This window comes from Sceloporus occidentalis, unplaced genomic scaffold (assembly GCF_023333645.1).
Source record: "Sceloporus occidentalis isolate IW3139 unplaced genomic scaffold, rSceOcc1.0.p SCAF_271, whole genome shotgun sequence".
Classification (NCBI taxonomy): domain Eukaryota; kingdom Metazoa; phylum Chordata; class Lepidosauria; order Squamata; family Phrynosomatidae; genus Sceloporus; species Sceloporus occidentalis.
The window spans coordinates 21,762-89,577 of record NW_028317251.1 but is presented as its reverse complement, the minus strand read 5'-3'; the positions used below and the strand labels follow the sequence as shown (position 1 = coordinate 89,577).

Here is a 67,816-nt window from a genome sequence, read left to right as displayed (position 1 = left end):
AGCGGCCATAGGAATGTGACCACATGCAACAATGCTTATGAGGGCCATAGTGATCAAGGGGGCATGTCTCTATCAGCCTAATATATATATAATATAGATATATATATACCCAGATGTAGTGTATCTCCACTGTCCGTGTATGTATGTGTAAGTACGTGTGTGCGCGCGCGTGTATTTCCACCCGCTTGTGACAAACAAGAATATACGTCAAAAAAAAAATATAAAAAATATATATAGATACCCTTTTTACCTAAAACCCAAGTATTTTTTAAATCTTTTTCACATATTTATTTCTAGTATCGTTCTGGAATTATAATAATTATTATTTTTGGGGGCCCTGAAATAAACCCACCTGACGTAATACAGGAATACATTGTTAGGTTTCACAGTTGTGTTGATATTCTGGGGTAAAGATGAGGAAAGTGGGTCTTATCGCCATAGCAACTATTTAAGCATCCTAGCTGATTGTACCATTTACGTACAAGACCTCATTTAGAAACCAAGCCCTAGAATGATTCGATAAGCCCCCCGTATGCGTTCATGGTCTGGCGTTCATGTGCAGTGGAGTAACATTGATACAATGTTACACATAGATATTGTTGGGTAATTAGTGTGATGAGCGTGACAGTGTGATGGCCTCCTAGGAGGCGCCGATTCCGTGTTCGTTAAAACTCGTCTCGTGCTGCTTTTTATAGGGAATTGGTGAGAATTTACTACTCTCAGGGTGTGGTGAAATAAAGTATAATCTTACTGCATTTCCTATACACGATAAGGAGAGAGCAAAGCCGTGCTTGGAGGTGAGGCCCTGGTGGGTTCCTCGCGTCCTCAGATCCCTCCAAGCCTCCTTGAAGCTTTGTTAAGAGTTTTCCCGGGGAGAATGTGCAGCGCAGATACATTTTATGATGCCAGATGTACCATAATTCAACTTTTTCACTTAAAAAGCCTCAGTTTTGCCCAGACTCCTCTTGGACTCCACTCCATGTATCCACAACCCATTCAATGAACTAGTTCTTTCTGAAATAGCTTCTCATTGATCCATTCATTGTCTTTCGATCTTAGACTAAAGACAACATCTGATACCCTAAACAATGCAAACTCAATATATTCTCCCATTGTAATCAGTCAGCCTATCAGCTTCCAATCTGTGTGTCACATGACTTAAGAGCACGGCCCAGAGAAAATATCAAGTTAAAGAATTATTTCTGGCTGGGTTTGGTCATTTGAAACAAAAAATGGTGATGTTTCTAATGCTATGCAGACATCTTTAACGGAACAGAGTACTTTCAAACTGCATAAACTTGTTTTGGGTCATGTTGAACAAATCCTCACCTTTTCAGTGCTATAAAAAAAAGTAATTTTCTGAGTTTGAGTCTGCTAGTTACAAAGTATAAAACCCAGGAAATTAATTAAAAGAGCTAAAATAATACGTAAAAGTACGGGGAAGAGATTTCTGAACCAAAGAGCTTACAATCCAGCAGTAAATTGCCTGGTGAAGAAGTTATTTGACTTTGTATCTACGTTCTAGATTTAAAACTTTTAACCCCCCCCAAAAAAATCCCCAAATCTTTCAGCCTCTCTGATAAAATAGTTATGGGAGATCCGAAAGGGAGGATTTATTTTCTTAAATGACGTTTTCGAGCTCCAGCCTCATATCTCAATAACCAGATTATTTCTGTGGTTCACGCGGTTTAATCAGTGAAACCGGGAGCGACCGGGCAGATTATTTGGGGTTCCTAGATTGTGGGGTTTGGGTGGTTGGAAAAGCACCTCCGAGCTCTGCGGTTCATGTGATCAGATGGAGAGAGAGGTGCAAACAAGGCCATTTCTAAAAAAAAAAATAAAAAAAAAAAAAAAAATGTAAAGAAATATTTGCAAAAATATTTTTTGCCAAAAAAAAATAATCTTCTGCTTAACAATAGTCATAGTATCTGAAAAAAACTATTAAATCATAAAATGTTACATTTAATGCTCTTTGAAGGATAAATATTGGTTTTTATATTAAATTAGCCCTATAAGCTACCATCAAATACAAAAATAGCACGTTTTTTTTTCTATGGAGGGGGGCTGGAGACAGGGGGGCACACTAATCACTCCTGGCTCCCCCATAACACGCTCATTAAAAACCCACAAGGATACGGGAGGAAGTGACCCCGAGTGATCTTCTCAATGATGGTCGTGACACGGTGCAGAGGCAGCAGGATGTGAAGTTGCATGTTACCCCGAGAGGTGGTAAAAATTATTAGTTACTAAAAAACCCACATCTGCCGGCATTTCCTGTTTATCAAGGAATCCTGCAGAACGCATAGCATCAAAACAATCGCACCCTTCGTAAACCTTTGTGTACTTTTTGGAACGTATATTAGCCGTGCTATCTTTGGGTGTTAATGCCCCGCTAGCATACCCAGCGGAGGCGTTGCGGGGTCCGAATCCCCAGGGTCCTAAGGAGCTCTGAGCCCCCCCAAAAAAGGTTTATCTAGGAAACAATTTCCTCAACTGCGCAAGGTAATCGGCGGAAAATTAAACAGCCCACGGAATTCTAGAACGTTGACACGAATTAGTAAATGTCACAACGCGCTTTTCTAGACATCAAGTTCCCCATAGGTAAAGTCATTGGAATCTAGGATTAGATCCAAAGGCGGGGCGGTTGGTGGAGACCTAATAAACGTTTACTGGTGACAGACATAAAGTTAATCTAATTAGTGTTTTAAGTGGGTTTCTTCACGTACTTACGAGTTGTCATTCTAAGGTTTAACAAACACAACTAGTCGGAGATAGGATTTGAGAGATAGCTCTGTTGCAATGCTGGTGAATGCGGTTCTTGGGTCATTGATGTGTGGACAACGTATGAAGCAATGCCTTGATGGAATGAGGTGGACATACAGTAGATGTGGCTCTTGAGAAGGAAGAGTGATGGAGAAGTGGGATTTTGGTGGGTCCAAGAGAACGGTCAATGGTCCTAATCCATGTTTTGTGTGCACAAGGTTTTATTGATAGGCTAAGGGTTTTAAATGTCTGTAAGCGATGGTGCGATTGAGCTTCTCGGCTTACGAAAACAAATAGAGGGCAATCGTAGGAAGAGGTGTGATGAACGTCGAAAGGTGATGGAGCTCTTTGGACAAGAGCCAAAAAAGATGATGGAGAAATTTGGTAAATCGTAGAAAGATATGGTGGAATTTGGATAATCCTAAAAAAACATGACAAAACTATTTGGATGAATTGTAGAAGTGGGTGATGGAACGGAGGAGAAGGAGTTGGGTCTTGGGCAATCACATGAAGATAGTAGCTTGTATGTTCTAATCATATTAAAGATGGTCAAGATGTTGAGGTGATTTGTTAAAGTTTAATGATCTTTGGGTTGTCTCAATGTAGGAGGCTCTTTCTGTGGTCAGCGAAGATCACACTCTGTTCCCAACTCAACTACTGAAGACAGAGATGCCAGATGACTATTCACCCAGCATTAAAGAACGAGGGAGCTTATCGGAGCACCCATGGGTGTCAGGCAACGAGCGACATCATAATATCAAACAGGAGGATGAGGAGATGTCTGGAAACAGGTGAGGGAGTCCTTGTCTTCGATGGTTATACTATGTGACACCAGTCTGAACCACAAATGTGTTTTGAGGGTCATCAGCTAGAAAAGCAAATGGGCTAATATATTACAGGGATAATTGCCCTTTTCCACAGAATTGTCATTTAGCCACCTGGATACAGGTTTATAATTTCATGGAAAATCCATTGAAACCTTCTATTTATGAGTAAAGTTTAGATCTTAAGCAATAGATGTGATTACAGATTAGAAACAGGGACAACTTCACCAATTTCACCATAAGACCAGATATTTGTGATATCATGTTTGGGAACCAAGAGGCAGACGTGGTAGGAGAAATTAAGTTACCGAATAAGCCCATATGCCCTTTCTCCTTGGGCTCAGGGTCCCCGGTGGAACAGATAAATCCGGCAGCGAAGGATCTCAGAACAACTACCAACCCAGCTACCCCGACACAACAAGCAACAGCCCCCGATCCCCAAACGGAATCAACGGGAACGAAGAGAAGAGGGTGATCGTCCCAGCAGGTCGGACAGAGTCCTATCCGGGGCAAAGTTGGGAATATCTGGAGATGTGTCCAAAACTATTGAGGGGGGGGTGGGTGGACAGGGAACCTCTGTGTTATGTTTAAAGCCAAAGAGGAACATCCTAATTTATTATAGTTGGTACGATGCATGGTTTTGGCAAATTGAATAATACTGAGAAGAACGCTCATTAATGATTAAAAACAGAGTTCTATTGGAGATAAGACCTGATGTATTTCCTACAAATCTCAGCCTTAATTGGCAATTGTGCTGCTAATTGCCCTTCCATTGACCACATCCTGGCTGGATTTCCTCCTTCTCTGCCCTTGGAATCATAGAAAGTAATTTCTTCCATTTTGTCGCTCGCAGCCCAAATTCGTTGATGACGTACATGGAGAGATAAATATCCGTAATAAAGGCTTCTCTCCATTCTAGAAACTTGGGTAATAATATGTATGGAGAGGGCCAAATTCTTACTTTGTCTTACTCCTCCACAGACCCGTTAGCGTGGACTCCGGAGCACGTGGCTCAGTGGTTGGACTGGGCTGTGAAGGAATATGGACTTTGTGATGTGAGCACCTCGTTAATGCACGGTGTCGACGGGAAGGAACTTTGCCAAATGACCCGAGATGACTTCCTCAGGCTAGCTTCCCCTTACAGCACCGACATGTTGATGTCCCATTTGGCGTACCTACGACAAAGTACGTGCCCCCCCAAGTAGCCAAATCCTTGGCACTCCAGCTAGGGCCGAGTATAATTCCCATCATTGTTTCTGGCTGGGCCGCAATCATGGGAATGGGGGGGCCTTTTAGTAGCTGGGGTCCCGGTGGTTACCCCTACCTTAATCATGTGCCTTAGTGCTGATTATACCTGGTAGTTAGAATAAAAAATTAATTATTTTCACTTCTACCTTGCAGACAGCCCAACATTCACATATTCTGTGGTTCCCGCCATACAAACACCTCAAGTGACCCCACGTGCTCAGGTGAAGACAGGTAAGTGGGAAAACATTGAGTTTACATGGTCAAAGATCTGAGTCCCATCAGCCTCTACAGACATGTGCCTAGAGGCACCTTGGGGTATGGGTGCCTGAATTGCCATAACTCGCCCAGAAATTGGCCCAGACACTAATTCTCATGGGTTTCTTGACACTTAGTGTGGCTCTGCCTTGTGTTCTTGTCCCTTCCTGTCGCCATCTTGCCCACTCTCAGTATTTGTGCCTACAGTCACCAGAGATGGGGCTCAGACCCTTAATGACCCGTGTCCATTTTGGTGAGCCGAGGCGGTTGAGTTTCTGTGTCTGTCATTATGGGGTAAAATCTAGTTACATCATGATCTGCAAAAAATCCAAGCCCCCCCGAAGGTTTAATTAACATATAATGAGCTCATTGATACAATGTATCAGAGTACGTTGTTGATCGGTGGGAACTGCTGGACTTCCAATGACTTGTCTGTCTACCCCCGCAGAACCCGTGTATGAAGACATGCGAAGGGTGACCTGGAACACGACAAACAGCTCCATCCACAGAGGTAAAGTTGCCGCTAGGGACCCGGTGCTGCTCTCCGGCTTCTCTGGACTACATTTCCCATGATGCTTAGCCAGCTGACATTCTGGGGGTTTCCCCGTATTTCTATAATATATTAATGGATTCGTTCCGACGGCACATGGTCGGCCCCTATGGAATAAATGTGAAATTATACATTTTTTTTCATTTTATTAATACCCCCTAATGAAATAAATACCACTTTCTCTTGCAGTTTCTCCTCCGCAGACGCCCGGACTCACAAGCACAGGGGGCACAATACGCAGTAACCAAGGTGAGTCTGATGTACCCACCCCTGCAGTATGTAAACCTACCCCTGGAGGGGGTAATTCTGAAAACCTTGTAATTGGCATAACTGGGGTCATCTATCGTATCAGCTACGGTCCAGAAGGAGATCTAATGTCCCATTAAATATAAATCAAGCAAATACCCCCCTTCTTTCTCCCGCAGACCCCTATCAGGTTTTGGGACCGACGAGCAGCCGACTTGCAAATCCTGGTGAGTAACCAATCATTTCCGGGGTTTATTTTACTCTAAAATAACAGATTTTTGATTACAACAAGCAACAATTTAGTTTTTTCTTAAATTAGGGGTAAAAAGCATCATTTATTAATATAACTTTAAATGTATTATATATTATAATGTATATTTATATCATTTTAGATTAATATATGTATATTAAATGTATTATATATTATAATTTATAATAATGTCATTTTATATTATTATATGTATAGTTAATGTATTATATATTATAATTTTTATTAATATCATTTATATTATATGTATATTAAATGTATTATATATTATAATTTATAATATCATTTTATATTATTATATCTATATTAAATGTATTATATATTATAATTTATATTAATATCATTTTAGATTATTTTATGTACCATATTAAATGTATTATATATTATAATTTATATTAATAGAATTTTAGATTATTATATGTATATTAAATGTATTATATATTATAATTTATATTAATAGAATTTTAGATTATTTTATGTACCATATTAAATGTATTATATATTATAATTTATATTAATATCATATTAGATTATTATATCTATATTAAATGTATTATATATTATAATTTATATTAATAGAATTTTAGATTATTATATGTATATTAAATGTATTATATATTATAATTTATAATAATATCATTTTATATTATATGTATATTAAATGTATTATATATTATAATTTATATTAATAGAATTTTAGATTATTTTATGTACCATATTAAATGTATTATATATTATAATTTATATTAATATCATATTAGATTATTATATCTATATTAAATGTATTATATATTATAATTTATATTAATATCATTTTAGATTATTATATGTATATTAAATGTATTATATATTATAATTTATAATAATATCATTTTATATTATATGTATATTAAATGTATTATATATTATAATTTATATTTTTTCCTCCCAAAATTTACCTTATTGATAGCCACTATAAATTAAACACAATATATTAATATGAAATTAAAGAGAAAGTCCCATTTTTAACCCTCATTTTAGGGCGCTCCTGCTATCTCTTCATGGGCATTCAAAGGTTAACAAGTGTTGAGATAGGAGGGCAATTTGTAAGATATTCAGTATGTGCAAAGCGGGGGGCAGAGACCCAGACATACCCCACTAAGTACTTGAGCTTGTACATAAACAACCCTCTATGGTAATCCTCTCCATCTCCCTTCTTTATTTGGCTGATTAGTGCCCCGTTACCCCCCGTGTCGTGTTTCAGCCCCCTCCGTGTACTTGTGTGCAGAACTCAGCAGGTTGCGAGGGGCAATTAGCTTCCCTGCAGGACTTGTCTGTCGCTTAATTGCCTGCACCCCCCGGACAAGTTGTGCAAATGTTTTTATTACGAGGGGCAATCGTAATCCCCCCTAAACCTCGTCAGCCTAACGCTCATTACTTTTAATCTGCTTTAAACGAACACTAATATATTTATAAAAAAAGATGCTGTCCCTTTAAAACGATCAATAAAATAAACAATAGGTAGAAAAACAATAAATGCTCATTTTAATATTTTTGAGTATTTTTTTTGGTCTAATTTATTTTAGATCAATAAAAATAATACAGAGATGTTAGAACAAGAGGCCAGAATCTAACACTAGGGGTTTGAGGATGAGATGGGATGGAAGGAAGGTTTACTTTACTGAGAGCGTGGTAGATAAGTGGAACAGCCTCCCAGCAGAGGTGGTAGAGGGTAATACAGTGAGGGTATTAGACATACATGAATCCGAATCTAAGACGAGACCGACGACTGATTAAGGTTTGAGTCTTTACGGCAGGAGAAACGGCCCGCGATGAGCTCTATAGGAATATGGGGTCCTCCTCGTAGCGTTGTAACCCCCCCTCTCTTTGTCCCGCAGGCAGCGGTCAGATTCAGCTTTGGCAGTTCCTCCTGGAGCTTCTGTCAGACAGCGGGAACTCCGGCTGCATCGCCTGGGAAGGGGTCAACGGGGAATTCAAGATGACGGACCCCGACGAGGTGGCCCGGCGCTGGGGGGAGCGCAAGAGCAAACCCAACATGAACTATGACAAGCTGAGCCGGGCGCTGCGCTACTACTACGACAAGAACATCATGAGCAAGGTGCACGGCAAGCGATACGCCTACAAGTTCGACTTCCAAGGGATCCAGGTGGTCCAGCAGTCTCACAGCAACGACCCCGCCGTCTGCAAATACCCCGACGGAGGGTATTACTCACCCCAACAAAAACAAGCAATGCCTCTACCTCCCCATCACACGCAGTCCCCTAACCTCTCCACCATCATACCCATGCAGTACTTCAGCTCAACAGCTGGCGGGGGACTCTACTCAGGCCAGGGGGTAACAAGGCAACATGGGGGGCAACTGGGGCCGCACCTTGGATCATACTATTAAAAGGAAAGGGGGGGCAGAAAAGAGAGGCCACTCAGGAAGGGATACGGAGTTGGATTAAGGCTGGGCCCTCGATAGGGTCCTGAATTCCATCTCCCCCCCAATCATGACACTCAAGGCAGCAGAGACGGCATTAAGCCCGCACTTTTTGGGTCACTTTGCTGGGGTCAATTAAGTGGCCCGTGGGCACGAGACTCGGGGACATCATTGACTCCTAGGAGGCTTTTACTGAAACGTCTGCCCCCGGGCCCTGGAGCCCGGCCTTAATTGCCCCAAACACGCAAGAAAAAAAGGGGGGAGCTATTAAAGAAAAACGGACTTTTATGGAACAAAAACCATGTGGATTTGCGCATTAATCAGACTTTTCCAGAGAGACTCCTCGCGGGAAGCGATGCGACGGCCAAGAGATGAGCCGAATGGGGATCCAGTACCGGAGACAGGGGGAAGGGGGGGCAATGTCTCTCCTGTTTTTTGTTATTTCTATTATTTTTTTTTAATAAGTGCATTTATTAAAGGAATTGCGGCATTGCGTTCCCAGGCCGGAGTTTCTTCTGGATCTTTTTTTTTTAATATATATACACCTTTAGATTTTCAGACGCCAGGTACGGATGTCGAGCGGAATTTGGCTATTATTTTATTATAAACAATGGTGTTTTTGATAAATACTCTCGTCATTTTTTAGTTTTGTTTAACACGGTGCACCATTGTGAAATGGTGCAATTTCCATAGCAACCATCGCAATGTCCCTGATTAGGTTGCGTATGGGGTCAGCGATCGCTTGAACCCAGTGATGTCTCTTAAGTGACGGCTAACAGGTTTAACGTATTAGAGAAAGCATGTAAATGCATTGACTTGAGGAGCGCTCAACCTCGAGACTGCAGGCTCAGTAACTTAGCCCCGGGGCAGTTCTATATTAGCCCCGGGGCTAAAATGGAACACATCGTTAACCTCTTGGTGGCCAAAAGACCTTCTTATCAAGCAGTATCTACCCATTTAGCCAATGAGGCGGATAGAAGCATCTAACCTATGGCTGCTTTACCATGAATCACTTTAATTGATCTTCAACTATCACATGTTGGTGTTCAAGCTTTAAAACCTAAACTTGGGCTCTAAAAACGTGAGAAAATCCTCTCTATAAATCCCAAAAAATCTAGCTTGTGATCCTAGAGCAGATCTGGTGGGCACGATCGATCGTTTGTGTTTAATTGCAACTTTCGATGTGAAGCATGTGGTCTCCGTAGTATCCAAGTGAGTGTTATTCCTCTCCTTGGTGCGTTCACCCTGTTTAGTGAACCCCTTTTCACCAATTCTGAATATTCTGAATTTATTTTTTAATGTATAAATTTCATAATTGAAAAAGTTAAGTAAATAAAAAACTTAAATGATAATAAAATAAAAATATTAACTCGTTGTTGAAATGCTTAAAGGAATTTAACAAAGGACAGGAGGGAAGTTTTATTTAAAAGGAAGGGAAATGTTGGAACAAGAGGCCGGAACCTAACACTAGAGGGTCGGAGGCTGAGATGGAACGGAAGGAAGTTTTACTTTACTGAGAGGGTGGTAGATAAGTGGAACAGCCTCCCAGCAGAAGTGGAAGAGTGTCAGAGTATTAAACATGCATGGGATAGGCAATATGGCTCCTGAATCTAAGATGAGACGAACGACTGATTAAGTTTTGAGTCTTGGCGACTAGAGGGGCCGAATGGGGCCAATCTGCCGGCAGGTTCTATGGTTAGAATTCTGAAGCAGATTAAGTCTGAAAAGTATCAAAAACATAGAGGTTTTTTTGTCCTTCGCTCGTCGCTCTACGCTTTAACGCGACGGCCTTGTTGTTTTTCTAAATGGGGTGAAAAAAAAAAGTTGCAGATGTGAAAATAAAGATTATCAGCTGGAAAACACAGACATTTAAGTGCAACCTTTTCCTTGGTATAAAGTCGTTAAGATAACACATGCTACGAAGTGCCGAGCTAAAAATAGCCCGTGGGGATCGCGTTTGGGGCTAAAAATAGCCTCCAAGTATATATGTCCCTGTGACACGGGATACCTCTGTACCGAAATACGCTCTCACTCAATGTAAACGAATGATAACGACGCCGGGGATGTTCCCTGAGTGTTCTATGAAGAACCCGAGGAGTATCGAGTTCCACTGATGTACTAAGTCGCGAGTGACGGCCATGTAATTCCTCCCCGATATCCTGTGGGCTGTTACGCTGTCAGACACAGAGAGGTACATCCTGCTTGAACACAGACACGCGGCTGGCATCCTGTTTATCAGGAAGTCGAACAATGAGCTGAAAGCGCTCCCAGAATCCTTTCTGCTCCTGCGTTAGATCCATGACATCAAACAATGCCCAGGACAGGATGCCATTAGAACAGCGCAGATGGTACGGGGTGATACAGGGCGAACGAGGGACTGTGCCAGTCGTCGGGGGACTGTTGGGAATGAAGCGTGAAACCGGGATATAAAACACGGACCGAATTTACCAAATGCATCGTAATGACTTAAGGATCCCGTAGAACGTGAGGGTTACCTGCGCAAGCCACGACTAGTGCTGGTGTAGTAGATGCTGGGCTGGGGGGGCGCAGTGACACCAAGGATCCTGTATTGGGGACACAATAAAGTATCAAAGTACTTCTATTCTCCAGGGAAGGTTCCGGCATTTTAATGGGGGTGTCTTGGAAAGGCGAGACTTTGTGTTATTATGTAACCAGGCGAGGGTCCTCCATGTCTGAGATCCAGTATCTACCAAATGTCTCGTGGATTGCCCCAAAGAGGCACCCTGGGAAGGCGCGCTCAGCGATCGAGCAGCACCCAGACCCTCAAAATCCATATATTTTAATCTGGAACGATCCAGACTCCCTAATATTCGCGATTACAGATGGGAACAGTCTTCAGGGGTGACCCTATCGGTCTCTTCCTGATATATATATATCAGAGCGTCTCCCTCTTTAACTACATTGGCCATTTAAAGAGATTCCGGGCCACTGAAGAGGCCGCCCAGCCCGAGCCCAAATACAGCAAACTCTTAAATAACGGGCGGCTGCTTCTACAGACCGATAGATTTCATCGAGCTGCAACAACATTTACACCGAGCAGACAAAGGGATGTAAAACTTTATTTTATTTTTTTTAAAAACTTCCACTTTTTAGGATGATTCCAACCATTTTTAAAGGAGTCACTTGCCGAGATATCCTGATTCGTCAGTAAAAGGGTGTCGGAGACAAACCGCAAATGGTCCAGGTATTCCAATTTGTTTATTTACACTGTACATCACGCAAACCCCAGACACGCGGGGAACCGATTCCAGGACACGCACACTCAAAGAAATAAAAAGGTTCTCAACGCCGTGGACCGTTTAGAGAGCACACATCGCCAACAAACTAAAAATATGGAGGTATGAAGGGGAGGGCGGCGGGACTTATTTTATGAAATATTTTGAGGCTGAAGATCTAGTTGGAAGGTCTTGGATACAAGAAGTTCAAAAAAGGTGGTAAAAACAATGTATTTCAACGCGTGAATGCGAGAGAACCCCTGTTTCTGCATTATGTGCACCGACCACCAGGTGGCAGTAAAACCCAGCATTCTCCTCCACAGCGGACGGGACCACAACCCACGGTCAGCCCCGGACCCAGCCGTCTCCTAAGGACTTCTGCTGAGGTTGAAAGGTGGCTGTGTTGTTAAAAGTAACACGTTCAGGTTAAATGGGAAACCTTTAATTTTAAGCTTCCCTCTGCCTGCTGATAGCGTTGGATCAAATTTTTACACCACGGCCCCCGAAAACGCGAGTGCGGGGCCAGCAAGTGGTCGGTACGGAGCTCTGCACCAGCGAGATGAGACAAATAAAAATCCTTGAGTGAAAATATTGAAACAGCGAAATGGTCGGAAGCTGCTCGCTGCAATAAAACATCATAAACCTATAAAAATAAAAAAGGGGGCACAAGCTGCCCCGCGCAGGTTCCCGTCTATCAACAGAGACGGCAGTAGGCCGCAGCGATCCCTGCGTATTACGCAGCAGAGTCTGGGGAAGGGGAACGGTACGTGTGGATGAATTAAAATCGTTGAGCAGAGGTCCGAGGGGATGCCGAGCTTCTCAAACTGTAACAAGTCCGTACGGCTGGGTGTTTATCTAAGGCCCAGCTTCTTCTTCTCTCGCTGCTTCTTGCGCACGACATCGATGTTCCGATCTTTCCACATGCTTTTCCTGAGTTTAATGGGACGGGAACCGACGTATTTACCTGAGGAGGAGGAGATGGGCAGCCATGAAACCAACAGAGAAACCAAGGTGCTCACAACGGGACTCAACATTGGGAGGGGGGGGGGCATATTTAAGTGGAAGTCACACTTACGGAGTAAGAGAACCTTTATGTTATTTATTATCTACTCCGGAGAAGAGATGAATTGATAACAGATCACGCCAAGGACCGACAGGACACTCAAGCGTTTTAAGGAGCAGGTGGCGATTTGTTGAGGAAGATCTGACCGACTCGTATGGAGTATAGCAGTCATCAAGAGGATTTCGGCGCTCCCGTATCGTCATGCTTTCAGTAAACTGCGGGAAGTGGGGTTTCTTATAATTACCGTTCATCTCCCGCATGGCTCTCACGTAGTCATTGGGGTCCTTGAAGCTGACAAAGCCGTAGCCTTTGGTTTTTCCCGTGCGCTTGTCACGAATCACCTTGGCCTTCAGGAAGGACGGGTAACGGCTGAAGGCGCGGGCGAGGATGTCGTCGTTTACCTCATTCCCCAAATCGCCACAGAAAATCCGGAAATCATCTGCGGGATTACATGAATTGGTCAAGAACAAAACTCGGGCGCACGAGAGGGCAGCGCACGGGGCGGAATCAACACCGCGATAGAAGCTACACCTCACTGACCCGTTTCCCATTCCAGCAGACTCTGATCCTCCCAGGAGGTACCGGCTGCGGTCCGGATGCATCGTTTTAATTTCTCGGGCTTCGCTTTCTTCTTATCTTCTTGGACGGGTTCTACGACCACCTGCAGAGGGAACACACCGGCGTTACAGGAAGAACGAGACACTGACGTGGCGACATTTACACGCGGCTCATTCTTCAGACTCGCCTCTGGCTGCACGGGTTCAATTTCCGGCATGCTCGGACCAATGACCGCATCGTCGAAGCTCATTTCCTTCTCGTCGGCCATGGCCGGAGGTTCAGGTGGTTCCTCCTACAACAGAAGACAATCTCACAACTTTGCCGAGAGAAGAAAATGTGACGGAGCATCGCAAAGGATATGGACTCACCTCTACCTTCCTAACAGGGGGTGCCGTGTAAACAGTGGGAGCCGCCTGTATGACAGTTGGATTCATTTTGGGGGAAGGCTGTACGGAAGGCCGGGGAGGTGGGGGCATGGGGCCCACTGGAGCTGGCTGTAGACGGAAAGAAGGAGCAGCAGACGTTTTAAATTAAAGACAATCAAACACATCGGACAACATAAAGACAGAAAATAAAACACCGTATCCTCTTACAGGTGGTCCGCTCCTCATGTTTAACGGAGGTGGGGGCATATGGTGACCCATGAGTGGTGGCGGAGGACCATGCATCTGATGAGACATCAGTGGCTGTGGGGGTGGCATTCCGGGGTGACGTGGACCCCCTGCAAATAAAGTAGAAGATGGACAGTTGTTAGGCTTAGAAGAGAGCATCATCCCGATGTAACAGCGCCAACGCACGCGCTTCTCACCTGCTCTCTGCTGCAGGACGTGGGGGATAAAGGAAGGCCGGGGCATCGCATGCAGGTGATCGGGGGGCCTCTGCAACGCATGGGGGATAAAACTCGGTCTCATCATAGGCGGCCTTGGAGGTGGTATCGCTGCGGCCACAACAGAAGGGGGAGAAAACATGGTCAGCCTTACAAAGAACCAAAACAGAAAGCTGCACATTTTACAAACGTCTGTTCTCCAGTCCTGTTCTGCCACGTACTCTCATGAAGACGTATTGTACAACTCCCAGACTCTCAGCCAGCAGAACACAGTTTGATGTGCTTTTGGTTTATTTTTTTTTACCTGGGCCAACGAACGGTACAGGGGGAGCGATGATAGGAGCCACGACACTGGCTGCAGCCGCTGCCCGCGCCTGCAGGCTCTGCTGCACCTGCGGGAGGGGGGGCACAAAAAATAAAATACGGGGTTACAAATAAGTGGATTATTTATTATCGGTATCTTATTGGGTTTTGGTCACCCGACTTTTTTTTCTACCAATGGCTAGCGTAGAAATCTCTAGCAATCTTTTTTGCTGGCATCCATTTATTAAAGTGGCCCCCATGTGTTTCTGATTGGATATTATGAAGAATTAACATGAATCTTGTCACTTTAGGGCCAATTCTAGGTAATTAATATTTTTTTTACTCCTAGCCACGAGCCCTGCCTGAGAATGGACGGGGGGGACGCACTGTGTACGGGGTCCACCTTATCCTACGCCCTGTATGAATCCTTAAAATAATAAGTAGAACTTGAGTCTGGGGTACAATGGATTCCGATGCTTCCTCACCCTAAAACTAAAAAGGAATCTGTCAGCGTTCAGCACTGCTGCCTCTTACTGTTATTTCCCTAAACGCTCAAATTATCTGCTTTTTAAAAGAAAAATCCCTCCTCTGCCATAACTTAGTGAGGTCGACAGATAACGCTAACCCTATAAGCCACGTGCTGCGCATGCGACGCCCAATCGACCGCTGATACGTTTTAGGTTTCCACGCAGCATCACATGCAGCGGGGATCTGGGTACGAGCGGCTACCGTCCGCCATCGTAACCACAAGCATCCCCACCTGCACAGGTGAGTTTAGCCAAGCGGTGCATCACTTACCTGGTGATAAGTGTTCGTTGCTATAATTGGCCGGATGATGGGAACCGCTGGGATAGCCAAGGGAACGGGATCAACCGGAGGCAACGCTACGGGGGCACCCAGTACCTCCTGCTCAAACCTGTAGGGAGTGAAACGACAACATCAAACCATTCATTCTCGTACCCTGTGTGCAGACAGACAGACAGACAGACAGACCGACCTCCAGGGATTAGGCACCCGGACCCCAGGGCTTAGGGGGCAGCCTCTGTATACAGGAGCGCAGACCCCCCAGGGTTCAGGGGGCAGCCTCTGTATACAGGAGCGCAGACCCCCCAGGGTTCAGCCTCTGTATACAGGAGCACAGACCCCCCAGGGTTCAGGGGGCAGCCTCTGTATACAGGAGCGCAGACCCCCAGGGTTCAGTCTCTGTATACAGGAGCGCAGAGCCCCAGGGTTTAGGGGGCTGCCTCTGTATACGGGAGCACAGACCCCCAGGGTTTGGGGGGGCCCTCTGTATACAGGAGCCCGGACCTCAGGGTTTAGGGGCCCTCTGCATGCGCACACCCGGGGTTAGGGTGCAGCCCGCCCCAGGATTGATATAAAGCGCTTTCTCCCACTTACAGGGCCATCTCGGCCTCCATCTCCTTCATCTTCTCCTCTCCACTTTTCTCCGCCATTCTGCCGCCGACCTGATCCCCACAACCGAGAATTCAGCACTTCAGTTTTTAGATCAAGAACGGCGCAGCCAATGTGACGTACATTCCGCTTCCGGTACAGCCAGGAAGTGTGCCGACAGCGAGACGTGAAACGCACCGGAATCGCCATGTGACTGCATGGCCAGCGGCAGCCCGTGATTGGCTCTCACAGCACGTGTGCGGAGTGTTATTATTACTGCAGTTGCCCCATCAGGGGGTAACAGGGTTCAAAGCAAGCAGAGGATAGATTTAAAACCTTAATTTCGGGGTAACTGTGACATTTTTATTATAATGGACTATTTGCACATTGAATTATGCAGAGAGGGATGGAGAATGTGTGACCCCGGGCGCCGTGGGGCTTTTAAACCCAGAACCTGGGTCTTTTTGTATTTTAAGAGTGGTAGGTACATGGAACACTCCTCAGGGGTAGATGTTAACAGATGAGGAGGTAACGTGCAACATGTCCTGGGCATTAAACCTAGAACCCAGCCAACAGATCGGCCCTCGTCTGGTTGCCCGTTTCTCCTGCTGTAAAGACTCAGACCTTTATCAGTCGTTGGTCTCATACCTGGGAACTCTCAGGGTTTTTGCCCCGGAGTCTCAGGGTTTTTGCCCCAATCTCGTGGTGAAGGGGACAATTCTCAGGGTCACACAGTGCGGAGCTTCCCATCCTACCCCACTGTGATCATACAGCAAACTCCCCATTGGTGGCTCTAACACCGTCGTCATGGGAACCTTGATTTGTTATTTAGTTATTGAGTCACCTGCAGTCAAGCAGGGATATCAACCATACCATAAAAGTACCAAAGGAGTCACCTCCAGACTGTGTGATCCCGAGAATCTGCCCCTTCACCCTGAGATGGGGGCAAAACCAAGACGGTAAATATTTATTATAAATTAAAGGTGTTTTCTAATCATCATTGAAACCGTGATAGAAGCCCCGTCCGCGATAACCGGCTTCATGCTAGAAAGCAGCTTGCCTGTAAAATGAAACTTCGCTCATGTTTCGGGGTCTCTTGGGGGGCCCCCTCCATGCATAAAGCAATAAAAAAAAAAAATCAACGGGAATATTTGGGTCGTGGGTTTTTATTTTAAAGCTTTTATTTTAAAACATACATCTTCAGATGGTTTCCATAGAAGTCAAAGGATTAACTACTGATAATCTTTAGTGGGCCTGGAGGGGAGCCTATTAACTAGTACCGAACATAGCCGTATGGCTACAGCAGAGCATGCTGGGACTTGTAGTGCTCCTGTCAGGCTACTCCATTATGTATAGAAAACATTGGACTCTACTTCCCAGAAGGCAATGCGAAGACGTCTCTCGGGTCATTTGGAAATTGTAGTTTACGGCTCCCTAGACATCCATTACAAATTAGGTCAAAGAAACTACAACCCCCAGCAGCCTTCGCTTTGTTTCACCTGCGCTTGCTGCCGCCCCCTTCAAACACAGGCTTCATTACAAATGCCGGGCTGGCCCGCCAGACGTTGCTGAAGACCCCGCTGTAGATGCCGCACACAATTGCCTTTACCCTAGATTCGGAAAACGGTCTATCAGTACGTTTCCCTCCTCTAGCATGAGGTTCTGTTATGACTACATTTCCCGCCTCTCCCTGCGCAAATGCGAGCCTGCCATACGGTCTGTCTGTCGCGGTGCCTTCTGGGATTTGTAGTTCACCAGGCGGCTGTGGCCAGCCAATGAGATGCGTGCAGGACTCCATCTCCCAAAGCGCCTTGCAAGGAGAGGCTGCCAGAGACAAACCGAGCCTTTGGCGCCGGCGCCGTGCGCAGTATTATTGTAGTTCCCACAGCACATCAAGATGGCGGCTGCGGCCTCGGCTGGTCCCGGAGCCTCGGGCTCGGTTCGGGGCCGGTTTCCGGGCCGGCCGTGGGTCGGGAGGACCGGGAGCAGGGCTGACAGGGCTCGGGTGCCGTTTCAAGCTGCCGGGGAGAGCCCGGACCCCGCGCAGCTCCGGATTCTTGGACTTCATCTGAACATGAAGCGCCTGGCGGGGGCCTGCGGACAGGACAGCGGAGACAGTGACAGCACCGAGGTGGGGAGAGGGGCGGGAGAGGGGCAGTGTACAACACTATGGCCTAAGGGGGCGCTCCATAGGCAGCGTGAAAGTGGCACCCCGCCCTAGGGGCTGCAGGGAGTCTTGTGCCCCCTAGGGGCTGCAGGGAGTCTTGTGCCCCCTAGGGGCTGCAGGGAGTCTTGTGCCCCCTAGGGGCTGCAAGCAGAGCCCCTATGGTCTGTAGTGAGAACCCCCTAGGACTGCTTTGAGAGCCCCTGGGGGTTGTAGTGACAATAACATTCTCAGCCCCCCGAGCTGTAGCGTTGTAGCTGTTGTCACCCCCCCCCCATTTAGTCCCTCTTAGCTACGTTTCTTTTGCCCTTCCTAATAGTAGCGGCGTTTCTAATGCCCCTAGCACACGCCTCTCACAATGTATGCCTATGGTCCGGCATGAGGTTATGAGTATACAGATGCCAGGCAGCCCCTTCCTTTCCGCCGCAGCCGTCTCTCCTCCTCTGGGCTTCTTCTTGTGTTTTCTGGATCTCGGTGTGGTTTCCGTGGCGTTGCCGTTCTCTCTCCGGCGTTCTGCTTTGGTTGGGGTGCCTTTTTTTTGGCTTAGCTTCGGTATCGGTGGTTGGACTCTCTTCTGCCCAAGTACCGTTTGCAGGCCTGCCAGCGATCCAATGGTCGGGGAGGGAAGGAGTTCTTGGCGATGCCCGCCCGCCGTGGGGCATTCCTGCGGGCCTAGCGGGTGCGTTGGGTGGATCGAAGCGGCGATGATGAAGGATGATGCCGACCAGATGTTAATAAAGTGTAGAAGGAGGTTAATGAAAGGTGTTGGCAGCGGTGCCAGCTGTCGGGATATACGGTGAAATCCGTTACCAGGGCGAGCGGGCGATCTGTTCAGAGAATGAATGACTTGGTTTTCTAGAAAGCCATTGGAAGGAGCTGTCCAGCGGAGGAAGGGAAGTTATTTCCGCACGGACCTGATCTTCTAATAAATAATAAGTCAGTGCGGTTTCTTTAAGAGTCTCGGAAAAATAAATTGTGTTCTTCTCTCCCCCCCCGGCCATCGTCTCCCGTCGGCGGAATAAAGCTCGTTCTTCTCTCCCCCCCGGCCATCGTCTCCCGTCAGCGGAGCCAGCCGCCGGCGGAATAAATCCAACCCCCCCCCCCCCCCCGGGCATCGTCTCCCGTCAGCGGAGCCAGCCGCCGGCGGAATAAATCCAACCCCCCCCCCCGGGCATCGTCTCCCGTCGGCAGAGCGGGCCGCCGGTGGAATAAATCGCGTTCTTCTCTCCCTCCTGGGCATCGTCTAATGTTTTCTGGAGCTACTTTGGATACGACGTGGAGCGGCTCTGCACCGAGCGCTCTTTGCTTGGTTCTATTCTTGATACGTTACCTGTCTTTGTTGTTACTCTTGTTGGCGTTTAGTTATTCGCACCCCAATCATCGTGTTCTGGGGTTCTCCAGCCCTGCTACTGTTGCATTATTTGCCTGGAAGGGGCTCGTACAGCGTGTTCGCGCATGCACCAGGGGTGGATAGAGCGACTAATGCGTACGTATCTCCTAAAGCCGCAGGAAGAGCTGTCCATGTGCAGAGCGTGTGACTGATAGGGAGATCATGTGCTCTTTGCTCGTTTTATGCTTGTTTTAGAACTGAAAAACTGATAATTTTTTTTTTTTTTTTTTTGGTTTAAATGCCCATTTTGTTATAAAGTGCAGCTTTTTAAGGTTTTCCTTTCCAGTCACTCGTCACGGAGTCGGTCTACAGGTTTTATGTTCGACGAAAAGCCCTTCGTGAGTCAGGTGTCTTTGCTGAGGTTTCATTGATCAGTTGAGTTGCAGCAGCTTTTATATTGAATTGCGTTTCCCGTCGGGTTGACTTGGCCGTTGACTTGGCCGTTGACTTGGCCGTTGTGAGTCTCCTGTGGATTTGCTGGCCGTTGACTTGGCCGTTGTGAGTCTCCTGTCGGGTTGCTGGCCGTTGACTTGGCCGTTGTGAGTCTCCTGTCGGGTTGCTGGCCGTTGTGACTGGTCAGACAGTTCCGTCTCGGTCCTGTTGAGTTTAAAGACTTCTGGGTCAGGCCGAGGCGTGAAGCTTATTTTTTGAGTTGCCTCTTTTTTCAGTTCTTATGTCTGCTGGCAGGTGAAGTAATGTCAATAATAGAAGCGTAAATGAGTTTCTGTATTGGCCGGACCAACTTATAGACCCAGGACTCGAATGCCAACTCCATGACCAACTCATCAACGGCAGTGTCTTGGGTTGTCAATGGTTGACTCAATCGCATGTTGTCGAGTGCTTTTCCGGTTAGATGTTCTCATCACTACTGCTGCTTGAATCATGATCATGAGAATGAGCCCTTGCACGCACGCGCCGGCCCTCGCACGCACGCGCGGGACATTTTGTATTTATTTTTACCAATGTCTCTTCTCACAGGATGAATTTATGGGATTCAGTGGCGATGAAGGCTCCGCGGAAAGCACCGTCCGCTCGGCCCCGAGATCAGATAAAGGTGAGCCGCGTTATAGACTGCGAGCTTCTTTGCTCATTGAAGGTAAAGCTTCCCCTTTTTATGTCTTGGATTTGGGTTCCCTAAGTGGCTGCTTTAGTTTCAAATTGTATCGCAAAGTTTGTGTTGTGTGGAGAGCCTGCGCTGCGGAGGCTTTTGCGCCCCCGATGCTATCAAAGATAAAGACAGAGATAAATATTGTCTATCGTGACCCGTCCAATTAAAACGTTAAATGATCTCTTTTTGTGTCCCGTTTTGTCCGCAGGAGAAAGTTCCAAGCCGATAAACTCTTTGGTAACTAAGGTTTCCCCTACTAAGCTTGAGTTCTGTTCTGTGGACCTTTCCAAGACTATTTTTACCCCCGAGAAGGTGATCCGAGTGCATCTCACGCCGATCGACCCATCCATGTACGGCTTGGGAAAATCCTCGATCGTCTTTCGCCCGAGCGACAAGCAGGAGGCCTCCAAAAAGCAGACATCTCCGCTTTCCGCCCGTTCGGCTAAAGCTCCCGGAAAAGGACAAAAAGACGGTGTAACTACCTCCCCAGGGCAGCGCGACGCCTCCGACGATGCTCCGAAAGCCAGAGGACGACCGAAAGGCAGCAAGAAAATGGCGTTGACTCCTCGCCAGCGTAAAAGATCATCTTTGAGGTTTAGCCCAGCTGTCCAGCGCGAGGAAGCCATCGCGAATGAAAGCACAGAAAGCCCCCTTAGAGAGATTCCTCTGAGCCAAACAAAAAGCAGAGCGAGCAGAGGCAAGGGACGGGTATCCGCCAAGAAAGTGCCTCCAAAAACATCCGAGAAAGGGCAAGACCTGTCTCCGCCTGCCCCCCCGCAAGCTACTGATGTACAGAAACCCCGACGCAGGTCTAGGAAAGCCAAAGCGTCCGACTTGGGGAATATCTCGGAGACTGATGTGCGCGTTAAACCAAGCGAGCCTCGCCTGGCTTTCAGCGAAGAAGGAAAGAGAGTCAGCCAGGTTCCGAAAGTAAAATGGAAACTCCGTGCGGGGTACCGGCAAGTGAGCGAGCTGGAGACGCTTCCCGCTGCAGAAGAGCAACCGGCGCTCGAGCATGGCGGAGACCTTCCGCGTGCGGCTCCTGCGCAGGAGCCTACGAGCCCTGCATGTGAGGTGCCGCTGCCTGCTGAAGAGAATGTGGCCCTTGATATCGAGGAGAACGTTCAGCTAGGCGGGGAATCCTCGGTGCCGGATGATCCGATATTGAAAGCGGAAGAAAGCACTGAAAAAGAAGAGGCTAGTGAAGTAGGAGAACATCAACACGAAGAAAGTCAGATGTCCACAGACGGTCAGGAGGAGGAAAGTAATCTGGTTGACGGGTCAGCTGTTGAGGAACTCTTAGTGAATGAAGACGCCGCTGTGGATAATCAAGAGCCTGCAGAGGTTGTATCTGCCGATAAGACTCTAGAAAGCTGTAAATCTGCTCCCGAAAGCTCTGCTGATGTCCCAGGAGAAGCGCCTGCCCACGCAGAAGGAGGACAGCCTGCGGCGGAACCAGAAAACCCAGATGATGTAAACGAGACGGTCGACGTACCAAACTCTGCTTCAAAACCATTTAACAGAAGAAGTTCTATACGACGACGACGACGACGACGATCTCATCTCGGTCGTTCCCTAAACAAAAAGAAGGCAGCGGCTCAGAGATACCTGTCCGACTCTAAAGACTCTGAGAGCAAGGCACAGGGGCCGCCGCAGTCTTCCAAAACGACGGAGCCCGCAAAAAGCGGGGGCCTAAAACACATTCGTAGCGATGGCATGCCCTTAGCGAGGGCCCGCCCCCCACGGGTCATTAAAACCCCCCAACGCTTTATGTACGACCCGCCATCCCCTCCCACCGCTGGACTCCAAGCGAAGCCTGCTCCCTTAATGCCAGACGCCGAGACGAATGAGAGCAGCTTGACGGACTTGGACCCGGAGTCCCTTTCCGATACACTCCCTTCCCTTTCGGACCCCTGCCTCGGTCTTTTTAACGATGAGCACCTCCACTGTTTGCTACCCCCCCTCTCTCCCCGCACGGACTCGACCCCGACGTGCTCCTCCGCGTCCTCGGCAGCTTCTTCACCTTCTGTCCAGTCCTGTACCCCGACGCCAAACGAAAGCAAGAGGAAGAACATCTTGCGCGCGCCCACCTTCTGTTGGAATTCGTTTAGTGTCTCTGCGGCCGAGTCGCTGCCCACCGCGAGCCCTCCGAAGCCCCTCTTTCGTTTGCCATCCCCGGGGTCTCCCGAGGAGCCCCTGCAACCCGGTTCACCTGCATCTGCTCCGCCGTCCCCTCTCACCACACAGATCAGTCCTAAGTTGGAATCCGTCAAGCGCTCTCCCATTCTCCGTGCTCCCCAGTTCACTCCGAGTGAAGCCCACCTAAAAATCTACCAGTCCGTCTCTTTACAGGACACCGAAGCCAAAGCCTTGTCTGCAGACCTCGGTCTGGGGGCCGCAGCCGTGGCCCCCGTCCCCGAGGTTCCTGCGAGTCCTTGCGCAAAACAGAGCGACTTGCAGAGCGGCAGCCGAAGGGCGAATCACTTGGCTCTGCCTCTGTTTGTTGACCCTGCTCTGGAAAAGATGGACGACGTCGTCTGTGACTCTGCCGCCCTGGTGTTGGCGGAATCCAGCCAGGACTTCCTGGAGCAGTCGCTGTCTCTCTCTGATCCGTTGGACATCTTGAACATGGAGCCTCATGGTCCTGCCCTCTCCTTGCTAGAAACCGAACCCGGCGAGGTGTCGGAAATGCCCCTTCCGGACGCCGTTAAACCGGAGCCGGTGCAAAGCCGCCTGGCGGTCCGTAAGATGACCCTCCGACGGAGATCGCCCTCTTCTCTTTCGTGGAAGAGCGTTTCTGCTCCTCCGTGCGAGCCCCTTCTGTCGGGCACAGACCAGAAGGTGATTAGTCTCCTCGAGAAGGCCAAGCGGCAGCTCATTAAGATCGATAAGCAGAAGAGCGCAGAGATGGTGAGTGGCCGCTCTGCTTTTGTCGAGGTTTTACTTCTTCTTACCCGACGGCTTTTTCATCTTTGCTTTTTCCCTTTTGCTTCTTCCTCGCAGGGCATGGCTGCCGATTCCCCTAAAGACTCTGCGTCTCCTCATACGCGTGCAGACAACAGACCCGGCGCTCCTGTGGGACAGGTAGTGGAACACGTGCAGGGGGGGCGGGGGGGTCCTAAACGAACCTCCGTACTTATTCTTCCCTTTATACCCCTTTTCAGTGCCAAGACTCTCCGCTCCAGGGGCCGCGGATTAAACATGTCTCTAGACATCCTGCCATGTCCTTGGGGCAGCCCCGCGCCATGATACCGGAAGATATCCCAAGGCTTAGCGCTCTTCCCCCGAGTGAAAGAGAGGCCGCCGTTCCTTCCGCTGAGGTGGCAGCTGCAGCGGTAGAGGGTGAGTTGCCTTTAGCGGAATTGTTTTTTTTGTTTTTCCCCTGCGTTTCTGGTTTATTTTTTATCGACCCTTTGTTCGCAAACCGCGTCGCTCCTTCTGTTGACAGATACCTCGTCCGCCTCTGAGCCCGAGAGCCGGGCCGCGAGGCCGAAGGCGGTGAAAGCCATGGTGCGGAGGGCCGGTTCGCTGTCGAGGCGGAGACTCCGGATGGGCCGCTGCGGCGCCTGCAAGGGCTGCGAGGTTACGGACGACTGCGGGAAGTGCGTGAACTGCCTGGACAAGACCAAATTCGGCGGCCCCAACACCAAAAAGCAGTGCTGCGTGTGAGTTGCTTTGTGAGATTCATTCACTCGCGTTGAATGATGAGACCTTTTAACACCTCGTGTTGCCTGCCATGTGCTAACGTAGCTTTTTATTTATTTTTTTCCTCCCCGGTAGGAAGCGGCGGTGTGAATTGATCGAGGCTCGACGGCAAGAGAGAGTGCAAAAGAAAGGTGATCTCGCGTTCCTTTGTTGTTTTGCGCAGTGTCGGTGGAAGTGGCTGGTGTTCCCCTCCGATTGTCTTCTTGGACCTCACGCGGTGTCCGGCTACGCGCATCGAGCGGTGGCTGAGCTTTTTTTTATTATTATTATTATTATTAATGTAGGTCGGAAGGTGGTCCGAGCGCAGCCTCGGCGAGACAGTCAGGCGGTGACGCGAGACAGTCACACCGAGTCCGACGACACGTTTCCCGACGCGTGCCGCAAAGAAGAAGCGGACGTTTCTGACGTAACGGACAATCCGATGCTCCAGCGCAAGTCTTCTCGCCGGTGCGTCCGGCAGCGTCCGTGCTACGGCGTGTTCCCTGACTCGGAGGACTCCGACTATAACCCGAGACCCAGCGTTCCCCGGCGGAAGCAACGCAAGGAACCTGGTAAGAGAGCGCTGCGCCCGGCACACGCGTGTTAACAAACGGCTTTCGCTGGCAAGCGGCTGGTTTTTGATCCGTTTTTAAAGCGGTAGTGCCACTAACAGTCGGTCGAGGATGAATGGAGTAGGCAAAGACCACGGACGGGCATTGCTTTTGTACCTAGACTGGTGTTTCATTTTATCGTGCAGATTTACCCCCCCAGGAACCGGAGGAGCCAAGTAAACCCCGAAGAAACCCCGCGCAACCTGTGATACTTAGAGCCCGGAAAGGTCCTGAGCAGGTGAGAGCCTTGGAAGAGCGGAGTGGAGCCGTCTCGGACACATCCCAGACTCTCCAGTACTCTTTGTAACTCTGACCCTCGTGCCGCACGCCCGCTGTCCTCACTCTGTTCTCGGCTGGCAGGAACGGCTGGTACCGGCAGAATGTTGTCTTCAGGAGTACTTAGCTTAGTTGGAAGACCCTTTCTACCTCTGTCTGCAAGGCAATGCCGGTGTCTCCAAACCTCAACCCTCCAGTCTCCCTGTATATATTGACCACCGGGACGCGCCGCTGCCAGATAATACTTTTTTTTGTAGAGACTCTTTAATGCTTATCTCCGGCATCTTTCTGCTGTTTAAGGGGCCGTAGTATATAAAGAGACTTTTTTTTTTTTTTTTTAAATGTCCCCTCTGCCCTTAGGAGTCTGTTTTGCCAGGAGGATCGTCCAAGTCAAAGTTGGCAGATGGGACGCGCCGACTGCGTGTTGATTTTAAGGTACTCTCTCCGCGCTTTAACTACACGGGCGATTTTGGGAAGTAAGTGGAGTCTAACGCTGTGGCGCTCTCTCTCAGGAGGACTGCGACTTACAGAACGTGTGGTTAATGGGAGGACTCAGCGTCCTCACCTCGTTTCCCGTGAAACCATCGCTTGTATGCCTGCTGTGTGCGAGCCGAGGGCGGCATAAGGTAAACTGTCGCGGGGGCTCTTTAAGTATATATGTGTATATATATATATAATATATAGTTATGCCTTTTTGTATTGTTTCTTTTTCTCATCGCAGCTCCTGCACTGCCAGGTGTGCTGCGAGCCTTTCCACCCGTTCTGTCTGGAGCCGTCCGAGCGGCCCCTGCCCGAGCAGGAAGAAAGCTGGTGCTGCCGCCGCTGCAAGTTCTGCAACGTGTGCGGTCGCAAAGGAAAATCCAAAAAGGTAGATCCGGACCCCAACCCCCCCCCCCCACCCCCCGGCTTATCCAGTAAAGCCCTCCAGTTTAACAGCAAACGCCCGGCAGAGGTTTATGGGAGTGGAAGTCCATTATGTGACCGCGGTGAAAATGTGTAACCACCTCGTGTTGCGTTTTTCAGCCTTTACTGCAATGTGAACTGTGCCAGGCGAACTACCACGTCAACTGCTTAGGGCCCAATTACCCCGTGAAGCCCCCGCGGAGCAGGAAAGGCTGGGTAAGTCCTGCCGGAAGAATCTGTCCTCCTTTCTTCTGTTTTTTTTTTTTTTTCCTCCTCCCGTATTCTTCTATCTTAGAGAAGCTTCCCGCTGCTTCACTCTTGTGTTGATCTCTCCTCGCCCGTAGATCTGCTCCGCTTGCGTTCGCTGTAAGAGCTGCGGGGCTTCTCCGGCGGTGGAAGAGGACGCGGAGCTGTCCGAAGGCAAAAGCCTGTGCACCGAGTGTACTGCTCTCTACGAGAAAGGTCGGTTCTCTTCCTTGCTCTGAGATCCGCACCGTCCAGGGTAACATGGAGCGTCTGACATGTCTTCTTTCCGCAGGGAACTTCTGCCCCATCTGTATCCGCTGCTATGAGGAGAATGACTACGAAAGCAAGATGATCCAGTGTGTTAAATGTGACAAGTGGGTGCACTCGAAGTGCGAGGGGCTTTCTGGTGAGTATGCAGAGGACGCCCAGTATATTCTCTTTCTTCGCCTTTAGTCTCCCGGCTTTATCACCGTCCTCTTTATTCTCCTGCGTCTCCACAGACGAAGGCTACGAGATCTTGTCTAACCTGCCCGACAGCGTGGTGTACACGTGCCCTCCGTGTCTTGGCGACAATAATGCAATGTGGCGGGAAGCCATGCTCTCCGAGCTGGCTGGTGGGCTTCAAGAGGTGGTTCAGGGAATAATGACCTCCAAACATGCTGCCCCTCTGCTGCGGTGTACTGAGGTGAGCCTGTCCCCCGGCCGGATGTATTCAGAAACACTCGCTCTCATTAGACTTTATGCTAGGATTTCTCTCGAGTATTTTTATTTCTTTTTAATGGTGGGAGATCATGCCAATGTATATTAGGGTCCTAAAATATTGCACTGTTATTAGGGAACTTCTGAAAGCTAAGCTGCCCTCGTGGTAAATATGGGTCGATCGCCGCAAATTTGTGTACAAAAATAAATTAAATATGGCCAAATTGTACTCTATTCTCTGGTAAAAAGGAATGATGTCATTGTTGTTATTTTTTTTTTATTTTAATTTTATTTTTTTTAGTAAGAGGAAGTGTTGGGCGCGCAGCTAAATGTCTTCCCCCAGGTTTCTTGGAAACCACAGCCTGTAGATTAAATATTTGCTGACATGGCCAAATACTCTGATAATTTACACCCTTTTCTCTTTTTCTAATTCCTTCTAGTGTTCCGGCGGCAGTAAGTGTCCCCGCTCTCCGTGCGACCTGCAGTCCGTGGCGCAGCTTTTGGAAGGCGGCCACTACAGCGCTATAGTAAGTGTGCCGGGTACCCGAACTACGTGGTGGGGCAGAGAGTTTGGCCTTTGAAGTCTGACCCCCCGGCCCTTTGTTTGCAGTGCACTTTTAATGACGACCTGATATGGATCATCCAGAACAAAATCCAGCAGAAGAGCGGCGAGTTGGAAAGCGCCGGGGACGCGGTAAAGAGCGCGTATCTCCAGGTAATGGGCAAAGCGTCGCGCGTTTCTGGAGATCCTTAGACTTTTTTAATGCGTGTTTTTAATTGTATTTCTTACGTTCCGCAGCTTATGGAGAAATGTTTCAGCTGGTTCCGTGTCGAAGAGTCTAAACATTGGGGGGAAAGCTGCCAACCCGAGACCAAGTGAGTGCGGGGGGGCTTTTTTTGAGTATTTAATAGAATTCTGTGTGTCGATTCCCAGCGTCTTGTACTTTGTGTTGACGTAAATGGCCAGATCTGTCTTGTCCTGAGGTGGTCTCTTTGTGTTTTCAGAGGCGTCCTCCCCAAGGCCGTGATGCCTCCCTCCTCCGACCATACCTACGCGTGTTGGAGGGGCAAAGCACACGAGTCTCCCTCGAGCAACGAGGTATCGGAGCACCCGGCTTCCCCTCCGGAAGGTACGGCAGAGACGTGGGGCAGGAGACCGAGCGACCCGTCTTCACTTTCCCTTTTTCATACATTTTTTTTTTTTTTTCTCCCTCCTTTTAGTGAAGAAAGAAGTGGATGAAGACGTGAGCTGCGGCGCAGACCCCGAGGAGGACAACCGGCAGTGTGTCCTCTGTCTTAAGTTTGGAGACGATGACCCAAAGGTTGGTCAAAGGGCTTTAGAAACCTCTTAGTTTTTGTTTTCCACTTTAAGTTTTTGGAAATGCAGGGAGGAGGAATAGAAACTGGATACTTTTCTAACAAATTATATATAATAAGGAATATATTTGCCTGCACCACCGCAAAATTCTAAATTGGCCCAAGACTTTGTCGTCGGGCCCCCCCCACTCCGACGCCTAATCGTGAATAAGTCCGTCTGCCTAGTAAGGGAGGCGTGTATAGTTACGCGTTGCGTATATATCGCCCCGTCCAGGACGCTGGGAGGTTACTGTACATCGGCCAGAACGAGTGGACTCACATCAACTGCGCTATCTGGTCGGCCGAGGTGTTCGAGGAGAACGACGGGTCGCTGAAAAATGTCCACGCGGCCGTGGCTCGCGGGAGGCAGATGGTGAGTGCCGGGCAGCAGGCCGTTTGCGTTCGGAGCTCTGGGGAAGGGTCCTGTCCCTGGGTTGCCCCCTTGGTGCATCTGCCCCTCCTCCGGGGTATATGTATTGCGGACCCCTGTAACCGGAGATCTCCAATGCATATTTTTGTCTTGTTTTTTTTCCCCCTTCAAACTGATAGCGTTGTGAATATTGCTCGAAAATCGGTGCCACCGTTGGCTGCTGCCTGTCCACCTGTCTCAGTAACTTCCACTTCATGTGCGCCCGGGCCAGCCGCTGCAACTTTCAGGACGACAAGAAGGTGTTCTGTCTGAAGCATAAAAAAATGCTCGACGGCACGGTAAGAATCGCCTGGGGCATCTCGTGCCACGTCCCGGCCGGCCGGCCCTTTGAGCTCCTTCCCCACCCCGGCCGGCCCAGGGCTTACTTACATTTTTAAGCCGTTGAGCCTCACGGGATTGGAGCGTTCAGGAAAATCCAATGTTAAAATATTAATACATGTAGTTCCTCTTGTGTTTAGCTTTTTATCCGGAGTACGGGGGAAGCATTTCTCTCTTACTCCTAACACTTCCTGAATAGAAACCAGCCGTAACGCAACAAAAAGAGGAAAATTGCATCAAAAATACCTTCCCTGGTCCAACATATATATAGATATAGATAGCTATATATATATATATAATATATTTTATCTACCAAAAGAATTCTCTTGTTTCCCGTTAGAGCTGCCCCCACCCCATTTATCTGTTCCCAATGTAACTTCCTGTGTTGTATGAAGATGCTATATAAATGGGTCATTCAGACCCCTCCGTTCTATATTGACTTCCGTCTCCGCTGTCTGCAGACCGTGGCCTCCGACTCTTTCGATGTGCTCCGTAGAGTCTACGTGGACTTTGAAGGAATCAGCTTTAGAAGGAAATTTCTACAGGGCCTGGAGCCCGAGAATGTTCACTTGATGATCGGTAAGTAGGTTCGGGGGGTTTGTACGGAGTCCGCTCGTGCCGCTCGATGGCCTTTGTACCCCGTTGCCGCTCCTCGTGCGCTGCTTCTCTCCTGTGCCTTTTATCTGTGACGTTATCCGCTTCCCCAGGTTCCATGAAGGTCGATAGTCTGGGGATGCTGTCGGACCTGTCGGTCTCGGAGGGGAAGATTTATCCTGTTGGATACGAGTAAGTGCCGCGTAGACCCGGTCAGTCATTCACGCTATTTGGTTAAGGAAGGGTTTCATGGTATAATATAAAGGAGGTGCATAAAGCCGGGTTATTCCCTCCTATCTTTAGGTGTTCTCGGCTGTACTGGAGCACGTTGGATGCGCGGCGGAGGTGCTGGTACAAGTGCCGGGTTCTTGAGCATCGCCCGAGAGATGGAGAAGCACACCTTGAGGGAGACGAGGACCCGAGTGAGAACAGGACGATCGTTCACAGTCCTCTCTCCGTTCCAGGTAAAATCATACAAACCGTGGATTCTATGAAACAAGTCATAAAACCTACATTAGCAACATGGCTATCCACATCTCCCTTCTTGTAGACGCAAAGCTTAAAGAAGCCGCCTTCCTCTCGCCGGGCGCGGATACTTTCACGCACGGTCAGCCTCCGTCTCTGGAGCCGGCCGCCACCGCAGCTGCTCCCCGCTTCTTTTCCGGTGCCAGGATAAAAACTCCCAACTATTCTCCTTCACGAAGACCTCTCGGGGGGTCGCGACCTCTCCCTTCACCAGGTAACTGAACGTTCACAAAACTGTGAATATGGGAACCGTAGGGGCCCCTCGGATGCCACGGCATCTGTGCAAAGCTGGCCAATGGAGTTGAAGAATGAGCGTGCATCTGTAGGATAACTTCTATGGGATAACGCGTACATCTTCTGATTTCTTTTGCAGGGAGTCCCTCTTCATCTCCGTTATCCCATCACATTTTGACAGTCAGCGACCCAGAAGTTACCCCACTTCGTCGGACCAGAAGGCCAGCCCCACCTGCTCGGTTAACTCGGCAGTCTTCTGGCCGACATTCAAAGGATTCGACCAGCCCGGTGCAATCGCCTCCGACCTGTCAACTGACGCGACCCACATCGCCCAAGAGCGAGACGCCGGTGCAGCTTGTGTGCGGGGACGCCGACGTGGAGGTAGATGGGGGGCTGGTGACGGGGCCTTTGCAGTGCGGGGCTCAATTGGTTGTTGGGGCCGAGTCCATGGCTGACGAGTCGGAAGGCGCCAGCAGCTCGGAGGAGGAGAACGGAGAACGCTACTACGAGTTGACGAGGACCGTCGTGTCCAAGGAACCGTTCAGCCCTCTGCTCTCCTCTTCGTCGTCTGGCCGTATTCAGCAGCTGGATGGGATCCACGACAGCACAGACAGCGAGGATGGCTCTCAGGGCCCGCGCGGCATTGTGGGTAACGGGAAGGCTCCTTCTCACCTTCCTTCTGACATCGCTGACTTTGTGTTGAAGAACACTGGAAAAGCCGACGTGAAGGCTTCCTCCCAGGAGCTGGCACAGCCGGCGCTCTCTGCTCCGGATCCATCCTCGTCTTCATCCACGCAGAACGGCAATTCTTCTACTTCGCTTTCCAACGGCACGGACTGCGCTCCCTATCCGTCCTCTAAAGGACCTCCACCTCTCAGGGACCCGCCGCAACTGCAAAGGGTTTGCCATCCGCCAATTGCCATCCCCCAAAGCCCTTTATGCCCTCCGGAGGCACCGACGGTGACTGTTTTCAAGCCGGAATCTAAGATCATTTTGGTCAATAAAACGGGGCCGGTTATTCTGAAGCTGCAGAGCGGCGGCTCCGATCAGTCTGCACTCGGCCAACTTCCTACCATGCAGCAGCCTCCCAAAGCGGAGCAGCTCGCCAATTCCATGCCTGTCAGGGCTCCTGCCCCGCGGCCTATAAGAGCTGCTTGTAAAACTCCTATGCCTAGTCTTCCTCATCCTCCTCAGCCGCCTCGCTCGCTGCTGCCTCCGCTAACCCCTTCCTCCCACCTTAACACAGTTTTCCTGCAGGCGACTGCAACCTCACCCATGACTCCGGGTCAATCGTGGACTCTGCGTGGTCCTCTGCTCAGCGTTCTTCCCATGCTCAACGTTGTGCAGAGCGCTGGGCATTTAACTTTGGGAGGTCCAGCTTTAATGACCCCAACCATTACCAGCATCCCCCAGACGTGTCTCCTGCAGGGCGTTCCGGTGAGTTCAGGCCTGTTGGGTGTTGCCCCCGCGCCTGTTAATCCTTCCCCGCAGCCTGTGGCCCATGCCCAGCCGCCGCTTCCACTGATACAGCCTGTACCCACCGCCGTCCTCCCTGTGAAGAGACCCTGCACCTCCGTCAACGGCAACCCTGTCAAGAAGCTGAAAGCCGAAAAGATGGACGGGCCGAAAGCAGAGAAAATAGACCTCCCGGCGCTCGCCAAATCCGCCGGAACAAACCTCAACTCTGTCTCGAGGTCTCCGGTTATCAGCAGGTACGATATGACACGAGCGTCTCGCGAGGCGGTCTCTGGCTTTGTTCTTGTATTGAGTGTCTGTCACCGATGAAAGTTGGTCCGTGAGAGGATTCCCAAGTAGAACGTGTCCTCTGTCTCTTTGTCACAGACCAAAACGGGCCAGAATCAAAGCTCCGATGCTCCAAGACGTGCTGAACCTCGACTCCATGAAGGAGGAACAAGCCTTGTGTAACGAGTGAGTCCAAAAGTGCTTTGTGTCCCAAGAGACCTTGTGTTGCGAGACCTCTCTCTTACTCCGCTTCAGTCCTTGCGTCACTGGATGGCGTCTATGGTACGTTGATTCCGTTCTTTAGGTTTTTGTGTTTGTTTTCCATGCCCAGGCTGTTTGTGGACCTCACTGTGGACGTGAAAGTCGAAGATTCCCCACATCCGTCGCCCAAAGAATCGCCTTGTTCCGAAGGAAGCGAAGGTACCGGGATCGTTAATGATTAATCGGACGCGGGGAGCGCTACAGTGTTTATCGGCTGATTCTGCTGCCACGGCAGAAGCTCATTATTACACAGAGAGTCTCTAATTAATCCTTTGATCTCTTTTTAGGGTTTGTATCCGGTTTCGAGGATTTCTATTCCCAGGAAGAGGAGAATCAGATGCCGAAAAAAAGTGGTCCGCACCTCCGCTTCGAAATAATCAGCGAGGATGGGTTCTACGTTCAGTCTGACAGCGCCGAAGGTAAGCATCTCGCCGCTCTGCGTTTACCGGTCTACTTAGAACGCATCCGTAATACACAGATAATGTAGAGCCTGCGTAGAAGAGAAGCTTTGATCCTGCCCTAAAATATAGGCATGTTCCTTCTCCGTGTGGACGTGTAACATTTGTGGTCTGGTTGAAAGGAATTATGCAGAGAATATTACGTTTTTGGCTCGTGTTTCTGCAGGCGCATGGAAGGCTGTTCTAGAGAAGGTCCAAGAAGCTCGCGGAGTGGGAAGACTCAGACACTTGTCTTACTCGGGTACGTTCGAGATCCTCCTCCTGGTCCTGCGGCTAAACCTTCTGAATGTGTTGCGGTGGGGGTCGGTTTTGAAGTCCCTGACACCTGAATCAAACGTGCGGCATGCTTTGCCTCAGGTGTAAGGAAATCGCTGCCTCCGGCTGGCGGGGTTTGTGTTGCCGGGCAGAATTCTAAAGATGGTGCCTCTTTTCTGGGGCAGGTTTGAGCGGCGCTCGGATGCTCGGGATCCGGCACGATGCCGTTCTCTTCCTGCTGGAGCAGCTCATCGGTGCCGAACGCTGCCGGGGGTACAAGTTCCTCTTTCACCCCCAAGAAGTGGAAGAGGAAGAGCTTCCCACGAACCCATCCGGCTGCGCCCGCAGCGAGTTCTATGTCCGGTACGATGCGCGCTGGAAGAAAACGAGCCTTTTTTGTTCGCGTTTCACGCTGAGATGTTGTCTCACGGCCCAAAACTTCTTCTTTTTTTATTTTTAGGAAAAGCACCTTCGATATGTTCAACTTCCTGGCGTCTCAGCACCGCACGCTGCCCGAGATCGGCCCTTGTGAGGAAGAGGAGGAGGAAGTGCAGCTAAAATCCACAAGGTATCGGCGCGACCGTTACAGAGTTTTCCCGTCGACCGGCGGGCTCTTGGCTGTGTGATAACATTTTCTTTGTGATCACCGATGATCGGTCCGGCTCGGCCGTTTGATCTTTGTTGTGTTTTCAGACGAGCGACCAGCCTGGATCTGCCGATGGCGATGAGATTCCGGCACCTGAAGAAGACCTCCAAGGAGGCGGTCGGCGTCTACAGGTGCGTCGCTGAGCACAAGTTGCCATGGCGTGGAGTCTGATCCGAGTTCAGATGTCTTTTTAATCCTTAATTCATCTCCAGGTCGGCGATCCACGGCCGGGGTCTGTTTTGCAAAAGGAACATTGACGCGGGAGAGATGGTGATCGAGTATTCCGGCATCGTGATCCGCTCGGTGCTGACGGATAAGAGAGAGAAGTACTATGATGGGAAGGTAACTTTCACGAAGCCCAATTCATTCAGGAGCCATTATGCCAAAGTTTTTTGCTTTGAGGTGGTTTCTTCCACAGAACGTATCCCCTTCTCCATCTCCCCCCCCCCCCCCCGAGTATATTGAACCCCCTTTCTCCATCTCTCTCTCTGCTGCAGGGGATCGGCTGTTACATGTTCCGTATCGACGACTTTGACGTGGTTGACGCCACCATGCACGGCAACGCTGCCCGTTTCATCAACCACTCGTGCGAACCAAACTGTTACTCTCGCGTCATCCACGTGGAGGGCCAGAAGCACATCGTGATCTTCGCCCTGCGCAGCATTTACCGCGGCGAGGAGCTCACCTACGACTACAAATTTCCTATAGAAGACGCCAACAATAAGCTGCCCTGCAACTGCGGCGCCAAGAAATGCCGGCGGTTCCTCAACTGATCTCCCGGTCGCCGCGTGGAGCGGGACTTCCGGCCCGGGGGGTGCTGGCACCTCCAAAACCGCACGTTGGACGAGACAGGAATGCTCCGTTCTGGGGTAGCAGCCAGCGAGGGGCTGTAAAACGTTCTAGAGGTTGGGGGAGGGGGGCCGTCGTCAAAGAAAATCGCACTTTACCCGCTGTCCGTAGCGGGCGGTTTGGGGGTCTCTTCTCCTTCCTCTCAGGGTCTTCTCGGACTTGTCCTCCTGGATTCAGCTTCTCCGTCGGCCCCGTTTTTCCTTTTTAAACCTCAGCATTTTTGTAGGACCCCCCGACGTTCTCAAGGTGCGCTCCGCGGCGGACAAGGTATAAGTTACTCAACGGCAAGGACACTGTTTTCTCAGCTTGGTCTTTTAACCTCCTGGTTTGTTTGTTCCCCCCCTGGATAACTAAATTCACTCCCAGTGGACGTTTTATCCGGTTTAGGAGACGAGTACCTTTTTGGGGGTGACAATCATTTTTAAAAGTTTTTTGCTGCTAATTACCTGCCAAGCCCTACAAGGGTTAACATTCCCCCCCCAGCTGCTTCGCGCATTGTATTCAATCCAACCCGTTAGACACCGAACCATGATTATCCCCCCCCCCCCCCTTCTCCCGTGTTTTTTTTTTTTTTTTTACGATTTGAGGGAATGAGTGAACTTACTGGAGTTTTGAAATAAAATATATTAAACGTGAGCCGGCGCGTTGTGGATAGCGTGTGGATAGCGTGTAAATATCTGTACAAACATTTGTAAGGAAAAGTCTTTTCTATGCACTTTTTTTTTTTTTTTTTAATTTAAGGACTTGCTGGAGATTAATAATGTTTCATGTTTCACCTCCTGTTTAGCATTTTAAATAAAAGGAACATTTTTTGTCAAAACGCTTCTGTGATTTGTGTGTAACTCAAGAGACGGTAACACGACTGTTATCTAAAACTTTAGCTCTGGCGCTTTAACAGCCAGGAACCTCTAGTGCCTGGTGTCAGACCTTTAATGATCTGAAGCCATCAAGCCCCTCGCAGGTGAGCTGTTTACCTGTCTTAGATCTGGGGGGGGGGGGGTATTCTACATGCCCTGGAAATCCATCGCATTCTGGAGGAGAAGGACTGTTGTGTATAATAAACTACAGCTAAGAGTGAGGGGGATCATGGTCCAGATAAGGTTCTTGGGGGCCAACAGTACCAGGTTCCCGGGAGCCCCTCACTGAGGTATCTGGCAGAGACACTGAGTGATGATTAATTCAAACTGAATCCTGGGGCTGGCTGAGGGTTTCATGATCGCCTCGCCAACATTACTGTATGACTTGTCGAGATGACATGAGGTCATCAGATGAAGTGGCACTCGCACAGCCGTTGAGGGGTTTTGTTGAGTTGCCAACTGCAGCAATACAAGACATGTTAAGAAGGCAACAAAACCAGGGCAAGGAGAAGCGTGGAGGCTGTCGCTTTCCTTTTGAGCCGGTGACGTTCCGTGGTACAGCCCAGAACCTGGACACCAACACTTAATCACGACTGACACCGCAAGCGTCTGTTAACTTTTTTTAATACAAAGAAACGGCACCATGAAAACATGGAGTCACACAATGTACAAACTGTAGGGTGATTAAACCTTTCACTAACAATAGAGAGCCATGAGAGTATTAACAAGGGGCACGGGGGGGGGCCAGGAGTCCTCGCTTGTGAAAAACAGAATATACATCTTATAAAATAAAATTCTACGTTGGTGATTCCGGCTGCTTCTTGGAGGAGAATAGAGCAGTTGCGCCCCCCCCCCCCCCCCCCTTCCCCAACAGTAATTAAAAAATAGAAGTATCCCCGCTGTTAGAAATAAAACATAAAACTGGAATAAATGGGAAACTAAATCATACAGAAAAATAACAAAATTCCCTCCGTCACAGCACAGGACGCGCCGCTCGAGCTGGGATGATCCCGGAGCGCATGGCAGAAACGATATTTACGGCTAGAGCAACGTTTTGAAAGGGGTCCTGCGGTATAAGGGGGGGGGGGGGGGTGTTAACAAAACAAAAAAGCCACAAGGGGCAACACTGGCCGCGGTACAGCTCCACGAGGAACAGATTCGCGGCAGTGGAGCCGCTCCTCGCCAATTGTGAAAAAGCCGAACAAAAAAGAAAAAAAAAAAAAAAAAAAAAAAACTAAAAAAAAAAAAAGAGTAATGCCCCCCAAAGAAAATGGAAGTTTACGCGCTCTTAGAAGCGGCCGTGTCTGTGTCTTGGGGATCTCGAGCGCCGGCGGCGGTCTCTGTCTTTGGGACGTTGTGTATCCGAGAAGCGTTTGGGGGGCGAATGCTTCGATCCAACCCTAAGAGAAGACAGACAGGGCATGTATTTACATCCAATCAATCAAAATAAAGCGGTAGCTACACCTCGGAGCTCGCCCGCCCTCAACCCGGGTCCCCCTTTGGACTGTATCCCACGGAGTTAACCAAGTTTATAAAGAGTTATTCTCACGCGCGGTTGCGTCCTCGTCCGTATAGCTGTCGGCGCAAAGCACTGGAGATGGGCTTCAAGTGCATGAAGTTACAGAAGCCCCCGCGGGTGCATTCCCTGCAAGAAACGGAACGGTGATTAAAAGGGAATATTACGCAGAAAGACATCGGGAGACGACTGAAAGACAGAGAGCCGGCGGATCTCACCCCATCTCGTACTGCCGGCAGCAGGACTCCCTGAAATCCGTGACCGGCGACAGCTCAGCGTGGATGGCCTGGCCGTTGAACCAGCGGTTATTCAGCTCGACGAGGGCGCGTTCTGCGTCCTCCTCCCTACGGAACTGCAGGCGAAAGGAAAGAATCGGAAATAAGCCACAAAATTACAGCAAAACTGTGGGGGGCGGGGAAGAGGGATGCAAATAAAAACAAAATTAAATAAAAATAAAATTTAAATTCCCCCCCCCCCCCGGTAACCGCACCGGCTGCAGCCCCTGGTACAGGAGGGCCGGTGATCACTAAACAGACAATAGAAAGTAGGGAGCGAGCTGGTGTCTGAGGACAGAGGCGAGCGAGGCAGTCACACGCTCCGCCAGCGTCTTAATATAGCAGCGCTTAATCAGGGTTAAGGTAATTAGGATTTGACACGGAGATCCGGGACGCAAACAGGCAGAGAATCCACGGAGCGCGGAAACAGGTAGGCTGACCTTCGCGTTTGACCTAAACGCAGCTCCAGAAAAACACACAGGGCCAGGCGGCGGCGATGCCGGAACTCGGATACATGCGGGTGTCTAGCCAATGAAGACGATCCGGCCCCGGAGCTCACAGACGGACCCCAAGCAGAGAATCCCGTTCCGGTCCCGCAGATACGAGGACGGCGGGTCTCAGAATAATCTGTTAATTCAGCGCAGGCACGGGGTAATTACCGAGGAGACCCGGTAATACGGGGCGGAATGAGGAGCGGCGTTTCTCCTTCGTACGCGTACATTAAACTTCCCATCCAGGGTCGGCAGCTCACAGCAATCGTCACGGCCAATAGATTCATTTATTTTAGTCTCAGCTGATTTCAGGGAAGAATTAATGCGATTAAACAAAAAGGTATTGGGTATTACTGGACGTGGATGTGTTCTGTACTCATGCATTTTATGAACAGGAAAAAACAAAACAAAAAAAAAAACTTAAAAACATAATTTTTGTTATTAAGAGTGGCCCATTTGGGGGGGGGGTTGGTTGAGCAGCGGTGTGTCTCAATTTAATCCGTCATCAGACTACTCTGTTCCCCTCGTTTACCCCTTTGTCCTCCTCGCAGGAACTTAATGACACGGACAGAATACCAACGTGGCGTTCACACTCCCTCTCTTGTCCAATCAGCTGTCAGCATCAGCATGCCCAGCGTGGTCCTGCAGGGAGAGGGGCCCGACGCAGACAAAACCAGCAGCCTCGAGCCAAACGGTCTTTGTTCAACCGGTCACCAGGCTGGCAAACCCAGACAGGTCCTGGCCTACCTGCCCCGGCCCCCTACGGACACCAGCCGCTACCGCAGCTTCCCGCAGAAGGTGAGACACGGACCCCCCCCCCCCCCCCGATAATTATTTGCATTTTACGGCTGTTTCCAACCTACAATGAAAACTACTTTTTTTCTGTCCCTGTAGCCAGAATGCATGGTGGTGCCAACATGCGCAGCAGAGCCAAAGCAACCTGAACACCCTCAGCCAGTCTCCGCCAATCCCCCCCTTCCCGATATAATGCCCCAGAGCGCATATAAGCGTCACATGAGCACCAACGACATCGGCTACTCTTTCCCTAACGGGCCACGGCCTAGCATGTGCGGCCCAGCGGACCTACAAAAGCATCGGCGATCCTCTTTTAAAGACGGAGGGTTTGGGAACGGCCGTTTTTACCCCCGCCACGCGGTGAGCGTACCAGATATCACTCGCGGACCCAGATACCTCAACATGCCCCCGCGTGGATTCTTTTCCGCGCCGGCTACCGGGCCTGACCGCCAGCCCAAGCAACGCTGTAAGCTAATGGAAGCCGAGCGCCACCAAGGCAAGGCCTCCACCCAACGAGACCGCCAAAGGTACGTCACCAAAGACGGAAAGTGCCAGGTCAACCTGGGTCGCATCGAGGAGAAGGGGCGATTCCTTTCAGACATTTTTACCACCATCGTGGACCTCAAGTACCGCTGGTTTCTCTTCGTCTTCATGATGTGCTACATCGTAACATGGCTGCTCTTCGCTACCGTCTACTACCTCGACGCTTTCTGGCGCAACGACCTGAACCACGTAGACGACGACGACTGGTACCCGTGCTTCCAGAACATCGACAGCTTTCTCTCAGCGCTCCTCTTTTCCGTGGAGACCCAGCGCACCATCGGCTACGGCTCCCGCATGGTGACTTCTAACTGCCAAGAAGGGGTCTACCTCATCATGGCCCAATCCATCGTAGGCTCCATGATAGACGCCCTCATGGTGGGCTGCATGTTCGTCAAGATCTCCAGACCGAAGAAGAGAGCCCAGACGCTGATTTTCAGCCAGAACTGCGTGGTGTGTCCACGCGACGAAAGACTTTGCCTCATGTTCCGCATAGGGGACCTGCGAGACAGCCACATGGTGGACGCCAAGATCAGGGCCAAGCTCATCAAGTCTAGACAGACGTACGAAGGGGAATTCCTCCCTCTCGAACAGTCAGAGATAAACCTCGGCTACGAGACCGGGGAAGACCGTTTGTTCTTGGTGGAGCCGCAAGTGATCTGCCACACGATCGACGAGAACAGTCCGTTCTGGGAAATGGGGCCGCAGCAGCTACTCCGAGAGCAGTTCGAGATCATTGTCATTTTAGAGGGAATCGTGGAGGCCACAGGCAAGTAACTGTGGGAATGGGGGAGTCCATGCTTTTTCATTAGACCAAAGGTCTTCGACCACAGATGACCTCAATTATATTTAAGTTGATGAGGTAAAGCCACCCCGGTAGGCACCGCATTGCGATGCAGCCCGACCCTAAACGTTGGACCTTGAGGGCTTCTGTTAAGGCTTTTCTGAAGATATATTGGAATCTATAAAAGTGAAGGAATACTGGTAATTCCGTCACCAGCCTCTATTATTAAAACGTCTTCCGGTCGTCGCTTCTTTCTGGGTTTGACAGCATTTTGGGAAACGTTTGAAGAACCAGTAGGTTCTGCTGTAGGGGAGGACTAAGTGGTTTCCTCTCTTGTCCTGCACAAGACAATATTACCCACTATAACCTTTCCCTCTCTTACTCAACAGGGATGACCTGCCAGGCCAAAACCTCGTACCTGGAGACAGAAATCATATGGGGCCACCGCTTCGAGCCCTGCATGACCCTGGAGAAAGGCGCGTTCCGTGTGGACTACAAACGGTTCCACAAGACCTTCGAGGTGCAGCTTCCGCGCTGCAGCGCCAAGGAACTGGAGGAGATCCGCGAGCTGGAGGGTTCGCAGCTCAGCTTTTTCTGGGAAAACGGGGACTTCGGTGCGATGCGGAGACACACGGGAACCGAGAACGAAGAGGCGGAGGGAAACGAAAGGGAGGAGAACAAACCGGGGGAAGGATTCTCCGGCCGCGGCGGGAGGCCGATCGGCAACATCGCCGAAGAAAGGAGCTCCGAGTTCAACGGCAGCGACTATAACCTTTAGATGGGGGTGGGGGAGGGGGCATAGTCCAGATACAGGAAATAAAGCGACTGCCACGCGATGAATGTATTTAAAGAACGCTAATTGTTTTTAGAGACCCCATATTATATTTTTTTATCTCCCTAGACTTTAAGGCCCCATCTGACCTCGATTATACAGAATGCGTGTTTGCCGCCATTACAATGTATCCGTGTTAGCCGGTAGAGACAGGAGAGCGTTTGTTACAAGCAGCCTCACACCTAGCAGAGAATCGGGAACTATGTTGTTACGCCGGAAAATACTTAGAATCATTAAAATTACTTAAAGCCATCGGAAACGTGTTTCTTTTCTCAATCATTGTTACGGTTTTTGGATCCATTTTGCTTTGAGAGTTAAAGTTACGACCCTGAGACCCTGATCTCTTTTCACCTCATCAGTCAAAGAGACGCAGCGAGCCTCCACCAAAAGGGAGGAAATACGGGGGCAACAATTATCCAAATCTCGTGTCGAGTTCGTCCGATAACTTTTTGTAGTTACAGGTCACTATAGAACGGAGGCCCCCCTCTCACCTTGACATAGACGTTCCCCACCAGGTGGTCTCCAAGATTGTCGCATATATTCATCTCCTCGATTTCGCCGTATTTTTGTTCCACTTCTGTAAAAATTTCCTTCACGGAAAAAAAAAAATAAAGTCATCGGGATCTCAGAGTTGTCCACGCCGGATACATACGCGGTACGCAAAGAAAATCACTCACCTCGAAGAAGTCGTCGTAATGCTCCTGAACCTCCAAATCGGTCACGTGGCCTGAAACAAGCATGGAGAGACAAGGCTAGTAGGAGACGTCTGCATCGAGCCCACCAATAAAAATAAACCAGGCCCCCCCAAAAAAGAACAAGTCTGGTTTGAAAGCTGGAGAATGACCGCTATAAATTCAGGGACCCTGAGGGGGCAGACATCTATGTTTTCTATGATGCCACACCTTGATCATTTAAGCCCCCCTTAGTGAATCCTATACTTGGTGTCCCCCCCCCCCCCCCCAGGAAGTGGAGCACTAGGGCCGATAAGCTGCCGCCCAGGTTACCCACCCAGTCAAGGACCCCGTCAGAAAGTCATTGAGCTTGAAAGCCCCACTCGGAGAGATACTCACAGTTGTTGCCGTTCGCGCTCTGCGCCGTGTTCTTAGGGTTTCGATAAAGATTCAGCAACACGATCGTCTGAAATGCCAACGGGGTACGGTAAGAATGCGGGGTATTTACAGAGCGCGCCCTGGCGCAAACATAGAAATCTAAAACCGGACAGCAGGTCGGCCCCCGTCTAGTCGCCCGTTTCTCCTGCTGTAACGACTCAAACCTTAATCAGTCGTTGGTCTCGTCTTAGATTCAGGAGCCGTATGTCTATCCCATGCATGTTTAATACCCTCGCTGTATTACCCTCTACCACTTCTGCTGGGAGGCTGTTCCACTTGTCCGCCAGCCTCTCAGTAAAGTAAACTTTCCTTACATTACATTATAACTACATCCCGGGGGGGTCCGGCAGCACAGTGCGATGCCGGAGCCGCCTGGATCTTCTCGGCACACTGTGACAACAGCCCGTGATGAACGCTAGCGCGGTACAGTAACCATTAATCGGCGTGGAGTTACCTGGCTGAACGAGGGCTTGTTGTGCAGACGGGAACAGCGGTCTCCGTGACGACATGCTCCGATTTTGAAATAAAAGGAGCAATTAACCCTTTAAAGAAAGAAAAAAAGGTTAGAGAGTCTGCAGTCGGTACGGCACATCACTGGTTACGGCCGTCATCGGTTTAGGTCAGGAGCAGCACCTAAGGATCTCGCCAGCTATTGCTGAGCAAATCCCATGACCCTCAGCCAGCCTTAAATGCCCTTTTTTTTCTTTGGGACCATGGTATGGGTTATAAGCCCTCAAGGGCAGACAACGCTCTGCCAACCCCTCTCAATGTACTACTAGAAACAGCACCAGCCCCCTAGGAGGGTAATTTGGGGTAAATGAGGGCTGCAGTTCGCCACAGAGACAGAGGACTCGGGTATTACCAGCCACATGGGGCGAGCAGGGTCTCCTAATACCCCCACCCCCCAGGGCAATACTTTTTACCCCCCAGGGGAATACTTACAACCCCCACGCCATAGGGGTGCAGGAGGGGGGTCAGAGGGGCTCGGCTCCCACTTACTTATCCTTCTCAGTTCCGAAAATCGATGCCAGATACTCGGCCATTTCCAGCAGCAGAGACCGTCTCTCGCTTTCTGCGCGTCGCTTCCTCTGAAGTCACATCCGGCGCGTCACAGCCAGCACTTCCCCTCTTGTAGTCGGAGAGCGAGCCGGATGCCAGAGCGGAGGGACCGCTCATACCCCCGGAAACTACACCTCCCGGCATGCCCAGCGAGACCCGCGTTACCCACAACCCACCGCGCCGGTCCCACCAGGAAGCTGGAGGTGAGGCTCTGGGGCTTTTGTTTATGTTTAATGTCGGGAATTATTAATACATCAGTCGTACCGGGGCTTATTACCCAGAACCCCACGGTACCGACCCCCCTTAATACCACTGGGGTACATGGTCACTACCTACCCCAACCATTCTTAATACCACTGGGGTATGTGGTCACTTTCTTACCCCATCCATCCTTAATACCACTGGGGATAAATGGTCACTACTTACCCCAACCACCCTTAATACCACTGGGGGTAAATGGTCACTACTTACCCCAACCACCCTTAATACCACTGGGGGTAAATGGTCACTGCTTACCCCAACCATCCTTAATACCACTGGGGGTAAATGGTCACTACTTACCCCAACCACCCTTAATACCACTGGGGATAAATGGTCACTACTTACCCTGACCATCCTGAGTCCCACTGAGGGTATATGATCAATACTCACCCTAAATCCCGCTGAGGGTATACAGACAATACTCACCCCGACCATCCTGGGTCCGCTGACGGTACGCATCACTACTTACCCCGACCACAGCCTCGCCAGGATCGCCTGGCTGACGGTCACTGATGGTGTTACAGTCTGGGAAGCCATCATTAGATGTTAGCACTGGAACCGTCGCTTGTAGGGTTAATTTTCTGTGCCCCTGCAGACAGCATGTGAAGACGCCGCCGGGTCCCAAACATTTCCAAATAGGGAGCTGGCGAGCCCCGTCTGCCGGGAGCTGAAAGGTCTCTGGCACGGAGGACGGGATTTAAAGGGCATGCTGCCAAGATACTCAGTTTAAGCATTTAAACCTTCGACCAATTAGACGCCTTTATTCTGACGGCGACCGTCCGGAAACATTAAGGATTCTTCATACCCCCCCCCTCATGATTGGCCCTTTCACTGCTGGCTCAATGTGTAGCCGTTAAAGACCCCTCACGGAGTCAACTAGCCATTTCTTTTAAATTCACTTGCCGGGGTTAACCCTTTAAGAACAGGTCTCGTTACCATGTCTTTATCTTTTATTTTTTTATAGCTTTCCTCTTTTTTTTGTGACCGGAATTCTCCGCGTCGGCCCTTCGCTGTCGCCTTCGGCCCTTCTCAGTCCGGCCCTCGCTGCTCCGTTCGTTTGAAGGATGAACTTGGAACGCGTCCCCAATGAGGAGAAGCTGCAGCTCTGCAGGAAATATTACCTGGGTGAGTCGCCAACCGGGACGTTCTAGATCATACACAATCCAGTGCCCAAACACTAAAAAGGCGCTCGTTGCCTTGGTAACGTGAAATAACGAGCGGTGGCGGTATGGGTTCTCCGGGCCGGTGGGATTTCATGTTTGGTTCTCCGCAGGGGGATTCGCGCTGCTCCCGTTCCTTTGGCTGGTGAACGTCATGTGGTTCTTTAAGGAGGCGTTCGTGAAGCCGGCGTACACAGAACAGCCTCAGATCCAAAGCTGTAAGTAGAACGTAAAACGCGCAAGCGACCTCCGCGATTCGTGTCCCGGGCCGGGGGTCTGCGTGGTTTGGGTTCCTCACCGCCCTTCTCTTTTTCCTCCCCTGACAGATGTGAAACGCTCCGGGCTCGGGCTGCTGGTTTGGGTGGTCATTCTCACGACGTGGATCAGCATTTATCAAACCCATCGCGCCGGCTGGGGCGCCACCGGAGACTACCTCTCATTCACCATACCCCTGGGGATCCCTTGATACGGTGACGTTTTTCGGACCCCCTGGAACACAGCTGGGACTGACCCGGGACCCCCATTCGCTGCGGGGACCCCCTATCACCTTATTGCAAGTGCATTAAAAACACTGAGTGGTTTGCAAGCCTGGGCTGGGCTTGTTAAACATCCCAGAAATAAAGATCGTTTTTTTTTTTGCTCCTGAAGCCAATTTCTTTGTCCCGATCGCAGCTGTTGGTTGCTGGGTGGGTACGGCGGGGGGCTGCAGGCTGGGTGTGAGAGCCGCTGCCCCCCAGATCCCATCCTCTGATGGCAGACCCTGTATAAATAATACAATTAATAAACATGGAGGTTGATGGTCCCCGGAGGATCTGCTTGTCTTCTGCTCATGTCTGTGGTCACATGATTATCGGCGGAAGACACCTGACCTTCCGCCAAGGCGTTTGGGGGGGTTTTCATTTGTTTTACCAGACCCCTTAAATTTTTTACATAAAAACGGATTTGGTGGCACGCTAGCGACGGGTTCAGCGCTGAATCGATGACATTAGATCCGTGTAATGCTTGTCCTATTATGTCATTATCCACTTTCTTCCAGTTTGCCTCCTGCTCTGGCTGCCAGATACCCCCCCCCCCATCTGACTCACCGGGCTATAAATTTAACATGCCGTGCTTGTTGGAGATTAGGCCTAATCTCCCTTATGTGTTATTCCTCCCCGCTCGGCTGGCGCTGGTCCGACACGTACAGAAAGCTCTCTCCTGTCCCGCTTTTCACTTGAACCGTGAACCAAGCAGAGATGAGCCGGGGGGCCGGCGGATGTCCTGCGAATATTCCGACTGCTGTGGACGCTCCAGCAAACAAAGGTTTAGAGCGTCCCGCTATTATTAGAGCGCGGCTCACACACTCCTGGGTCCAGTGTCTGATGACACAGCCATCCACCCGAGGGCCGCACCGGTCCCCAATCACCCACAACGTTCATTCCATGACCAATGGGGCAATTTGTGTCAGAACTGGTTTCATTCTATCTTGATAACCGTGACCCCGGAGGCCAGGTATCCAGGCCCGTCCGGCCCCAGCCCTTATCGCTAATCACCAGCCCTTATCGCTAATCGCCAGCCCTTATCGCTAATCGCCAGCCCTTATCGCTAATCGCCAGCCCTTATCACTTCCCCTCCGCTACAACCGCTTTATTAGACGCCGAATGTTCTCTGCGCGTTCCGTTCCAGATGTTTAACGAGAACAAGCGTTCATCTTCCACCCATGCGGCAACCTGCTGTCCACGAAATACGTTTCCGGACCCCCCTGGAACACTAGGGGGGTTTCCAGAAGTCACCGGGCGTTCTCGCCGGCTCCGTGTTTGTCGAGTTCCACGCTCGGGTATTTAAATCGCTTCCCGTTCCTCTGTTTCTGATTCTATTTTTGTCTTCTTGCTCCATCACCCCCCCTCCTCTCCCCGTATTATTCTGGATCTTTTCCACGCCGCCGCTGGATGATTCTGTCTGTTCTAGTGCTTTCTGCGGCTGGCGGGGGCCGGTTATATATATAAGGAGCACATCACGGAGACGAGCCAGTATCTGTCTGGGATAGTCAGCGGCACCTGTCTGGGATAGTCAGCGCACAGAATGGACATTACAATCCACCACCCATGGATGCGGCGCCCCGTGCTGGCCCCCCCGCTCTTCCCCAGCCGAATATTGGGACAGAGGTTTGGAGAAGGGGTTCTGGAGTCCGACCTGCTGCCTCCCATGCCCTTGAGCTTCAGCCCGTATTACCGTTCGCCCAGCTTCACGCCGCAGTACGAAACCGGACTCTCTGAGGTCAGGAAACAGCTGTCGCTGTGTCTGTCGAGCCTACATAGGGGCTTATTCGCTAAACAGAGTTTGCAGAATTGCACCTCCTGCTCACGGACCGAATCCTTTACAATGCAAAGTTAGATCTGTTAGATTTCTTTAGCCACTTGTTTGATATATGCATTAGACAGGGCCAACTCAACCCGTCTTTGCAGGAGAAGCTTTCTGGGTTGATCCTTCATAATGCAGAGTGGAGTCAGGGAGTAGAAGTTGCAAACTCATGCTTTAGTAAATAAGCCCCACACCGGGGACACTTTTTGCTGGAGAAGACTAACAAACCCTTATTGTATTCATACTGCATAGTGGTAAACATGATAATATCTGGGATATAAATTAAGGCTATGGTTGTCTGGTACCTGAGTGCCTCCTCCAGGGGTATTCTGGGTGTCACTCCACCAGTGGTGCTCTGAGTGCCTCCTCCAGGGGTATTCTGGGTGTCACTCCATCAGTGGTGCTCGGAGTGCCTCCTCCTAGGGGTATTCTGAGTGTCACTCCACCAGTGGTGCTCCGAGTGCCTCCTCCTAGGGGTATTCTGAGTGTCACTCCACCAGTGATGTTGAGTCTTTCTCTCTGCTCAGGTAAAGCTGGACAAGGATCAGTTCTCTGTGGTGCTGGATGTAAAGCACTTCTCGCCCGAGGAGCTGACGGTCAAGGTCGTGGGGGATTCCGTGGAGGTTCATGCCAAGCACGAGGAGCGGCAGGTGACTTAAGAATGTAACGCAGAGTAGTCAGTACAGTAAATTGTAACGCATGACAGGACTAATGACTCTGCAACAAACATCTGATCAATTGAACCTCCTCCACCACATGATCAATTGAACTTCCTTCATCTGATCAATTGAACCCCCCTCTCCCACTATTTGCTCAATTGAACATCCCAACTCAAAAGCCCAACTTTAACAGACTGACTTCTAAACGGTCCTTTCTGTCCCTTTACAGGATGAACACGGATTCATCTCTCGCGAGTTTCACCGCCGGTATAAGATCCCATCCACTGTGAAACCAGAAGCGATCACGTCCGCCTTGTCTGCCGACGGGCTCCTGTCCATCCATGCCCCCGTCGTCGAGGCCATTAAATCGGAAGAGAGGAGCGTGCCCATCGCAAGAGAGAAGAAATGAGTCCGCATACAGCCGTCAAACCCCCCCGCAGCTTTGGGAGGCATCCGAACTCCTCATCCTCGAGAATCGAAAGCAAGAAAACCGGAACACTAAATCGCAGAGAAGCTAAGACCCCGAGCCGCAGAGAAACGCAGCGCAGAGAAGCTCGCTCCGTTCCGGAATGCTCCGCAGACGTCAGCCGCTTGCAGACCCAACATTAACCGGGATAATAATAAAGATGTCTGTCGGAGGATTCGATGGGTTTCTTTAAATGCCTACATGTTATTTTTTTAACCATTTGTATTTGCTGAGAGCACCCCTGACGCTTTATATATATATATAAACGCTGATTTATTAAATGTTAGATATCCAGCTCTACGATTTACTCCAGACCTTCTTTTATTTACACGTTAACAGGATTCCCGTCCCGTTCGGAAAAGCAGAGCATTGCTTTCAGGTCATCAGTGGTTTGGGGTCAGGTTAGCTAAATTTGGTGCAAATAATTTTTTTTTTTTTATAAGATTTGCCAGGAATGGGACTGGAACAATAAGGAATTGCTTCTCCCTTTATAAAAACCATTTGTCATAGAGTTTTAACCCTGTTATACATCAAATGAGTCACTTTTTGGGGGCCAATATTGACTGATTGCATCACTCCTGGTATCTTGCAGATCAATAATAAACATCTGGATCCTCCGTATGGAGGGAAGAGTCAAATGTTTGACCCATACATTGTGCACTCAAAGAAAAGTGAGGACTTGGGCCCCAACCACTTTCTTCTCCATATTTATAACAGCCCCGGTAAAAAGACAATTTTTATTGCAATTAAAATCTCCTAACAATAAGTATCTTCTGATGTCAAAAGTATTCATCCAGGTTAAGTTCAAAGATTTCTTTTAAAAATGTCCTTGGGTACCCAGGTGTATATAACCCAAAAAAAAAGGAAACGGAGACGTGTTTAACGCAGCCGCATAAATGGGTAAAATATGAAAGCCTCGCGTCTCTGAGGTACCGGCAGCTGATAGGCGTTTAGCGGATAACCCGGAGCTGCCGTACGCGTCTCTCACTGACGTTCATACATCTCCTTCAGGATCTTCATGCTCTGCGCGTAGCGTTGTTGGTTGCGGTAAGAGGAGTCCTTCCACCTGTAACACACGCGGGAAGACATCGTCGGAACCGAGAGTATGGAGGAGTCAGCTCCGGACCTCGTGACCCCCGGTATCTGCCCATAAATTACAAGACCCTGAGACCGGGGTAACACCAGTAACCGGATCTATAAACATTAGCCATATTTCAATGTGCTTATTTCAACAAAGGCTCATGATCAAGCAGAGAGGACCACGGGTCCAACAGACAATCATTACCCACCCCCCACCCATACCTCTGGCGGATTTTCTTCCATCGGTCCATGTTCTTGGAAATGAGGGAGGACATACTGGGTGTTGTCTCCTGAAATTGGGGAGAAAGAGGGTTAGAAGGGTCAGGGTCTGGTTGGTTGAAGGCAGCTTCGTTACATTGTCGCAGCCCTCACGTTGTTCAGATTTAGGGGTTCCTCTTCTGTGGGAACGTGGAGGGGTATCCTTAGGTTCACCGGCTCTCCTCCGTCTGTCACCGGGCAAGGCAAGGGTGGAGGTAGCCGGTACACATTCTCATCGTTCCCATTAACTCCTTCAATCTGTACAATAAAAAAAAATATAAGGAATTATATATTATTATTTGATGTTTTTTCCCCATCATTTTCAATTACTTGAAATTATTTTACTTTGATACACATTTATCTGTCTAATTTAATAATCCATATTCCGGCCATTGATGATCTAGTACAGGGGCGTCCAACGTGCGGCCCTCCAGCTGCTGCAGGACTACATCTCCCATAATGCTCTTTTGGCTAAGGGGCTGGCTGAGGAGTATGGGAGATGTAGTCCCGCAGCAGCTGGAGGGCCGCACGTTGGACGGCCCTGATCTAGTATCTGTAATGTTAAGTAGAAGAGGAGCGATGCATGCTGGGATGTTTTTTAAACCTGACACAGGTTAAGTCAACACTACATTTATCAAAATATCCTGAAAACCGCCCAGTCTGCCAGCAGAAGCGTCGTCTTTTTTTTTTTTTAATCACCTCTTCCGCCGGTGGAGTTTGTGGCCGCTCGGCCGCTCTTGCCGTAGGGGTATTTCGGAGCCATGCGCGGCACACCGGGTACAGAGGGGTGTCCTCGGAAAACTGAGCCAGGTCTACGCTTCGATCAAAAAGGCGGATGATGAATGTGTCTGCGGATGAACGCATTTGGAATCTGAACAAGGGATCCCTGAGGTTTTAAAAGCTTACGTACCGCTACACAGGAAACCCTATTGTCAGCCATATTTCCACAACTCCCCGACAGTAAGAGGGTTCTAGAAACCAACGAAGTTAGGGCAGCCATATTTAATTGGGATTTCCCATTCTCCGCTATCCTCAGACCGCCAGATTTCCCACCCCTACTGGCACCGTATTTACACGCTAGTCTTACTGGCTTTGGGTTGGCCTCCTTCTATTATTCCGTCTTCCTCCTTTCTTTTCTTGCGACGGTGGTGAGAAAGCCTCGCAGAGGGCCTGGCAACGAACGAGTAAGTGAATAGGTAAGTCTGCCCATCCCAGCAGGTAATAGCGCTGATTACGGTCAGCTATCACGAAACCCATTCACAAGGGTGACGTTCACGCGCTTCCACAAACGCATCACGGGGGGGGGGGGGGGACGACTCATTTTAGAATAAAAAAAATACCTTTTCCCGGCGGCACTTGGGGAATCTCTGGAAAAAAGATGATTGCATGATTTTAACATCATTGAATTGTGGATTCTGACACTATGGCAAAAACCCACCAGAATTTAGTCGCGAAGGAATAAATGAGACCATCTTACTTGCAATGCGGTTCTGTAGAGGTTTTCCCGGAATCATCCTCCATCTGCTCCCTAGAGGAAGACACGAACGTATCACCGGCCGTAAATCAATCAGCAAGAACAATTTGATTCACAAATTCTTTAAACTACGCACTGAAGAAATACGTAGAATCCCGCCAAAAAAAAACGGAATAATAACTAGATTTGATCATTCATTTTTCTGTGACACGGCGGCGCTGCGTCTGAGCGTTTACAGAGTGAGATTCTCTGTGTGAGACTCCGCGAGCCTCGGCCGGCCACTTCTCACGGTGTCTAAAACCCTTTAGTTCTGTTTTGATCTCAAAACAATTGATTTTATTTAATTAATAACACTTATTAAAAAAAGAAGATCATGTAACCAGTCCGCTACAATCCTTAACCTTATAACTCTAGGCTAATTTTGACCTTCTTTCTTCCATCCATTGGTCTCGAATTCCCTATTGAACTTCTTCTACGCGTTTATTTGTTGTTTCTATGGCAACCGGACGAACAAATTTGGTCGAATACTATTTTTCTCCCCCCGAAAACTCTCCGCCGGCGCCCAGGTCTAATAATAACCGGACGGTGATCTAACTGCTGGCGGGACACATTATCATATATCTCCGGTTTAACTTACCGGTCTACATCGGTCCGGTCTAGGAGACCCTGTAGGACGGCATCCAGGCGGCTGCGTGCGACCTCTGCTTCCAGATCTGAGGGAAGGGGAAGAAACGTAAACATCAGGCTAAAGTAAGCTTTATTATATTATAGAATCCATACATTTACAACCACAATGCGTGGTAACCAAAGCCTTTCCGCTTGGGAACCGCCATCGATTTTCCAGAAGGAAACCCCAGGACGACTCACCAGCCTTCTCCACTTTCACCTTGGCGAGCGACATGACTCCAACCCGCGAGGAGGGACGCAGGAGAGGTATGGTGAAGAGTTACCGTCACCGGCCGTGTCTTACGCCGCCTGCAACAAATCAAATTAAAGGTTAAATGCAAATATATTGTTCTGTGTGGCTCAAATACGACGTAACCAATCAAAGGCTCCGCGGTTAAGATCACTGCCCGCTAAAACGAATATGTCGGCTCACAATTAAGTGATTTAAACCCTTCTAAGTGAGGATGAAAATTACAGGGTCTTGCTTATGGATCAGGCGACATCTCGTTATCCCCACAATCAGGGCAAAGACTATAACTTTACACGACGGACGTGGTTACCTTATATATGAACCTGGGAACGAGTAGATAGTCAGCTCTGCAGCCCAGACAGCCAACTGACGTATTTAATTCATATATTACATTGCAGGAAGCGCGCGCGAGATCTGAACATTTCCTCATACATCGCCGAGCCAGCGTATAAAATATCTAACCGGACAAATAAATCTAAAAAAAAAGCTAAATAAACACCAAATAGGGCAATAGGTTAAAGTATTAAATACTGGAAACAGTAGGTCAGTTGACTTTTTATTTCTATTCTGAGTAATGAATTTATAAATAAAGTTGATTGATGGTTTTAATATTTACTATTTGTAAGCGGGTGTATAGCTCTGGTATCGGACACAGACTTCACTGATATGACATGATATTATTTTATTACTGCTTTTATACGTAAATGAAGCATTATCCGCGCTCCCTCCTCCGTCGCCCGCCACCACACACCGAATACACTCACCGGATGCAAACCGAACCCGCTCCACACTCCGCCCGCCCATAATTCGCTCATTGGGTAAGCCTTCCACCAAATCAGAAGCCCATTGGTTCTCTAGCCTGCTTGTTTTTACCTTTCAGCCAATAAGAGTCAGGTACGACACGCGTAAAGCGCCAGGTTTAGTCACGTGATAAGGCTGGCGCATGCTCAGCTAATCTTTGTTGTCTCCGCTTAAAGCGCCATATTTGTGTAGTTCATTACGTAGCTGATGTAGAGCACTGGTCTTTATAAACATGGCCGACTTACCAATGTTTTTCGCCCTCTACTGGAGACGCTTACTATCCCTTGGCAACGCGATGTTTTGCCGGGGATTGCGCACATTTTTACGCACCCTTATTGAGCATGATGGGAAATGTAGTCAAGAGATCCAATTTCCCATCGTGCTCTGCGAGTTAACAGTTGTCAGGAGACTTTGGCAACCGGAAGCGCGGGAGGTTCGATTACAGGAAGGGGGGGGGGTGTGTGTTTATCTTCAGTGTCCGTACAGATAATTCTAAATAGACTCCACAAGGTAGGTTTATTTATGATTTTACACTTTTTTGGGGGGCTTTACAAATAAATAATCCCTTTAATAAGTAGTTTATGTCTGTGCTACACAAACTGCACAGTGTGAATGTTCTTATTTTAGCATCCCAGATATTGTGACAGCTCTCTATTGTCTGAGATAACTTCCAGCTGCTCTTATGCCATTGGACGATTCCTTGGCTCGGAGGGTAGTAGGTACATGGAATGTGGTTTGCGCGTAAGCAATGCATATGTGCGCATGCGCCTGCTATAGGTAGTCTAGCCCGTGTGGGTCTTTCTCGCTCATCACGAGTGGAGGACTAAGGTCGGGCTGTGGTGTCTCCTCTAAGGAGTGCCGTGGCCACTTGTCCGGCTCTTTCTATCCAGAGATCCTGGCCACGTATAGACTGCCCTGGATCGTATACCTGCTGCCTCGCCGCACAAAAAAATGCAGTTTTTTAACAGGTTATGCTAATTTCCGTGTCCTTTTAACCCCTCGTAGGATTTTCACAGAGCCTCCCGTTAATGCCGCAAAGAGCAAATTTCAAATATACTAACGTGACGGCCGTTTACGATCATGAACAACAGGTATTGTATACCTTTACTTTCCTTTCTGTCCTTCTCCGTCAGAATATACCCCCCAGCCGGGGGGCTTCCTCGCTAAACGGCGAACGACACCCACCCACCCACCGGCCACCTCGTCTCATTTTCCTACACACAAAGCGCCCGGTGCGGCGAGACGGTGACATGATCCTCGTCGTTAATAATGAATGGACTGGTGTTTAATAGTCGCCATGGTAACAGCCACTGATACTATGTCCTCCGAGAGCCGTATTTATAACCAAACAGATCATATTCAATAAATTCCTGATCTTTCAGTGAGCGCGGAGTAACCTGTCATCGCATACGGCTTGGCGATGTCATTGATACACCGGGTATAATAAATGGGGGGGGGGGGGGGGGCAGCGCGGGTTATGATGACAGGAATTCTTTATTTTATTTGCAGCGTCGCCGTGTTTTCTAACCAGGGCAACCCGTTCCCAGCTCAGCCGAGGAATAAGACGTATTATCACCCCTCCCAGCCCCAGACGCTGACGTCGGAGCAGAAGCAGATTGTGAGCTAATTGTAACCTCCGTCATTAAAATGCATAATCAAATAGTCGTTTTTTAATAATTTTTAGGTGATTTTTTTAGTGGTCTTTCCATGATTTCTTTAGGTCCTCAGCCCTGTTCGGCTCGGTTCGCTCCCTGCTCATCTCTCTGATGCTCTGAGCCCTCCTGACCTGAGCTTCCTGGGCCGGTCCCAGCTGCCCGAATCCGATTCTTCGGGACCCTTTGATGAGTCCTGGCCGTCTTCGGAAGGAAGCTCATCTAAGACCCCAGAGCGAGCCGAGATCTCCATCACTGGGTGTGATCGGCCCCAGAGGGACCCCGCCTCCGCTGTGCCAGCCCCTGAGGATTCTGTGATTGCGAGGTGACTGATGGTCTATAACACAAGGTTGTTTTTTTTTGTTAGTGTTCAGTCTTACATGGGGTATCCAATCTTCTCGTGGACCACTTCCAAAACACATATTAGAAATACAAATGGAGTTCATTTACAAGATGACCTTCTTCTATCTTGGAGCTAGTATGGGGTAAACAGCCTGGTGGCACTGGAGTAACATTCTAATTTGAGACTGTTGTGGGCTCCCCAGGTACGTGGCTCGGTTTCGTAGTGGACGTCCCACCAGTCGCTTGGAAAGATCTCCTCCGAAGGTAGACACCAAAGAATTCTGGTGGCTGCAGATGTCACCCGACAGCCCAGATACAGAGAGGCATCGCGCAGAGTCAGGTAAAACTCAGGCAAGAGTTTTATATTTGGAATTTGAGAGCCCTCGGTCCGCTCAATTGTTTTTATTATTATTATTATTTTTTTAACTTTTCTTTCTAGGAATGAGGGCTAAATCTGGATTTTCTCCGCAGGGTCTGGAAAGGACTCCTCCCCAGCAGGTTAGGCTATTATTGACTTTTACTTTGTGGACTAGGGGGTTTATATTTTTGACAGATGCTGGAATATAGTGCCGGTATGTGCCCAAAAGGGAAACGATGACCTCATTGTGTGGTTTTTAACCTCTCTCTAATGCAGGAGGGGTCACTGAATGAGTCAAGATCATATTTGGAAGAAGTGGATACTATTAGGCTGCAGAAAAGAGCAGAGAAGCTCATCCTGCAGAGGTGAGCGGCGGCCAGGGGACTGAAAGCAAAGTCGTCTTGAAAACTAGTATCTGTTGTAGCAAACTTCACAGCACGCGGCTGTTTCTGCTTTTGGTAACCTTTCCATACCCCCCCCCCCCCCCCTTCTTCTATCAGCGAATCTTCTCTTAGCAGCGTGGGGGCTGTGAGCTCTGATGGTTTGACCTCCTCGCCTTTGTCCTCCATCTCTTATCCGGAGTCCGACCGCAGCAGAGCAAAGCCGTCCGTATCGTTCCAAGGTACCGAAAGCCTTATCTTGCTTGGTGAATCTTAACTGAAAATGCAGACTGTATATGAAGAATAAATGATATGCTCCCCCCCCCCATTCTAGCTCCTAGTGCCCCCATCCAGAGACCGGCAATGCCCCAAGCATCAGTAAGAGCCCACGCCACCTTGGCGCCAGAGGATGATATTTTGTATCAGTGGCGACTACGTCGGAAGATGGAGCAAGCAAGGGAAGGGACGCTTCCTCTTCCCGCCCGTGGACGCACTCCCTCCCCTCCAGCACGCATTCCCAGACAGGTACCCCATGAGCCGTTCTGTAATGTGTGATTGCGTAATTGTTGCCATTTAATTATATTTCTTGGTGCTTCTGTTCACCTTTGTTTTTGCAGGCAGTGCAGTCAGATCTGTTGACGTCTGCACAGGGCCCGCGGTGTGAGCCGGATCGAGCATCGCCCACCGGCCCATTGGGCTTTCCAATTAGCAGCCCAACCCTGGCTCCTCTCAGTACCCCTTCGGCTGTTCCTCCTCACCTGCACCTAACGTGTGATATCCTTCCCTGTATTCACGGTCAGCATCCCTCTCCCTGTCCACAACAAACACCGCAAAAAGCTAGCGAGGGAGTTTCTGAAAAGATCCAGACGCCGGCCAACGAGCCCCTAAAGCCAGGACAACCGCAACTTCATGTTCCAGAAGCTTCTGCTTTGGCTGCGGATAACAGAGAGCAGAAACCGGTGGGGAAGCTGCAGCAAGAGACCTCAACGCAAACCGCTGGGAGAAAAGATCTCAGGAGACCGGAGCGGCTGGAGGAAAGAAGAGGGAAGCCCAAGGCGCAGAGGGTCAAAAAATCCGGTGGCGCAAGTGGGCAAGAACAGCAAATGGCAACGAGGCACGTGGAAGTATCTCTCCCGGGGTCGCCGGTGCACCGTGTCATGGGAGAGGTGAGCAGAGCACCTTCATTCTTATCCCGAAATGGGAATCTCTGGCTGTCCACCTGGGACTCGCCTCCGGCCCCCGTGGTCCCCCATGGGGCTCACGATATACCTAACCCCTCATTTCGAGCTTATTGAGGGTCCGCATTGCATGGGGGTGCAAATCACCTTTAGTAAAGGAGAAGAGGACGGAATGTGTTTAATGAATCATTTAGTGAATAAACCATTATTTCCCGGTTCCTTTTATCTGTGAAATCGTGGAGTTATTTGTAAATATAATTATTTACCGACCTGCATTCATCATGACGGTTCTGATGTCTATATAATATTATCTATTGTAAATGTTTTATACATTGTACCGGTTCCAGTTCCAAAATTGAGGCTAGGTTTACTAAACTATGTTCACGTCAGGTCTTCAGCGGGACTTTTGTGGGGCTGAGGATTTGGGTGAATCGGGTGAATCGTTCTGGCAAACCAGGGGGAGGTGGTAATTATGGAGCCCATTACCTAATCACAGAATTGGCTTTCCTTCAGCACTTGCCCATCATATAAATCTTTACCCTTATTCCTTCAAGGTGATCTCCGAGAGACTCTTCTCACCCCGAGAGCCTGCGAGACGCAAGTCTGAGATCAGGAAGCCGCCGCAACTTACGGCGGATCATCCAAAGCCACCGGACGCTCGGCTAGAACCTCTAGAAATGGCGGCACAACTTCTAGAACAGGCAGAAGGTACCGGCCGTCTTGTGGGAACTATTACTTAATGCTTGTTTTTCATTGGTAACTATGGTGACTGCACACTCTCCCGCTATTACTCTTTGTAAATATTATAATGTGTATGAATGAAACAGACCCGTCCCCATTCTTTTACGTGGCCGGTAGCCATCGCTGTACCCTAAACCCTCTTTTCTTTCTCTGCCCAGATTCCGATGGAACAGAGTTTGAAGATGACCCCTTGCTTCAGGTTTTGCGTCAGCAGAGGGGAGTTCTACGAGTGAAGCTCCGGTAATGACTTTTAACACTTTCTCCACCACCCAGCAGCCCTGTCTTGATGACTTGTTAACGCCAAGGTGTCGATGGTCACGTGATTAACTCTTTCACGTCTCCTTTCCCCGCAGGGATGTGGATTGCGCAATCTCTGCGATGGCGTCAGAGAGTCAAGCCGACCTATCGGCATCCGACTGATACGCCACCCTTTAGCACAGCGATGGACATCTCTGGCCCTCAAGGCCAGTTGTGGCCCCTGAATTACACATTTTTTTTTATTACGAGCTTGTACAGAAATGTTTCGTGACTTTCAATTTATTTATATATATATTTTGAATACAAAAAGGATCTTTTCTGTTGGATGTAAATAAAAAAAAAACTTTGATACAATCTCCACTATTTATTTATTTATATATCTTGAGGTCCGTTTGTTGGGCGACTCGGCTCCGTGATGTACCCCCTGTAGAAACGCGTTTACCTGTAATGCCTACGTAGCTCCCTAGGGGTCAGTATTGTCCGATGTTGTTTTTAACCAGTTCTCTTCCGTTCCACTTTGAGAACTCTGCCCCCCCCCATTGCACTTTGTAGATAGAATGTCTAACAGGGGCCGCATTGTGTAATAAGTCAATCTTACGTTATTTCTTAAATACCCCTTTGACCTCTAGGTCGTTGGAGAGGGGGGGGGGGGGGATTTATAAGCAGATTGGAGGCTCCCTCCATCCAGGGCCATGTAAGTTAATTACGGCACCATCTGCCGGGCTGTCCCTACATTCTATAGGGTAGCGACTAATTAGTCGGACCAGAGGGCTCCGTCTGCATAATCCAGCGACTGATATACCGAGGCTCTCCGGATCCTGTTGCAAGTGCCGGCAAGATGCTGGAGTATGATGGGAGTTGTAGCCCAGCTGGGGTTTCCATGGTAACCGCTTCACATATAGAATCGGTATAGGTACCGCCACATAATGTAATACATAATAGTTTGTCTTGCCAATCGACTTCTTGTGTTAGGACCTGGATCCCTGGTACGTTATAGAAACCTGCAACCTCCCGCAGTTCATCTGCTACATATATATATATATATATATTCTAATGAGAGAGAATATTCTGGGTTTATTTGATCAGATTCCATATAATTTAATCATCTCTAAAAAAAAAAAAATAGATTTTGCAAAAATATTCACCGCTTAACATCCTGAATAGCGTGTAGTAAAGCAGGAAAGGGTTAACCGAGCGTTTCCCCTTTAAGTTTCTGGACAGGCTTCCTCTAACCCGTGCAGGGGAGAGACTAAAATCTGCGGGTTCTGCAATTGTCACATCGTGACGGCTCGCATGCTGCGCGGCGGTCCGACGGCTGCGCCCCCTCTGCAGAGAGAACAGCGATCGACAGGTACGGGGGTCCCAAACCTATTACTGCCGCCACCGCCCCTATACAACAGGCGGAAACACTGCGCTTCTATACGTGGTTTCGTTGTTACGCCGGAGGATACATCGCGCAGGCTTTCGATCCGGTCAGAGGGGAATCGGTAGACCCCAATATTTCAGGAGGTGGATACGCTGTATAAGTAAAACAATTAAGTTTCTTATATTTGAGTTTCTGATCAAGATGGGGTTAACTTTTCCGACAAAGGTAGAACAAGATTGGGGTTTCTGTGTATCTAATGGGTTGGAGTCATCGCTATTATTCATTGATTTATATAGCGCCATCATATTCCATAGCGCTGTACAATGGGGGAAACAGGACATAGAAAGCAGTGCTTCCTGTTTCCCGTGAAGACGAGCTTCTAGAATCTGAAGGGGTTAATAATTTTAGGGTCCCAGACTCGGGAAGAGTCCCTCTTTTATTTCTACAAGGCTCGATTTTACAATTTGGAGAGATCTTAACCCTACAGGTGGGTTCGGGGGGGGGGGGGGATTCCTCCGCACCATCCTAGAGAAATATCGTAAAACGGTGAAAAAGAGTGAATCTTCCCCGTTTCAGAGTCTTTTTTTCCTCTCTCCAGCGTGTAGTGAAAGCAGAACATGGAGTATCTCGTTTGAAAGCCGCTCCATTTCCTTAACAAATTCTCATAAGGAGAAAAGAGAAGTTACGGCGAAATAAAAGTGCCGCTTAAACCCTAAACAGGGCCAGGAAGTGACAAGGGCCCCCCAACTGCGGGATCCATACATATATATATATATATACATATACAGGTGGTGGGGGGGGTATTGAGTAGAAATGCTGGTTTTGCCACCTTTGCCACAAATTTTAGGCTTCTGGAAAGGGGGGGGGGGGCAACAAGGCAAAAAAAAAAAGAGGGATTTCTGGCCATGGAGGGACTGGCCAAACGAAACACGGACACTCGGGGGTTATGCGGCCTTGTGTCGAGGCAGATTTGTTTATGAGGATACAGAGGCCACGAGGGCCAGGGGCCACAAAACGTAAGCAGGCCTTAGGAACCAAAGGTCATGTTTTAGGATCCTGCTTAGATGCCACCAGGCATTACTTGGACATCCGTAGATAATTATCTACACCATTTGAGAGTTGTGGCCCCCTGGTTCCTTTGATTGGTCTGTTGTTGCCCCACCCACTTGGTTTCAACCAATGATCCGCCCAGGTCCCCCCGATACGAGAATTACTTTTGGAAATCTCCTAGACCTTTGACCTTCGTTGGTTGGGACAACTGGTCAGCAGGACGCAGGTGCCACCCAGACAGTGCATCGGGACAGTTAGCACCTATGTTACGTGTCATGTGCTCACGAGGCATCTGCATACCCGGGAACTTTCAGGGTTTTGCCCCAAAGTGAAGGGGCAGATTCTCCGGACCACGCGGTCTGGATCCGACTTCTTAGTATTCACCCCCTCCGTGATCATATAGAAGACTCCCAGTTGGTGCATTTCCCCCAGTATGTTATAGTTGAGATCCCTGCTTGAATGCAGGTGACTCAGTGAATTGTATCTTTGAATAATGGCCATTTGGCGAGTCACATGGGCTATTTTGGGGTTAACATTGCAATAGTCCCGGGGGCCGCTCGATTTAAAGGTCCTCGGGTATGGGCAGGTGGTCTGTGGCCCCGGTGTGGGTCTCTTCCTCGGTATACGGGGGGGGGGGGGGGGCTCTTCGTGAAAACGAGTGGGAACATCAGAGCTCAGCACGGCCTTTGTGTTTAAATTGGCTGGCGGGTGGGGAGGAATCACTGTGGGCAGGATGCGCTCGGTGAGTCACTCTAACACTGCCAATGCATTATTAACTATTAATATAGAAAGACACTGTCGGCCCCCGCTGGCCGGCCGACCGACGGCGAGAGAGAGACTTAGGAGCCTCCACAACGCGGAGAGAGATCTCTATGTATCAAAGTGCCCCTCAGAAATTAGGATTTAGGGTTTTTTCACACTTTCTGACCTTGCGCTATTTTATTTTTAGTTATGTTTGAAAATATTTATCATCGGGAACGTCTCTGATGTTATCTGTCGCTTTTTTTTTGTATAAACAGTGACATTCCATTGGTTGCTATGGTGATAAAAACACTTTTGAAAATTTGCCCCAGAATCGCCTCTTTTACCCCCCTCCTTCGTGTATCCCGGGTATTAATCATTAATAAAGAGGTGCTTTCACGTTAAGAAGGCTTTCTGAGCCCCCGCACTCCGGGGTTATGAGGGGTAATTTGATTCAGTTGCCTCTCCTGTCTTCCTCTAGCTATAAGATGGAAGCCGATGCCCCCGGCAGCCTGGCCGCCGCTCCCCAGAACTCAGAGCCAAAGGTAACGTCTGCGCACATTCAGCGTCGTCATTTATTTGGATCACAAGAGTGATTCCGCTTCACAGAGAGGGGGGTAGATAAGTGGAACAGCCTCCCAGCAGAGGTGGTAGAGGGTAATACAGCGAGGGCATTAAACATGCATGGGATAGACATACGGCTCCTGAATCTAAGACGAGACCAACGACTGATTAAGGTTTGAGTCTTTACAGCAGGAGCAACATGGGGAATAGAGGGGGCCGGATGGGGGCCGGTCTGCGTTTCTATGATTCCAGTGCAGTTGGACCCTTACGTTGGTTGCTATGGCGATAAGACCAATTTTTACCAGTGATTGGATACGATGCTTTCTGAGTTGTGTTACCCATTGTGTTAAACGACACTTTCCAGGTTATGATAATAATGTTTGCGTTGTCACAATGTTACAAAATGACTCATTACTATTTATTATTATTATTTATTACTTGTTATTATTATTTCTTATGATTTGTTATAATTGTTACCATTTATTATTATTACAGTTATCATATAGTTCTTATTATCATATTTTTTAAATTATTATTTATATGATTGTTATTGATAGTATTTTTTTATTATTGTATTATTATTATTACATTATTTATATTATTGTTATTATCATTGTTATTGTTATATTATTATTGTTACGATTGTTACTATTATGCTGATTATTATTGTTGTATCGTTATTATAATATTAATATTGTTATTGATATTATTATTTTCATCATTGTATTATTATTTAATTATTATTTATATTATTGTTCTATTGATATCGTAATATTATTATTGTTACTATTATTATTTTTATTACTATTATTGTTATATTATTGTTACTATTATTACTATTATTATATTATTGTTACTATTATTACTATTATTGTTACTATTATTGTTACTATTATTGTTATATTATTGTTACTATTATTGTTATTATTATTATTGTTACTATTATTACTATTATTGTTATATTATTATTGTTACTATTATTGTTACTATTATTGTTATTACTATTATTGTTACTATTATTGTTACTATTATTGTTATTATTACTGTTACTATTGTTACTATGACTTGATCTTGTTATAACTTGTTATTTTGTTGCGTTAGACGGGGTAAGTGCTGCATGGCTGAGGGCTTTCGCACCCCGGGGAATCACCCAGGTCTGCCTCTCCCCATTGGCTGTCCTCCATCTCACATTCTCCCATTTTGTTTCCACCTGAATGGATCGTTCCATTCTCCAGCTAGGGGGAGCGCACTGGAAGGCCTGGGTGATCGGTGTTTGGCAAAGGCTAGTAGGCGCTTCAGGGCTGCCCATGGACGGTGGGGATCGGTGAGGAAGGAGAGCGGCCTGGGGGTGGAGGGCTTTCACGCCTCCTTTGTGGGCAAGTTGTATGGGGGGAGCGCTCGCTCTCCCCTGTGACAGGCAGATCCAGCGGGCTTGTGTCTGAATTGGGACAATGTAACAAGGATGTCAGAGAAAGAGACTCACACAGAGCGTCGGAGAGACTGCTAGGGAGATGGATGGAGAGACACCATGGGAAAGAGAGCGCTGCCCGCCAGGAGAGGAGTGAGCGGTGCTAAGTCGGGGCTTACGTGCTGAAAGAGACCCCCCACGCAAAGTGACAGGCGCACACAAAGACAATTAGGGAGAGCGAGCGGCGCCACGAGACAGCTGCCGTCAGTACCTGATCCAGAATTTGCACCGTGCGGGGCAGATTGCCGGACCGCTGAGATGGAGTCTGGTGAGGGGTAATTTTTTACCTTCTATGTACCCCCGACATCCATCTGAAGCATCAGAATGGTGGTGAGTACCACTGGGGGTAGGTAGCGGCCTGGCGAATGATCCAAGGGGCAGGGGGCGAGGGGATGCGGGGCGGATGCTCAGGTTGGAGCGGGGACGGGCCGGGGCCACAGGTGACAATGATGTGTCTGAGGCAGGTATCCGGGGGTAACATGAAGGCTGGGTGGCGGATGGGGGTTCTTTGGGGCGAGGGCTGTGCGCGTCTCGGATGGAATGGATGGTTGGACGTGTGCGAGAACAAGCGATACATTGTCTGAACCGCAGGGGTGAGAACAGGTGGCCAGAGGGGCAAATAATCGCGGGGGCTATTATTCATTACGCAGTCGGATGCCTTTGGTCGATTATTGAGGCGTTGTGGAAGCCGGGGTACCCTGCAGGTGGCCGGGGCAATCAAGGGGTTAAATGGTTAAATTCGGATTTCAAACATTTTGTAAAATGCTTTGCAAGGAGCTCTGATGATTTTTTTTTGTAAGCGGCAGTGAAAGGGTTACTAGATCTGACGATCACACGGAGGGGTAGTTATGTAATTAGGGGCAGCTGGGAGGGCACTTTCCCAGGATCCAGATTATGGACGGTGTCACGGCAGGTCATGGGTTAACGTTCTGGCATCTGGTGATGTGGAGAAGATAATGGAATGGTCTGTGAGAGCCCCGGGCGGGAAAGGGTTAATGCTAATGTGTGTCACTCAATGAGGTGAAAAGAAAACTAAGAAATGGGTCAAAGCAAGTGAGAGAGTGACCGTTCCTCTGCGAGACAGCCGCACACTGCGCTCTATGAGACAGCCACGCTCTGCGAGACAGCCGCACACTGCACTCTATGAGACAGCCGTACACTGCGCTCTATGAGACAGCCACGCTCTGCGAGACAGCCGCACACTGCACTCTGAGACAGCCACACTCCGAGACACAGCCGCACACTGCGCTCTATGAGACAGCCACGCTCTGCGAGACAGCCGGACACTGCGCTCTGCGAGACAGCCACGCTCTGCGAGACAGGAAGGCTCTGCGCTCTGCGAGACAGCCACGCTCTGCGGAACCATGACTGCGCTCTGTGAGACAGCTGTGCTCTGCGCTCTATGAGACAGCCATGCTCTGCAAGACAGCTGCACACTGCGCTCTATGAGACAGCCACGCTCTGCGCTCTATGAGACAGCCACGCTCTGCGCTCTATGAGACAGCCACGCTCTGCGCTCTATGAGACAGCCACGCTCTGCGCTCTATGAGACAGCCACGCTCTGCGCTCTATGAGACAGCCACGCTCTGCGGAGCCATGACTGCGCTCTGTGTGTGAGACAACCTTGCTCTGTGAGACAGCCGCAGTCTGCGCTCTGTGTGTGAGAGAGCGGTCTCTGAGATCCATGTGCTGCTTGTCCAATTATCATAACAAAAGGCGAGAAGAGTCTCCTTCCTCTCGGCTTCCAGTGAATCCCCCTCCCTGAGACTCGGGGCATGGGAGAGGGGGGCAGGAGGTGACCGTTGTTATGGCAACTGAGGTTCCCGCACAGTGCTTGGGGTATCCGTCATTATGGGGGACAGAATGGGCAAAATCACGGCCTCTGTGTGGCCTACGTAGGGACGCGTTTACAGAGAGCTCTCCTAGAGTCTCTTCGGGAATTCGAGAGGATTCTATGAATCGATCTCTTTCGAACTTGGTAACAATGTCTCTGTCTCTGGTTCCGAGGGGCTTCCTGGTTGCCCCTCGCTAAGTGGCGGTTGTTTGGAGAGGGGTAACCTTGCCCTTTGTCTAACTCCGCTCAGGGCAGATTACTTCTAGCTGGGTGACTCGTCCCGGGCATATGACTGGAATCTGAATTGCGTATACCGGATCTAGCCTTTGCCTCCATGCGCGGTAGTTAGCTCGGGTTATAGGCTCGTCCCACCCGAAGCTCAGCCCGGCAGCGCAGACCTCGCCGAGACGGGTGGACAAAAATGGCAACCGCTACAAATCCCAGACCATGCCTTAACAACGTACATCCTGTGTGTCCCGGTCTACTCTGGCCAGTCCCTCCTTGGACCCCAAATCCATCCGTCTCTCATTTCCCCGCGGACGCCCCTCTTCGTGTTAGAACATAAAGGTTTGGGCATGCAAGGAATTGCAGAAAAATCCTACCCTTCGGTTACCGTGGAGACAAAGCAGAAATGTACAAAGTTTGACGTTATGTAAAGATGTGATATTACAGGCGGTTGCCGTCATCACCTCGCCGGGGTTACCGGGAGAGACACGAGAGACGCGGCTTCCCAAAAGCTTCCGTTTAATGTTGAAAGGGCAGTTAAAGAGTGGGATGGAGAGCAAGCGATGGAATGTTCCTGCCGATGGGACCATTGCGTTCGGTTGCTATGGTGAGAAGAGAAGACCCCTTTTTTGGTACCGAGCGTGATGTAACCTGAGCTGGGTCGGTAGAGCGTGGATGAGATTTGGGGTGGAATTCTGGAACGTTGATAAACAGATATCCGCTCAAGTAAACAGAAGACCCAAGGCTATGACGGAACTTCCAACGCTAATCCTCGCCCTCCAATAACCCTAAACCAAAAACGCCAACTCCATCTTCTCACCCTCTTCACATGTGCCCGGTCTGTCTGTAAAAATGGACTAACACGCGTGTGCAGCGTCACAACCTGCCATGTCTGGCCGTTTCGGGCTTCATCAAGGGCTACAAAGCTTAGAATTATTGGTCTTTCCCTTATCCGCTGTCCTATCTTTGGGACAAGCTGTTTGTTTTCAGAAGATGCCACCGATAACGAGTCACCACAATGGGACCTGTGTGATGGGCTACCAAAGGGTTAATGTTAAGAGACATGGTAATGTTATGGTGACTCATTTTTCGTTTGTTTGACCCGTTCTATGAGGCCGTCGCTATGTGTTCTGCTCCCCTTTGACACAAAAAGGGTTAAATGAGCACGATTCCTGCACCGGTCCTCGCGCTCCACTTCTGTTTGATAAATTTTGCTTTTAGGCCAAGAATAATTTATAGATTTAAGCGTTTTCCCAGCCGGCGGGGGCGACCCTAATGCTTTTTCACCCGACTCCTTTTTGCTGCCTCTCGGAACGCGGATTAGTAACACGATTTCGCTTTCATTTGTCGATGTTTAATTCATACGAGGCTGCCGTCACGTCACGCTGCCGTCACGCGTGCCGAGTAGATAAATGGATGTTTTTGCACGTAGGCTCGAGGATCGGACACGTTGGATTCTGGAACAGAAAGCGCGAATCGACTCATTGCGTCCACGGCGCCCAGCAGCGTGAAGGGAAGACCAAGTAAACGGTACCGTGGTGGGGCGAGGGTGGGGGGTCAAGTGCAAACCGGGGTTTCTAGAATGCTGGATTCCATAGGGTAGGGGTGATTGGATATTGACCTCTACCTTGGCCAGACAGGACCATGAGAGGGGCTACGGGAGGTGCGTTATCGCCCAGAAACCACTAAGTTGGTTCTGTGCCGTTCTTGCCCCCAAATGCAGATGAGGTCTGCTTGATACAAAGACATTTAGACCCCCAAAACATGCAGGGGTTACCTAGTGATTTTTATTTGAATATTCTAAAAATCGGTACTTTTTAGTAACGGTGCTTTTTCTCCACCTCTGTCCAGGATCACGAGAGGCCCGTTTGTGAAACTGGCCGACTGCGCGCATTATCACTACGAGAATGTTAACTATGGTCCGATCCAGGTGAGGAACAGCCGAGAAACCATAAAGTTGGACCTGTGTGTGTAGATAGGCAGCCATGCTGACCTCTGTAGGCTACGCCCTCCCGACGATGCTCGATATAAGAGCTGGAACAGATCACAGTGTTTAGCCTGCAGCAGCTGGCGTGCCTGATGTATCTGATCTCTGATTGGATGATATGAGTTGACAAAGTCTAAAGAGAAATGTTTAAAATGTATCTCTACAGCTTCTGTTGGACTCGGATCATCTCCAAGCCCAGCATAGTACAAACAGATGACTACGTTGTAGCAACCCCCCGATATACAGTGTATAACAGTATCAGTTTGCTGTGTACATTATAGTCTCTGAGCGATCTTTCGATGAAGACGTTGGTATCGTTTGAACCCTATATAATTAACGTAAGGTTTTGTTCGTATACGCCAGCTTTCCCTGTCCGACTCGCGCCCCGAGGATTCCACGGCCACCGATGGAGAAGCTGTGTACATTGTCCAGGTCTCGTGTCAGGTAAGTTTGGAGAGGTATAGAGTTTGTATGTGAACAAGAGCTGAAAGGGGGATTTAGTGACTCCAGGGTCAGGGATGGATGGGACTTGAAGATTCCAAGGTCAGGGAGGGATGGGACTTGAAGATTCCAAGGTCAGGGAGGGATGCGACTTGAAGATTCCAAGGTCAGGGAAGGATGGCACTCTGAGGTCAGTGAGGTCACTTTAAGAACCTCTGCCCCGCACAGATCGGATGCAGAGACTGTCGACGTGAAGGAAGGTCACTTTTAATTGTTTTGTCTCTTATTAGCACCGTTTAGTGGGCTAATTTTAATTTGCCTAATTAAACCCTGGAAATAAAAAAAACTCCTGTTTCCATGGAGATTTGCAGTTTGGGTGTTAAACATCTCGCCTGGCAGAGGTTTCTGTGAAGCTGCCAATGCGTAGCTCAGGGTTACTCGGATTTTTCGCAGTTGTTTTACCCAAAGCCCAGCCTCCCAAAAACAAAACATTCAATTAACGCGGATTACAGTGACCCCTGAACGAGGACGGTCCCGATGGGGACATGTTTATTTTACTCCATTTATATTAATGTCAGCTCTCTGAAATGTTACAGGGGGTTTTAAATTGCCCCGGTGACTTCTCTTAATTAATACATCACTAGCAGGAAAGTAGGACGAAAGGAATAATTAGATCCCCTGGTGGATTTAGGCTTAAGAAACAAAAATAGTCCTAGCAGGTGAGTGAACTCTACGTGTCCTTCCACTGATATCCTCTTTAATTTCCACTTACTACACCTTTCTGTCCCATTCTCTATTGCCCCATCACCTATCACCATTGCCCCCCAGGTCTAATCCCCTGGGTGTCTGACCAG

The 67,816-nt window shown here is 49.1% G+C and overlaps 8 protein-coding genes and 1 pseudogene across 8 annotated transcripts in view; 6 read left to right on the top strand and 3 right to left on the bottom strand.

The window, feature by feature from the left end:
* The first annotated feature begins 4,657 nt into the window (after positions 1–4,657).
* LOC149275655 (transcriptional regulator ERG homolog) lies at positions 4,658–8,543 on the top strand. The gene is made up of 6 exons (XM_089504426.1): positions 4,658–4,772; positions 4,989–5,066; positions 5,539–5,601; positions 5,830–5,889; positions 6,066–6,113; positions 8,032–8,543. The coding sequence occupies exons 1-6, from the start codon at positions 4,658–4,660 to the stop codon at positions 8,541–8,543; spliced, it is 876 nt and encodes a 291-aa protein (XP_089360552.1).
* A 4,120-nt stretch (positions 8,544–12,663) lies between these two features.
* LOC149275654 (RNA-binding protein 42) lies at positions 12,664–16,016 on the bottom strand. The gene is made up of 10 exons (XM_089504471.1): positions 15,961–16,016; positions 15,361–15,478; positions 14,564–14,651; positions 14,242–14,370; positions 14,027–14,154; positions 13,802–13,927; positions 13,621–13,725; positions 13,416–13,536; positions 13,120–13,314; positions 12,664–12,776 (listed from the first exon to the last, which is right to left on the bottom strand). The coding sequence occupies exons 1-10, from the start codon at positions 16,014–16,016 to the stop codon at positions 12,664–12,666; spliced, it is 1,179 nt and encodes a 392-aa protein (XP_089360597.1).
* A 1,835-nt stretch (positions 16,017–17,851) lies between these two features.
* LOC149275653 (histone-lysine N-methyltransferase 2B-like) lies at positions 17,852–34,628 on the top strand. Its single transcript, XM_089504442.1, has 37 exons — positions 17,852–18,085; positions 20,487–20,604; positions 20,825–23,526; positions 23,620–23,700; positions 23,781–23,958; positions 24,065–24,281; positions 24,397–24,872; positions 25,058–25,179; positions 25,351–25,359; positions 25,551–25,622; positions 25,700–25,813; positions 25,909–26,055; positions 26,211–26,306; positions 26,435–26,552; positions 26,629–26,742; positions 26,837–27,021; positions 27,476–27,562; positions 27,646–27,750; positions 27,835–27,911; positions 28,041–28,165; positions 28,257–28,357; positions 28,627–28,764; positions 28,941–29,099; positions 29,601–29,718; positions 29,847–29,925; positions 30,037–30,197; positions 30,284–30,472; positions 30,632–32,204; positions 32,335–32,421; positions 32,567–32,655; positions 32,784–32,915; positions 33,121–33,195; positions 33,395–33,572; positions 33,670–33,777; positions 33,903–33,986; positions 34,068–34,197; positions 34,353–34,628. The coding sequence occupies exons 1-37, from the start codon at positions 17,852–17,854 to the stop codon at positions 34,626–34,628; spliced, it is 9,054 nt and encodes a 3,017-aa protein (XP_089360568.1).
* A 2,221-nt stretch (positions 34,629–36,849) lies between these two features.
* Positions 36,850–42,946, bottom strand: LOC149275651 (splicing factor U2AF 26 kDa subunit-like). Its single transcript, XM_089504482.1, has 8 exons — positions 42,903–42,946; positions 42,358–42,445; positions 41,865–41,931; positions 41,472–41,521; positions 41,286–41,384; positions 37,296–37,429; positions 37,121–37,206; positions 36,850–36,953 (listed from the first exon to the last, which is right to left on the bottom strand). Exons 1-8 carry the CDS (start codon positions 42,944–42,946, stop codon positions 36,850–36,852), a joined length of 672 nt encoding a protein of 223 aa, XP_089360608.1.
* On the top strand, positions 39,104–40,740 carry LOC149275652 (G protein-activated inward rectifier potassium channel 4 pseudogene; annotated as a pseudogene).
* A 1,341-nt stretch (positions 42,947–44,287) lies between the features above and the next one.
* On the top strand, positions 44,288–44,849 carry LOC149275650 (gamma-secretase subunit PEN-2-like). Its single transcript, XM_089504478.1, has 3 exons — positions 44,288–44,348; positions 44,497–44,601; positions 44,710–44,849. Exons 1-3 carry the CDS (start codon positions 44,288–44,290, stop codon positions 44,847–44,849), a joined length of 306 nt encoding a protein of 101 aa, XP_089360604.1.
* Positions 44,850–46,444: 1,595 nt separating this feature from the next.
* On the top strand, positions 46,445–48,012 carry LOC149275649 (alpha-crystallin B chain-like). Its single transcript, XM_089504436.1, has 3 exons — positions 46,445–46,639; positions 47,251–47,373; positions 47,612–48,012. The coding sequence occupies exons 1-3, from the start codon at positions 46,445–46,447 to the stop codon at positions 47,789–47,791; spliced, it is 498 nt and encodes a 165-aa protein (XP_089360562.1). The 3' UTR covers positions 47,792–48,012.
* An 820-nt stretch (positions 48,013–48,832) lies between these two features.
* Positions 48,833–51,561, bottom strand: LOC149275648 (protein lin-37 homolog). Its single transcript, XM_089504441.1, has 9 exons — positions 51,528–51,561; positions 51,298–51,373; positions 50,664–50,714; positions 50,527–50,553; positions 50,274–50,356; positions 49,886–50,034; positions 49,301–49,444; positions 49,151–49,218; positions 48,833–48,914 (listed from the first exon to the last, which is right to left on the bottom strand). Exons 1-9 carry the CDS (start codon positions 51,559–51,561, stop codon positions 48,833–48,835), a joined length of 714 nt encoding a protein of 237 aa, XP_089360567.1.
* A 13,553-nt stretch (positions 51,562–65,114) lies between these two features.
* The window catches only part of LOC149275647 (rho GTPase-activating protein 33-like), a 12,189-nt gene continuing 9,487 nt past the window's right edge, over positions 65,115–67,816 (top strand). The window contains exons 1-4 of the mRNA XM_089504440.1: positions 65,115–65,141; positions 65,967–66,064; positions 66,386–66,464; positions 66,885–66,965. Coding sequence (XP_089360566.1) covers positions 65,115–65,141; positions 65,967–66,064; positions 66,386–66,464; positions 66,885–66,965 — 285 coding nt within the window. The remainder of the gene's footprint in view (positions 65,142–65,966; positions 66,065–66,385; positions 66,465–66,884; positions 66,966–67,816) is intronic.

Coding starts and splice junctions, on each gene's coding strand:
- LOC149275653 (XM_089504442.1), top strand. CDS start 17,852: ATGGCGGCTGCGGCCTCGGCTGGTCCCGGAGCCTCGGGCTCGGTTCGG. Junction 32,205..32,334: donor AGGTCTCCGGTTATCAGCAG/GTACGATATGAC, acceptor TCTTTGTCACAG/ACCAAAACGGGCCAGAATCA. Junction 32,422..32,566: donor GAACAAGCCTTGTGTAACGA/GTGAGTCCAAAA, acceptor TTCCATGCCCAG/GCTGTTTGTGGACCTCACTG.
- LOC149275648 (XM_089504441.1), bottom strand. CDS start 51,561: ATGTCGCTCGCCAAGGTGAAAGTGGAGAAGGCTG. Junction 50,035..50,273: donor AGGAGGCCAACCCAAAGCCA/GTAAGACTAGCG, acceptor GTTCATCCGCAG/ACACATTCATCATCCGCCTT. Junction 49,219..49,300: donor AACCCCTAAATCTGAACAAC/GTGAGGGCTGCG, acceptor CCCCAATTTCAG/GAGACAACACCCAGTATGTC.
- LOC149275650 (XM_089504478.1), top strand. CDS start 44,288: ATGAACTTGGAACGCGTCCCCAATGAGGAGAAGCTGCAGCTCTGCAGG. Junction 44,349..44,496: donor CTGCAGGAAATATTACCTGG/GTGAGTCGCCAA, acceptor GGTTCTCCGCAG/GGGGATTCGCGCTGCTCCCG. Junction 44,602..44,709: donor ACAGCCTCAGATCCAAAGCT/GTAAGTAGAACG, acceptor CTCCCCTGACAG/ATGTGAAACGCTCCGGGCTC.
- LOC149275651 (XM_089504482.1), bottom strand. CDS start 42,946: ATGGCCGAGTATCTGGCATCGATTTTCGGAACTGAGAAGGATAA. Junction 41,932..42,357: donor ACAAGCCCTCGTTCAGCCAG/GTAACTCCACGC, acceptor TTGGCATTTCAG/ACGATCGTGTTGCTGAATCT. Junction 41,385..41,471: donor ATTACGACGACTTCTTCGAG/GTGAGTGATTTT, acceptor TTTTCCGTGAAG/GAAATTTTTACAGAAGTGGA.
- LOC149275649 (XM_089504436.1), top strand. CDS start 46,445: ATGGACATTACAATCCACCACCCATGGATGCGGCGCCCCGTGCTGGCC. Junction 46,640..47,250: donor ACGAAACCGGACTCTCTGAG/GTCAGGAAACAG, acceptor CTCTCTGCTCAG/GTAAAGCTGGACAAGGATCA. Junction 47,374..47,611: donor CCAAGCACGAGGAGCGGCAG/GTGACTTAAGAA, acceptor GTCCCTTTACAG/GATGAACACGGATTCATCTC.
- LOC149275654 (XM_089504471.1), bottom strand. CDS start 16,016: ATGGCGGAGAAAAGTGGAGAGGAGAAGATGAAGGAGATGGAGGCCGAG. Junction 14,652..15,360: donor CAACGAACACTTATCACCAG/GTAAGTGATGCA, acceptor CCCCTCCCGCAG/GTGCAGCAGAGCCTGCAGGC. Junction 13,726..13,801: donor CCCCTGTTAGGAAGGTAGAG/GTGAGTCCATAT, acceptor CTTCTGTTGTAG/GAGGAACCACCTGAACCTCC.
- LOC149275655 (XM_089504426.1), top strand. CDS start 4,658: ATGCACGGTGTCGACGGGAAGGAACTTTGCCAAATGACCCGAGATGAC. Junction 4,773..4,988: donor TTTGGCGTACCTACGACAAA/GTACGTGCCCCC, acceptor TCTACCTTGCAG/ACAGCCCAACATTCACATAT. Junction 5,067..5,538: donor ACGTGCTCAGGTGAAGACAG/GTAAGTGGGAAA, acceptor CTACCCCCGCAG/AACCCGTGTATGAAGACATG.